The following is a 72,089-nucleotide window of genomic DNA, read 5'->3' as shown; positions in this document are numbered from 1 at the left end:
ACTCTTTGTTAGAAAAGCACCAATACATAAGCTTCATGAACATTTGAATATTTATCCAAAAATAATAAATTATCGAGGAAAAAAAGCGAGTTTAGGTATATGTAATTAATTATTGTTTGGATAAGCACACCACACGCCATTTGAAGATTTGTTTTTTCCACTTTTCAACCGAAATGTCTCTCACATATCTAACTTGAGCTTCACCTCTTTCGGACTTTCACTCCCTTTTTTTTCACAATTATCACTAAATTATAACAGCTATTAGACATGAGGATCGATTTTAAAAAATTAAGTTCAGGTATTTAATTACAAAATCAGCAATTTAATTAAAAATTTGATAAAGTAGAAGCTCGTGGATCAATTTAACCTTGTTTCTATAAATTGATTATACTATGTTCTACTAACGACGAGTCCTTGAGATGTGTACAAAGAATTAGAAATTGGAATTGCTAAATATATATAAAAAATAACACATATTGAACTTTTAAAATAAAATATTTCATACTTGTAAGAATAATTAAAATAAATGAAATAATAATTTTACTTTTTAACCTTAAGAACGCTAACATTCCACCTTGTATATAGTGTTTATATGTTCTTTAACAATTCGGTGACTATGTCGGAATTTAAGAAAGCATCCAAAGTCGAAAAGTGTTGCTTATATATTAAATTTGTATTCAATAAAAACACATTTTTATTAAATACATATACGCTATCTGCATCACAAATGAGTTCTACTAATTATTTTTGGCTATATATTTTCTCAGTTCATTATCTAGACTAATTTCTTTGAAGTGTAAAAATTATTAAAGTAATTTCTATTTATTTACATAACTTTTTTATATATTCACACACAAAAAAAGAAACTCACTATTAACATATTAAAAAGAGAATCAATAATTTGCTAGTCGTATCGAACTTTATAAGTATCGGATTATTTATCTAAAAAAATGGATATAAAAGGTCATAATAAAATCACAAAATCACAAAAAGTGGTGATTTACTTTTGTCACCATAAAAAGCTGGACAGCACATTTGGATCATTGGATGTAACTACAAAATCACATAGTATTATCCAAAAAAAACAAAATATATATCATCGATACAGAATAATGGTAATTTTGCCTAGTCTTAATTCAAGTTTTTATTTTAGTTTCTCTTCTAGCCTTGTTACAAAAAGCATTTTCATGATTGAACCGAAGTTGATGGATTACCATGCTACTAACACGGAGGCATGGTAATACTCTAAATTTTGAGTATTAGAAATATATCATAAGAGGAATTTTTATTAGATCCTTTTGTTATATTTTTTTAAATATTTGTTATTATTATTTGTATATTATTAATTTTGTCTGAAGCATGTATTTGTGTTGTGATAATATGTATGTTCCTATACACATGTGTATTTTGTGTATATTATTATTATTATTATTGTTGTCGTCTTTGTTATATTATATTATATTTGGTGTTAGAAGAGTATTAGATTAACTTTTTTATAGTTAAAATACTTGAAAAGTTGTCTAAGTCTAATTAATGTTAGTTTTATTATGACAACCCTAGATAAACCACGCAATATCTTGAGTTATAGTTGTCCATTTGAGGTATTTTTTGCGTCGTTGAAAAGCTTACTAAAAAAATAATAATTCATTCACATACCTTAGAAACCAAAATCAACTTTTATCTTAGAGAAAATCAGTTCCAAAGCAAGGCACTAGATCATGAAAAACACTAATCTAAGTCCCACATTGGACAAAATAACCTCATGGACCCCTTTTTTCTCCTATATATATATATAGGAGACTAACAAGCCTTATAGACACTAAAGAATTAAGTGGGCTTAGCGTTAGATGCAAAGCCTCTCGCTGCTTGAAATTGTATTTTAAATCGCAACCAAGTTTTTGTCATAGTACGAATTGTCGTGGAGATCATGGTGGACGAAACCATTGGGTCAATGTGTTCTTGGGAGTGGTCACGAGATCGTCTTCCTTTTTCTTATTAAGGAATTGTTTCATTTGAGGTTAGGGGGAGTGGGTTCTCTCTTTTTCTTTTATTGTATGAGTGGTAATGAGTCACAAGTAGATTGTATGATCTTAGGTTTATGATTATAGCAAGTTTATTTTATTAGATGGGTTGTGAATACCCTAAAGTACTTTGTTTTATTATGATTTGAGTGAATTTGATTGTTATATGTTTTGGTGCTTTGTCATTTTAATGTTCTTGAAATTGAATTTGATAATTGATGTTGAATGCACGTGCTGATTTTTTGATAAAAAATGTTAATTTGAACACCAAAACAGGTACTTAAATGACAAAATTAGACTTTGTGTTATTCATAAAAGTTGTAGCGTTGGATGTTATCTTGTTAATGGATTTAATTTAACTCAAAAAGGATTTATATAACTACAGACTCTAGAGTAAATAATAGGTCGTAAATGCCCCTAGCTATAAATAACAACATGCTAGGTCAGTTTTCAGACTGACTCCTCAGTCTCCTCTGCCTCACAATTTCGTTTCTTCTCTCTTCTCCCAAAACCCTCTCTTTTTCCCGCAGGCCACCTAACTTGTCTCAGAAAAATGACGATCTTAGACTTGTTCACCGTTGGATCGTCGTGAAATTTGAGTACTACGTTCGCAGCTCAATTCCGAGAATTCTCACCGTTGGAAATTTTGATATCATGTTTGAGCTGAGAGAAATACCTTTCGCATTGTAGTCTTTTCATTTCCCGCAGAAACCCAAAACGGTCTCAGTAAAATTACGATCCCGGTTTCGTTAACCGTTGGATTTTCATGAAATTTGGATATGTTGTTCGAAATTCAATTTCTCACACTTTCACCGTTGGGATTTGTGAGATAATGTTCGTGAAGGGAGAAAAAGGAATCGCATGAAGACAGTACAAGTGGAGGCTTCAATCTCTTCTCCGTCTCTCTGACGTTTGAGAATTCTATCGGAGCAGTCGGAGGAATAACTGGAGGAATCTCATGGAACCGCCAGAGATGCTGCTATCGTTGGCTGAAGACACGTGAGTCTACTTAGAGGTAAGGGATGAGTTATTCACAATTGGGGATTAGTGAGAATATATGTAAGGATCCTTAGAGATATCAATTGGAATGAGTTTTGGGGTGTTCTTGCAATTTTTATTTTATCCTTTTAATTATTACAGTGAATTATATATGTTTGATGAATCAGTTGATGTCCCAATGAGAAATTGCTATGAAATTAATGTGTTCTTCTGTTGAGTGTGAACCCCTTAGAAAAATTAAGCTCTTTTTATTAACGTAAATTATATTTTAAATAATATTATTCAATGACTTATTTTATACAAATTATTATCTTGTTCTAATTTTTCTACGACGATGATCAACATGTTATGTGTATATAATTATTGTAATACTAAAATAATAAATTAAAGAAAATTGTAAGGTTAATGTCTAGTGGTAATTTCTTTTGATGTAATATTAAATTGATTGTTAAAGAAATTCTTTGATTAAAAACAATGTAGTTTAATTTACTATATACATATACATATATATGTTTTGTATCATGCAAATATTATTATTGTGTGATGTGTATAAGTTATAAAGTGTAATAAGTTATTATAATGGTATTATAATATTATAGTGAAGATTGAGTAGTACAAAGTTGAATGTGCCAATTTGCGAGATACATGTAAAAATGAGATGATTGATGTGATATTATGAGATGTTAAATTGTGAGCATGATATCTGATTGTGAATAAGTGTGTGTGTTTGACACTTGATGTGACAATAATTATGTTGTGAGCTATGAATTATACAATAACCCGATCAGTGTTATCTTGAGAAAAACGTTGATGCGTAGTGTTTAAGAGAAAATGTAGGTTTCATATTCAGGAACTAGTGTTAAATTGTAGCACAATGTGTTAAACGTGTTTGAAACACGAGTGTGAGATCGGGGGTATTGTATAATTCATGAGTAGTGCTTATAAATGAAATATGTGATGGTGGATTGTGACATTATGAGATGTGAAATTATGAATGAGTTTTGGTTATAAATAAGTGTGTGATTAACTCTTGATGTGACATTATTTGTGTTGTAAGCTGTGAATTGTATAATAACCCGACCAGTGTTATCTTGAGAAAAGTGTAAATGCGCAGTGTTAAAGAGAAAGCGTAGGTTTCATATTTAGGAACCAGTGTTAAAGAGAAAGTGTAGGTTTCCTATTTAGGAACCAGTGTTAAATTGTAGCGCAATATGTTGTACGTGTTTAAAACACGAGTGTGAGGTCGTGGGTATTGTATAATTCACAAACAGTGTCTGTGTGATAAAATGATTTTAGGGGTTGGACCTGAATCAGGAGGGAGAGGCCCTAACGGACTCTTCGGAGTGTAGGCCTTGGGGGTCACCGGGTTTGAGTGCTCCTTTAAGCTTATGTTGATCCCATATGGTTGGAGCATTCTCGCAAAACATCGTGATCCTGACTGGTCTCCCTATGATCTTACTTAGTGAGAGTGACCTGACAAACCCATTGTGTGGTGTGTCTTGTTATGTACTTCTAAGCGCCCCAGGGTGGTTTTTCACTGACATGGTACCACATTGCATATAGGCTTGAGTCTTAGCATAACTGTCCCATGCACTTGCTAATTGTTTATTATGAAATTGAGGTGTTATTATGTTTTGATCAGAGTGTGTGATTCTTGTGTAATGTGATTGATGATTGAAAAGTGTGATTGATGGATGAAAAGTGAACCCTGAATGAAAAAGTGGTGGAATTACATGAATTACGTGTAAGTAAGTTTTATTTGGTTTATATGATATGTATATCTAGTTGTCTTGTTTCTCTATTAGTTAGGAATGTGATAACTCACTCTTGGTTTGTTGTTTGTGTTTGGATCCTGTGATGATCTTGAACTTTGTGTTCGGGGGAGCAGATGACTAGGTGAACTGCGTTAAGGAATATTGTGCTAAAGGACATCGAGACACAACGCTCTGATAGGATGTGACATTGGGGTATAGGGTTTTATATTAATTCTATGAAGTCTCAGACGACCTTGTTTGAGCCGATGACTTTATTATTTATTTGGACAAGTTTAAAAATGATGTAGAAGGAAATGATTGTGAACCTTTTATCCCTTTGAAAGGCTTGTATTTAAAAATGCTTTAAAAAAATGCTTTTAATTAATATTTGAATTTTCATTCCTTTGTTAGTATATAGATGAGGGGTAGAGGGTGTCACAGAACCCATCCTCATGGGATATGATTATCCAAGGGAATTCAAAAATAAACCATGTGCATATTGTTTATGAACCATGCATCATGTTGTGCATATGTGTTTTGAAGTGAAGGACATTTATGAACCTAAGCAGGGAGCTCATGAATGAGTTGACGTATGACTCTGACCTTAGGGGTGCAACAGTTTAGAATCTCCTTTAAGCTCATGTTGATTACATGTGTTGGTATATCCTTGCAAGGGCGGAACACCCTAACGCATCGCTAGCGGTGTCATCTCGGTGAGAGCGATAATATCGGGTTGTCCATTTGTAGCAATTCGTCAACTACATGGACTCCCGAACTACATTCACAGTATTTTCCAAGATGGTACCACATGCATACAAGTCTACAGGTCTAATCTGCATCGCATTTCGTGTGTGAATTTGTGTATGAAATGTTTAATTTGGATCAGGAATGCTTGTGTTATGGAACACAATTATTTATAAATGAATTTTATATATTTATGACTTCCTTAATGTTTTAAATTTATTGTGAGATGTATCTCACTCCCCGTTTGTTTGTCTTCTTTTTGTTTAGACTAAATGTTATCCTTGCAGGTGAGTCTGTGTAAGGTTATGACGATGATACTACATGAGAGATTTAAGTCTCCACTTTATATTACTATTAATTTTAGGGCTATGAATGCTATGAAACAATGTAACATTGGGACACATGTTTTATTTATTTATCTAATGATTGAATTAATAAGTAATTTTTCATCATATTTTATTTAATATGATTTGTATGGACTTTGGAGCGCCAAGATTTGTTTAACATGAAGTTACATTGTTTATTAATTTATTTTCTTTAAGTTTACAAACATTTAACATGTAATACTCTTACCATTAAATAAGTGTTTTTTTATTAAAAAGTCGATACATACTTTTATTTGAAATTTGCTACAAACGTATTTAAAAAATATTACAAATATATGTATCTTGGTGTAGAAGAAGAAACATGAAAAAACACCTTTTAAGCTAATAGTCAATCTTCATAAGGTTAATCTGTAACACTGTTTTACTTTAGCTGCCCACCTACTTAGTGGTTAATTGGTAATTTAAAAATGAAAAATGTTCATTAACATGTATTATATATACAATTTTGTTAAAGAATAATAACACAAAATACTAGCTAGTTAAGGAATATTTAGCCTATTAATTATTAAAATAAAAACATTAAAAACTTATAATTTAGGCTATGTTTGATAAAATTAGTTGGAAGTTGAAATTTCAACTTATAAGTTGACTTATTAAATTATAAGTGTTCAGTCAAACTAACTAACTGTTGAAGTAGCTAAAAAATATAAAATGGAACAAATAACACATTTAAAAAAGATATAAGGAAATTGAATGAATATTTTAAGGATAAAAATGGAATATAATATACAAAGTTAGAAGATAAAAACTAATGCTTTAAAAAATGCTACTTCAAGTAACGCTTTAAAAAACGTTAGAAACTACTTAAAAAATTTATTTATCAAATAGTCAAACAAAATTTTCAACTAGAAACTAATTAAATGATTTCCAAACATAATCTTAATAATATATTTTTTTTATTTAATAACCACGTTTTATTGTGACAACTGCATTAACAAATTGGGTTATGTTAGCAAAATAGTTATATTAGTTATTGATTTTTTAAGAAAAAAAATTAGTTATTAATCTTATTAACCAGTTTCTTTTTCCTAAAAAATACTAACTAGTTTCTTTAAGTTATTGATTAAAGAATAACTTAAAAATTTAAATACATTAAAAATCATAATATAAATATATAATTTAAAAAATAATTTTGATTCTTTAAGTTTTTAATTAATGGCCAAAAGATACTACTAGTATTTGTCATACCTTTTTATTTGTTTTCATATATTCATTTACATACTAATGTGCAGAATCTAACTATGTTAGTTGAGTAGTGTGTATAAGTTATTGTAAAATTCTTGATACTTGTATTTGATTCATACATATAAAAAAATATAGGCTAAATATCATTTTTGTTCTATTATGTTTCACTATTATTTCATTTTAAAAGTTTTAAATAATTACATAAATATTTTATACTTTAAAATTCATGGTTGGAATAAATAAAAAATTAATTATTAGAATTTCTTGTTGATTTGTGCATTCAAGATAGGTTAATTTGTCCTCACACACACCATCAAAATGACATAGTTGAGAGGAAACATAGACACATTACTAAGCTTGGCCTCACCTTTCCTAGTCATGCCTCCTTAGTTTTAAAGCTTTGGGACTATGCTTTCACTAGTGTTGTCTACCTAGCTTATTAATAAAAACAAACTCTAAATGCATGTTAATATAACTTCTCATATTTAATTAGAGGTATTTTTAGTATAAAAATAATTAATGCATGAGACAATATGGATTAGATCTTATATAAAGGAACAAACAAGTTTAAAAAGTTGGGTCTTATAAACAGAAATAAATGTAGTAATTTTTAGGCTTAACTATAAATTCTACCACTCAACTTTTATTATTTTATAAATTTTATCACCCAAGTTTTATTTTTGTGAATTTTAACATTCAAGTTTTTAACTTTTACGCATTTCATCACCGTTGATGTGTCACAAAAAAAGTTCAAGATGAAAACAAAACGACCACATTTTGTTACTAATGTGATGATAAAATGCATAAAAACAAAAAAATTAGATACTAATATTTGTGAATGTTGAAAGTTGGATGATAAAATTCATAAAAATTTGAAAAAAATAAGATTTGAGTGGTAAGATTTACAAAATAATAAAAATTTAGTAATAAAATTTTCAATTAAGTCTTTTTTATTATTTTAGTCCCACAAACATGTTCCTTTTCAATTTTAGTCCCAAATAATGTAATCATGATAACATGGAACTTTTGATGATATCATCATTTGCTAACATGACGCTTTTCATGATGTCACACATAATGATGTTATTCCCCTTATATTTAACGACTATAACTTTCTTTTAGTTTATTAATAAAAAAGATTTAAACTCAGTCTCTTCATCCTCCATTTTCCTTCAACTATCAAACCAACCTTGTAATTTCACTCAATCACATGAACTAAATCAAGAAGAAAACTAACATGAACAAAAAAAAATAAAAAATTGAGGGACCACTAGAGAATCCTATTATATAGAGAATAATAAGTTAATTAAACCATTATATTTAATATAATACATAAACTAAGTTTTTCATTTATTTAATATCTTAATCTATATTATTAAATATTAGCAGCATAATAATTTTGAAAATAGTATTAGTTTATATATAAAAGAAATTAATTTTATTTCATTAAAAATATTTATTTTAATTTTTTATTATTTAACAAATTAAATTTAAATTTGCAAAGGAAGAGTGAGGAACATAGTCCCTCCTTATCTAAGTTTACTACTTTGTGAGGGGAAGTGTTTCCTTGCTAAATTAAAATTAAGAGTTTGTGAGGGAGTGATAAAGAAAATATTCTCTCACTAATTTGTCATAGATTAAAAAGATATTTGCGAGAAATTTTCTCTATGCGATTTGCGAGGGACTATAATTCAATTGCTAATCCCTCACTAATTAGAGACAGATTAGAGAGGGAAAAACAACTTTCACTAACCCTTTGCTAATTAGAGACAAATCGGCGAGTAAAATAATCTCTCTCCAATCCTTGTTAATCAGGGAGGGACAAGTTGGCGTCTCTAATTTGTTGCTATAAAAGTTTCGAAGGATTAGATATGGATTTTTTCCTTCACAAATTTCCCTCACTAATCTGAATTTTCTTGTAGTGCTGTAAACCTTAGCATGCACGTCAATAGTCCATATCATTATCCATAACCAGTCCCTCAAATTGGGTTATGTAACTTTAAAACCACTGAATTACACATGTCATGTCCTCTATTTTAAATATATTAAGAAAAATATCTAACAAACAAACATCTAAATAAACATTGCTCTCAACCATCCACTTTCTTGTCTTCTATACCAATGCCTCCACTTATTTTTTTTAAGCTTCACAGAAATATATTGTTTTACTGGTAAAGAAATATTGTTAATTACTTTGTATAAGAATTAAGATATAAAACGTTAACCCTATTTTAGATAATAGATATCCCCCTATCAATATTACATCTGGTTTGATTACAAATGAGTTCAAATCCCTTGAACATAGTTTGGGGATTGAATTTTATGGATGAAAAAAACTTAGTTAAGAAGAGAAACTCTACCCAAAGAGACTAGTTAAATTCTCTTACTTAAATTAATTATTGGTCAAGTGATAAATACTTTCCTCTTATAACATAATAAACAGTAATAAATTAAAAGATCTTAGAAATCCCTCTGAATTTATTTGTCTCTGTCAGTCCTCAGTTACATAACAGGAGAAATTCAAACCCTATCCTGACCAACAATATATTTTTTCATCGTTGTCATAAGGAATTTGTTTGGTTGTTGATGTGAGAAGAAAACAAACATAAAGCATCCAAATTAAACCCTACCCTACAAAGCTAGGTTGCAGCACTGTAGAAGAAGACTAACTCAGTGAAAAGAAAATCCAAATCTTTGTCCCGTTGACTATGATTCTGGTAAGGAAGTGAATTAGAGGAAAAGCAATAACTTGTGAAATATCACAAATATCTGAAAGGGACAGGTAGTAGTAGAAGATGTGCCTTTGCTCTCTGCCCTAATTAAACAGTGTTGTGATATTGCCAATGCCAGCTCCTTTATTTTGTCCACTTGACACCATTTAAATTGTCAATTAAATGAATCTGGCAAAGTGGAAAATAGATACGGCGGCCACAGCAAATCTATTCTACTTTCTATAGATAGTTTCTATGCCACCTTTCTGCTTATAGCGTTCATATTATTCTGGGTAAGATACCTGAAAAGGACATGACCCATGTATGTGTATCATCTATATATCCTTTTTAATTTTTTCCCCCTATACCTTTGATTAGTTTATGTGTGTGTTTTGTGATGTTCTATTCTATTATTATTCATTCCAAAGATATGGTTGGTTGGGATAAGTGCACAAACCAATAACTAAAGGCAAAGTACTCTTATGTGAGTAAGACCATACGCATTCCAGTATTTGATTTTGTTTGATGTTGTTGTTGGCATCACATTATTATTATATGTGAGATGTGAGAGACAACCTATATATGTCTCTCTTTGCGTCAAGCAATGGAAACCTGACACACTTTAGAAATGGATCGGAACAGGGATAAGTTGAAGTTGAATGTGGGAAAGTATATGCAAATAATGACCAAGGAATAATATTGCAATAGCCTAGAATAAAAGAGCTAGCAAAAGTAATGTTTTTCAACCAGAGCTAGCAAAAGTAATGTTTTTCAACCACTTCCAACACCCAACCTCTACTCTGCTCCCCGTGATCATTGCGATTTTTTTTTCCTATATAGATCCTTCTTTTAAAAGTAATCTTGTTCAAAGTCTAATTAAATATTATATTAATGTTGGCAAGCTTACTTTTTTTTGAAGGTAATCCTGATTAAGGCATAGTCAAATATTAAATGTAGGTATTTTTTTTTTTGAAAATTCAAATTTTAGTTTATCAAGATATAGGAAATTAATATCTTTCAATAGAACTAATTTTTGTTAGTTAATATTGATATATCTTCTAAGGGGAATTCAAACATAATTAAATTTGTCATGTTGTAGAAGATTAATTTCTTTTACTAGATACAACCCTCGTTACTGTTAGATACAACCCTAAATTTCTTATAAAATAAAATTATATAAGTTTGTTGTGTAAATAATTGATCTCTTATGATTGTTGTACCAAAAAAAGATCTCTTATATATATATGATTATATTCGTTGTTGAGATTTTTTTATTAGTAGAAGAAATTTAAAACACACATAAGTGATTCCATTGACTTGAGAATACGAAGCGGAACAAAATTCAGTACATTCAATCAACATACGTTAACATCTATATGGCAAATGAATGGATTTTAATTTTCTTCTTCATTGAAAAAACATTTAAAAAAAAAAGAATCGGATTCTGAGTGGCAGTCATAGTTTACACTTAAATAATCATTCTGCATGTGAAGGGAAGGAAAATAACTTTGTTTTATTTTTGTTTTTGTGAATAATTTAAAGACGATCACATTGAAATAGCTTTCCCATGCACCAATGAGAATTAATTTGTGATATAAAGTGAGTGTATTTTCAAGTACATGTCTAAGTTCATATCATAATTCGAATAAGTCAAATACTAACAAGTCTCTTTAAAACAAGACCTAAGAAAATAAAAAACAAAAAAATATTTATTATATTTAACATATAAAATTATTTAATATTTAATTTTAAAATAATTTAAAAAGGTTTAGTATAATATACTAAATGTTTCTTAATTAATATTTTTAAAACACATTAGCATGCAAGACCTCAGAATAATTTTTAAGAAAATATTTTAGAGAAGAAAACAAGTCTCATAATTAAATTGCATGTATAATAATAATAATAATTAATGTATACTAATGATAAAGGAAATATATTTTAATTTAATTGCTTTCAAAATCATTCATCACTCTCTTTAAAATTGCACTAGCAATCCTATTACTCTCACTAAATATCAGTTTCTTTCCTTTTAATAGATAAATAATTGTGTTTTTATATTATTAAAAAACATTTAATATATTAGAATTACCTTAACTATTATATATAGACTAAAATCTCCCTATTTTGTCACATATGTATTTTAGTCCCTCTATTTTTAATTAAAACATTTCATCTCCTAATTTTAAAATTTTCACAATTTTAGTCTCTCATTTTTTTAATTAAGACATTTTGTCTCCTATTTTTAAAAAATCCATAATTTTAGTCCTTGTGATCAATTACAAATGTTGATCTAGGGTTGCAATTGCGCATACGACCAATGGCTGGTGACTGTCACTCACTTGAAGTTACGTTTCTTCTTATTATGGTTGCAACTATGATGCTCTCTTCTGTCCACTTCACCACTTTGAAACCCTAGATTCTATTCTATTTATTTATTTATAAAAGAAACATATACTTGTTTTAAGACGATTTTTTCAAAATCATCTTAGAATGGTAATTTTTAAGACGGTTTTTGCAAAATCGTCTTAGAATAATTGTATTTATTTATAAAAATATTACCATGTTTCTTTTTAAGACGATTTTCTATCAACCAACTTAAAATCAACGTTGTAAAATTAACTTTTTCTAATAGTGCCTATGTACTTTGTAAATATTAATTGACGGTGTCTATTTATTATCCACATGATAAATATTTTTTAAAAATTATTTAATTGTTAAGAAACTTAATTTATTAAAAAAAATTTAAAAAAATGCATAGTTAAATCTGAAATTGACAAAAGAAATTAAAATGACAGATTTTTTTAAATAAGTGAAGAAAAAGACTTCGTTTAATTAATGAAACTAATGTTATTTGTTAAAAAAGATTAATAAAATTCAATAAGAATTTGTCAAATTTAAAGTATATCTAGATGTTTTTTTATAAGGCTTAAGAATAGTAGTTAAATAAAAAATTAAAGTAAGTAAAAATTATACCGATCCAATGGTCATTAGTAATGGCTGCTTATTCCAATAACAATTTTTTGCAAAAATAATGTCATATATATAGCATATTTCTTAAATAAAAAATTGCATGCTAAAATGCGTAATTAATTCAAACCATCTGTAAATTTCTAATATGTGGTGAAGGAAGGATAGGATGGGAATTCACGGAATGTTCCTCATGTGAAGAACTTGATGCCAATGTGCCGCATCGTGCTGTATGCTGAATGCAGTTTTTTCCCCCTACTTTTTATTAATATAAAAAATGTTAATGACGAAAACCTTTTTATATTCAGTCAAAAGTAGTGAAGATCCATATACATCTGCCGGCCCAGTCACATTCTGATCATTATACCATCTGTCAATTAAATTAATTATTTTTGTTTTTATATGTGTAAATTACAGATAAATTTGTTATCAAAAATTAAAAATTTTAATTTTAATTTTTAAAAGTGAAAAAAATACAATAAATTTATTTATTCTTTAACTTCTTTTACCTTTAATAAAAAAATTTATGTGACATATCTAAAGATAAAATTATTTACATTCTACATAGGATGAAAATAATTATTTATTTAAAATATAATTTAATTTTTATTTTTATTTTCTTTTATAATAATTACAATCATACTATTACAATAAATTCTTAAAAAAATAAAAAAAAATCATAAGTTATAACTAGACAAACTTAAAGTTTTATAGTATGAAGTTGAACTATTTAGTAAATGCATGATTGGATTATCGTTTAAAAAATTCCGATCTATTTTACTAAAAGTATCTTTCTTGTTACTTCTACGATAGCATTGGAATTTATCTTAATGCAATTCCAATTACAATACAAACACTAAAAAAAAAATTACAATACAAACATGCCTTAAATATATAGATCCCAAATCTAACTTATTTACTTGATATAAATATTTTTTTTGACAGAGATATAAATACTTTTTATTCTTTACGAGTTTCCGTCCAGCGGTTGGTAAAGTTAAGCATATAGACTTTGACCCATAGGTTGACTCACAAGGGCTTGCAAATTTGGGCTTAAGCCTAACATTAAGTCACTCATTTTATTTCAGCTTACGAGTTTATGGCCAACCATAACTTGGAAAAAGTAAAAATAGTTTTTTTTTTAATTTTAAAAAACTAATTTTGAATATTTTTATATATTTAAATTAAAAATAAATGATAAAAAAACAACACATATAAACACGATCCTATATCGAATTATTATGTACCCGTATAAATAATTTTATAAACCTATTTCTAAATATATAAAATAGCAGTAAAGCTTTTTTTAAATAATTTTGTAAACCTATTTCTAAATAAGCTAATTCCTAATAGGCCTCAACTTATATGTAACCCAATGGTTTTAAGTCTTTATATAACAATAAGATTTTTTTTTAAATAAATAAAATTTGTTAATATATAACACTTTTGATATTTATTAATATATATCTATTCTAAGGATGTTCATGGATACAGGTCACCCGCAAATTAATCTAAACTAATCTGAATTGTTTGGGTCAGGTGATTTATGTATTTGGGTCAAAACCAAATAGAATAAAATCAAATAAAATTGTTCATGTACGGGTTGAGTCACAGTTTAGATTTATAGATCCGATCAAAACCGAACCGAACCGATCAAATGTTTTAGAGTTATTTGGTCTGACTTTAAATAGTGTTGATATTGAGAGTTTAAGTGTTGGAATGACAAGTGTTGAAACTTCTTATGGTATTACTTTCAAGTACATTGTTATTTGTTTCACTTTTTTTCATATTTTTTTTTTGTCATGTTTATAATATTAATGGATCATAGTTTGTTTATTTGCTTCAGCAAATCCGATTGCAACAAATCTGATTGTAGCAAATTTGGTTGCAACAAAGTTTATTGCAAGAAATTAGTTTGTAGAAAATAGTTGTGATTTAGACTATTATAGTAAATCTTGTTGAATAATATTATTTTCATTTGTATTAGTTGATTTTATAATATTATGTTGATGGTATTAAATGAATCAATTTTACTAGTTTCAGACATTTAGTAATATTGTGTTAATTGTATTGAATATTTGGATGAATCATGATATAAAATAATAGTTCTAAGAAAAAAAAATCAAATTTAAATGGGTAACATATTGGCCTGAACTGAACCAAACTGTTCATGAATGAGTTGGGTTGGATTTCAAAAAACAAATTGTAAAAATCGAACTGAACCAAATCGATCAAATTTGATTGGGTTAAATCTTGAATCTGAACCGGCCTACGAACACCCCTAATCTACTCAAGAAAGAAATACATTAGTAAATTACACGTTAAGTGTATTTCAAGATAGTCATAATTGTAATTTAATTTATTATTGTACTCATAAATAAACCAACATATGTTAGCAAATTTTAATTAGTAATAATAATAATAATAAATTGGTTAGCCTATTGGACAATAATTGTTTTTAATTGTAAAAAAGTTTGACTTTTCAATTAAGTATTTTTTAAAAATCTTAGTTTGACTTATTTTGTAAATTGGTTTTATGAGAAGTTATAAGCTCCTGGCTCACTACCTAATTTATTTTTGTTCCTAATGTTCATGATGAAAATGAAGAAGAAATGTGCAAATGATCTAGTATAACGAAAACGAGCAAATGACAAGATTTCTACACTACCAATTACTTACCCTACATCCACTTGGTAAGTGGTGATGGCTCTTTGGGTTTGACTATGCATACAAGATGATAACATGTACATGATGATTACTTACTCTACATTGTTTAACCAAAATTAAACTTGGTACATCATCCCAACCTCCAAAGAGGATGCATGAGGAGCACTAAGTTCATAGGAGGGCTCTCTACTATTCTTCCTTAAGAATTCATACCCTAAATTAATGACCAACTTCTTCAGCATGCTGGACCCTGGTTTGGCTCTCATGTAGGACTGTCCTATAATGTAGGCCACTCCAATTTCCCTGGCTTCCATTAATTCCTTCAACTCCTCCATTGCACCGGTGTCAATCTTAGGACTCTCAGGCACAACAAACCTAACCTTTTTCTTTGGTTTAATAATTTTATGTGACTCTGATGATGTCTCAGCTAAGTCCACATGATCAACCTCATGAGCATAATTATTATTCTCACTAACCAAAATGGTGTGGTGGATAGTACAAGAACATGTTCCAACAACTGTCATTTTGCCACCTCCCTTTTCAGGCTCATCATTTGAATTTGAAGAGTTCTTATTGCATCCACTTCCTGCTTGAATGAACTTTGCTATGCTGCATACAAGGTCTTTCTCAAACTCATCATCATCTTTGTGGACATCATGGTATCCATACCTCACTATGCACCTATAGACTCTGAATTCTCTTGGACCGACGCGACCAACTAGGAACCTTTCCTCAGGTCTAACATGTGGAACTGGAACATGCTTGATGCATAGGAAGACCAGGACTTGGTGGAATGCTGGTAGGTTGGTCACAAAGTGGGAGAAAATAGCAGGGATTCCAGACACTAGCTCAGTATGCACAAGGCCAATTCCTCGTACTCTTGCAAAGCCTAAAGTATGGCCAAGGCTGAGTAACCAGCTGAGTGAAACCTTGTTTTGGACATCAAATTCATACTTCTTGAGAGTGCCGTAGTGCCACACACACATGACTGACAAAAACACAAATGCCAAAGCAACCGGCACCCACGCTCCTTCCAAGAACTTCATCACAGAAGCTGAGAAGAACAGAGCCTCAATGGTGCCAAAGAAGAGAACAAACCCAATTGCAAGCATAACATTCTTGTGCCAGCAGATTACAATAACAAGTGACATCAAACATGAGGTCACCAGCATCACTGAGACTACTGCCAAACCTGTTGTCATAAGAAAGCATATGCTAAGACCACTATGCTGCTCTCTCCTTAGTTGAGATCCAACTCAAATAATGATAAAGAGATACTAATTAGTGATTACATATTCCGGAAAAGAGAAATGCTAGCAACATAATCTCTAACACACTGGTTCGAACATACTGTTTATTATTAGCTAAAATTTATTGGAAATTAAAAAAAAATTGTCGGTCTTGCTTCTTATTTAATGAGCCTCACTCTCATTTGTGTAGTTTCCAATCATAGAGTATGTTAGAAGCAGTGTGTTACAGAGTGTGTTGTTATTACTCTTCCAGAAAATATCATGCCATCCTCTAAATTAAGGTGGTTCCTTTTAGTATTGTTTCATTATTTGATGTAACAAGTGATCATACCTGATGCATTGCCCATAAGCTTTGTGTCTCTGAAGCCAATAGTTACAGCCAAACACAAGAGCATCAACAACCAGTTGATCTCAGGTATATATACTTGTCCATGAACTTTGGATGAAGTGTGAACTACTTTCACTCTAGGGAAGCAACTTAATGCAGAGCATTGCCTGATGATTGAGAAAGTTCCAGTGATGATGGATTGGCTTCCCACAACTGCAGCAAGTATTGCTATCACCAGAACAGGCCATCTCAACTTCTCTGGAAGACAAAACAGTCAGTTTTTTCAATTATTGGAGAACTTGTCCATCATTTTTTCATCTACCCCTTCTTAGAAAGAAATTTTTTTTTTTATCAGCAAATGTTAATTATTAATTGTTAGTTAGTAAATCAAACCCACAATCTTTTCCACCCTCCCTTCTCAGAAAGAACAAATTAAACTACCTACCTGGTACAGATACATAAAAGCCAAAGTGGTACTCTTGCTCAACATCATGATGTCTAGAAAAATACGCAGCTTGCCCCATATACGCTAGGATTAATGATGGATAAACCAAAGACGTGAAAGCAATCTGCAGAAATTTGAAACATTTATCAGATAAAATGCAAAATATGTATCTTCAAAGTCTATTTAATTAAAGAACTAGACAAATCAAAATACTAATGTTGAATCGTGTTTTCTTTTTCCCAGAAGCCATCAAATTATTGGCAAATACCAAGCAATGAGACGTATAAAAACGTCTATCATAAAAGAGTTTTGAAATTGAATGTGGGGAATGGAATAAAGTTCAGGTGGAACCAGCAAAATAAATGAAGGAAATATTTGAGGAATAAAGTAGAAAAGTAAGATAGGGACAAGAAGAAAAATGATGCAGACTAGAGAACAAGGACACACCGGTAGATTTTGCTTAACTTCTAGACCTAGATTCTTAGCTAAAAAGACATTCACATAAATTCACCAACATCTAATGCCTATAAAATTAGTTATGTCAATGTACAACAGTTTGAAATACTCAGAAAATATTAGATAGCCAAAGTTAATTTAAAAGAGTAGGACATAAAATAATGGGTCTAGAGTATAGGTAAATTATGGCTGAAGTCCAGCAATTAATTTCTGGCTATAATACAAAAATTTAGTAGTAATAAGTAAATAGCATGCAAAGAGTATGCTTTAAATCAACTCCAAAATAATTTGAAATTTAATTAATCAACTCATTGAATTTGGTTTATGAATCAAATGAGTTGAACTTGAGTGACATATAGTTTGACCTCTTTAGACCATGAATCAACTTTTTATACAAATGATCTCGGTATATATTGATTGGATTTTCTGTTATCTTATATATGTAGTGTGGGATAGTTTTTATCTATGCAGACTTTGATTATAATTATATTTTTTTTGTCATACCTTGTGGCCCCATAAAAAGTTAATAGCATAAATTTATTTTTTCCTTTTAAAAGAAAATTAAACAATCATTTTATCTAAAATTTACTAATAAATTGAAAATTTGAGCTAATGAGTTGAACTGAACTACTCGCAGACATAAATCGAGCTTAAAAAAAAATTATTGTTGAACTTGAATCAAACTTCGAATTGAACTAAATATTAAGCCGACTGGAAGGGAACCAAGCTTGGCAAAAAGAAGATAGAAAGACATACTGTACATTGATCATGTATCTATCAAAGTTAAGGAACGTGGGTGACACAGTTGCTAGCATTCATATATCATGTCAAAACAACAGTTAAGACTAGCTACAATTTTTGGAGTGACCCAACTGGAGTTAAATTTCAACATGTCATCAAGCTTTAAATCAATTCATGGTATATTACTGTTTCTATAGTGAGGTAGATCAACCACCTACCCTATATCAACAGAAACCAAGTTTAAAATAGCATACCTTGAGTGATAGCTGGGAAAAGTGTCCAAGACCAGCAAACATGGCTTCTGATCCTGTAAAATTGAAAGAATGCATTAGAAAACAGGAAAGTTGGCATAAAATTTAAGTTTATCAATCACCAAGTAAACAAATTAAATGAACCTGTTATGCACAGCAAAATTCCACAAAGGGCCATCCAACCTCCTCTCCTAGTCTTCTTCAAAAATTGGAAAACATAATATGGAGAGAGTGCTTGGTACACATGAGGGTTCCAGTAAAAGATATTATATATACCAATGGCACTGATGCAGAAGAGCCATATACAAACTATGGGAGCAAACAAGAACCCAACCCTGTGTGTGCCATAACGTTGAAGAGCAAACAAGCCTATTAATATGATGCATGCACCTGGAACTTCTACATCTGTCATGTTTTACAAGTGCTATTAGCGAGTCTGTTCCATATAGGAGAGTGGTATCAAAATTCCAAATGCAAAGAAAAGCACAACTAGATATACAGTGAGCAAACATAAATCAAGTCAATTCACATTTCACAAGCTTAATTTTTTTTTTGGTTTGAGATCACAGTTATCCTCCAATGGAAACAATTCACATTTTAGAATTTTAAGAGTTATAAGGTTGGTTGGTGGTAAAAGGAGGAGAGAGGGAACGAAAAGTTGCGGGTTCAATTCTCCACTAACAAAAAATAATAATTAACATTTGCCAATATAAAAAATCATTTCACAAGCTTAATATTTTTTGGTTTGATATTACAAGTATTTTTTAATGGACGCAATCTTGCTCAAGCATGATAGAATCACTAAAGGTAACAAACAAAATTGTCATTTCAAGTATTTAATACAGTTACATACAAAATCATTTATTAAGCTTGAGCGACTCCATACCAGTTAATCCATAGTGCTAAGTGGTACTTCACAAGCTTATAGTGGAGTAGCAACTTTTATATTTCTTAATTTCTTTTATTCTCTTACGAACTTATCCTTTCCCACAAGATCTTTACACAAACCGGTTTTCAAACAGAACATAAAATTTGTGATGGACATGCGAGTCCACTTTAGTCTGGTGGTAGTCCTAATTCCCAAGGTGGGAAGCAATAGCAATGTGACAAAAGCAATTTCCTTTGGCAGATAAAATACATAGATGCTGAATCAACTAATCACTAAAAAAGAGCCGTGTCGGTGTATATGCTTAAATCTAGCCATATCTACAACAATATCAGACAATCAATCTCTCCAACTCTCACATCAACTGAAATTGTTCCTGAGTTTAGTACCAATATAGCTTGATATTCTAACAGTATTAGAGTGATAATGCAGAAAAGGTGAAGATCCCCATAGATCTTTGTCAATATGAGAATTTTTCCCCCCACATAATTTAATTTTCAATGAATGTCTGAAATTAATCACTAAAAATCAAAGCAGTTCTCCCTCTCCCTCCTACCTACCTCCGAGAAATTTAGTTTAAATAAAACTATAAACTCACCAAGTTCTAATATTGGAGGATTGCCAGTAAGGAAAACCCAATCTAATAAGCTTTTGCCTTAAAACAGGAATAACCTATAGACAATGATTCACTTCAGTTTCTTCTGACACCATAAAAATTTCACTAGTCAAAGTCTAGAAGAAAACAAATAATTTGCATTAAGCTTCATTCTTGCAACAGCAACCAAGCTACATCTCAGGCTATGTCAGAAATGATCTATACCGGTATCAAAATTCACAAAGTCACCATGAATAACTTAGAAGTTAAAATCATCATTGAATGATCCAACCAATTATCAAACTCCTTGTTAACTTGCATGCTAAATGCATTGTAAAAGGGTTCAATACAAGCATGCAGGCCAGATTACATGAGGTCCTTTTATGTGATTATCCATCTGATTTTTACTTTCAAGGTACAAAAAAAGGTCACCTTCAAAGAGCACAGACATATCCTTTTATAACTTTGATTGCAAACCTTCCAAACTTGAGTATTAAGTAACACCAGCAAGCAGAGAAAATGAGAAAATAAACACCAAGAAGATACAATCACTAATAAATAATTGGAAAGGAAAAAATTTTGTAATCAAAATAAACCTCCTTTTGACCACTAAACAAGAAAAATTAAGCAATGGTGACCCATCTCCAAGTCCTCAATGAACAAAAACATGCCATGACCATTGATCAAACACAAAAAGTCTTGATGATGAACTTACATCTGTGATGCTCCTTGGACATTGAAAGCTCAAGGCCAGACACAGCTGAGAAAACTGCATTCAAATCAAACAAGGCTTGTAACCTACAGACACCAAAAGTGCATATTTCAAATCAAAAAAAGAAAAGAAAACTTTTCATAATCACCAGAAATAGCAGGTTTAAGGACTCCAACACCAATCACCATGCAAGTCCCTAACAAAGCAAGAACCAGCAAAATCCTCTGCAAGACCTTGTACCTCTCCAACAAGGACCTGAGCCTGAAGGCAAGGCTTCTCTCTGGTGCCACGCCGCAGTCGTTCCTCCTGTACTCCGAGAGCTCCTCATCTGCCAATTGACAATTAGGCAACAAGCCAACCCTGGCATGGCGGCACAGCAAAGAGTACAGTGCGAACGTGCCACCTTCGCCATTGTCATCAGCTTTCAGCACTATGAACACATACTTAACCAAAGGCACCAATGTGAGAGTCCAGAAAACCAAAGACAAAACACCATAAATCTCCTCATTGGTCTCTGAGTGACCAATGTCTTCAGCAAATGTGTTTCTGTACACGTAAAGTGGTGAAGTGCTAATCTCTCCATACACTACTCCAAGACTCTGATATGCCAGAGTTAGCACCGTTTTCCATGATTCTTTCCTCTACAAAAAACACCAACATTCTGGTTCAAATCAACAACAACAACAATAACAAAAAAAAAGGAAAATACTAAAAGAAAAACATTGCACATTTTTTAGCATGCCCAAATCACCTTATCAGAGTTTTGAACAATTGCACGTTCCAGATCCATGACATGTGCTATTAGAAATCTAAAAGAACCATTTTTAAGCTATCAAACTGAAAACCAAAGGCTTTGGACAATACCCTTTTGCTGCAAAAGCTCTTTCCCAAGTTAGGAACTAGCAGATAGGAAAAAAAACACAAGGACATATAAAGGAATTAATATATGTTCATAAGTGTGACACCTTGACAGAATAATTCTTAAAAATAAAATAAAGCTGTCTCTATTTTATACTACTTAATTCAACTTTTCAGATCCATGATGGAGTTTTTGAACACATTCAAGGATTCAAGGAGGTCCCAGTTGTGCATGTGTTTTAAGAATTAGGAAGATACACACGAAACATCGTGCTGATTATTTTAATGAGTGAAAAAAAGTTACTTTCTAATAAGCATAGGAGCAATCCTATACAGAAGTTTAATTGCCATCAATGGCGACAAGTAGGCCTTAGTAGGGAACAAAGTCACAAATTAATTAGAGGCTGAACTTGGAATCAAAATTAATTGTGAGACATAGATAGAAATAAATATTCGAAGAAAAAAATAAATAATGCTAGCTGTATATTTGCATGCCACACATTTCTCACGTGTAACGGTATTTGACAGAATTGTACGGTGTAATGTTTTTTTTTTTTGGGAAAACATTATTTTTTTTTCTTGATTCGATCCTCTTCAAGTTGAATAGTCAGGATAGGACTATCATACATAATAAAATTATCCCTTTTACCCTTTACTAGTATTTAATGGAAGTAGATATCAAAAACTTAAACTCACTAATTAAACTGAAGGTAAATACTAAATAACCACTTTTGTCTCTCAATGTGTAATTCGCTGATAAATGTGTCCCTGAAAAATAAAAATACAAAATTTAGTCCTCAAAATGTAAAAAGTGCGATAGATATGTTCTGCCGTTAACTTCCTTCCGTTACCATTGGTAAAATAGTCTACGTGGCATGAAGAGACAAATTTGTCGTTGAAATGATTGTCAACATGGATTGCCAGTATAGGGGCATATTTATCATAATATTTTTTTGACTTTTCATCTTCCCACTCCGCTGACAAATGGGTCCCTGAAAGATGAAAATGCAAAATTTAATCCCTGAAAGTATGAAAGTATAAAAAGTGCGACAAATATATCCGGACGTTAATGATAGATTGTGACTAATTATTATTATTATTATTATTATTATTATTATTATTATTATTATTATTATTATGTGTTTATAATTTATTACTCCTATTTGTTTAGTACTTATATGATATATTTTTTAAATTTTCTTTTAATATATATATTTTTATTATTTTGATTTCCTTATCAAACCTTAATCTTTGCTGTTAAAAAAAACTTTATCTTATATCTCATATTTAGATTAAAAATAATATGTCAAGAATTTTGAGTAGAAAAAATACAACCGGCCACAGAATCAAATTTATTTATTTTAAAAAGAGAATTTAATCAACTTTTTTTTTTAAAAAAAAAAAACAAATCTCACAAAATTTAAACTAGATAAAACTAAAGTGAAATTATAAATCTTTTTCCTTAATCAATAATATATATATATATATATATATATATATATATATATATAAGGCTTTTTCTTGAAATATTTTATTTCTTCAATTAATTATTAATCTTTATTACGTACTTTGTCATAGTATGTCAAATGAAATGTAAGGTCGCTATAACCCCTAAATCAGCGAGAGATACAACTCTACGTTCCAAAGGCAAAGAATAAACATATGTATTAGTTTTTTTGTTTTGTTTTAGAGTTAACCTCTGTATTAGTTTAAACATTATTATATTTTTTTTATTTAAGTTTATTTGGATTCTTTATTTGTTAATAACTGTTTTCATTTCATCCATATTATGTATAATAAGTGTTGTCTCGAATGGAAGCACATAAGATTTATCCAAGGGATTCTTTCATATTTGAGGTCTATATATATATATATATATATATATATATATATATATATATATATATATATATATATTAAAAAAAAGACTTATAATTTCACTTTAGCTTTATCTAGTTTAAATTTTGTGAGATTTGTTTTTTTATATAAAAATAGTTGATTAAATTATCTTTTTAAAATAAATAAATAAATAAATTTGATCTTGTGGCCAGTTGTGTTTTTTTTACTCAAAATTCTTGACATATTATTTTCAATCTAAATATGAGGTATAAGATAAAGTTTTTTTTAACAGCAAAGATTAAAGTTTGAGAAGAAAATCAATATAATAAAAATATATATATTAAAATAAAATTAAAAAAGTATATTACATAAATATTAAACGAATAAGAGGAGTAAATTATAAACAAATAATAATAATAATAATAGTAATAATAATAATAATAATAATAATAATAATAATTATAATTATAATTATAATTAGTCACAATCTATTATTAACGTCCTTATATATTTGTCGTACTTTTTATACTTTCAGGGACTAAATTTTATATTTTCATCCTTAAGTTATTTGTTAGCGCGGTGAGAAGACAAAAAGTCAAAAAAATATTATAATAAATATGCCCCTATGCTGACAATCCATGTTAGCAGTCATTTCAGCGACAAATTTGTTCTCCATGTCACGTAAGCTATTTTATTAACGGTAACGGAGGAAGTTAGATGGACTAAATTTTATATTTTCATTTTTCAGGGACGCATTTGTCAATAAATTACACATTAAGAGATAAAAATGACTATTTACCCTTAAACTAAAAAAAAAGACTTATAATTTGAGTTCGAAGTTTTTGTCTCGCAGTTAAACCAAGAATAATTCAAGAAACTATTTTAATAATATTTTTATAAAATAGCAACAAATGTAACTTCAATTGAGATGTATGTTCTAAAAATTATACGTTCATTTGTACGGGAGACATTATGACTATTATATATTTTGGTCCTTTTATTTTCTTGTAGAGAGATACTGAAACCTTCGGTGAGAGAAAGTGATAGATACAGACCAAACTACATACAGTGTAACAAGACAGAAAGAAAGAAAGAGAGAAAGAGAAAGAAATTTTTTAAATTATGTGGCTAAGTGGGTGCCTGGTGGGAGCTTTTGCTGCCTTGCTTGCTTGCTTGTGCAGCTTTCGCCTTTGGGCTTGGAAAATTAGTATTGCACAAATTCCTTAATTTTTTTATATTATTAATTGAAATGATTTAATAATTAATTAAGTATATTTTTTTATAGATAGGAATCAAAGATAATATCAAATGATTTTTCATTTATGATACTCGATCAACTGAGTTAAATCTATTTGATATTAATTAAGTGTATGAAATTATTAATGTGTTCTGTTTAATTTCCTATACTGCTAGTATAATTAAAAGTAATCATAAATATGTATTTTAAAATAAAGTTACTAATTTTGTTGCATATGATATTTTATATCTTTTTTTGATTGAAAAGTTTTAGGTGAGTTGAGTCTTAGTGGCTTACTTAAATTAGGATAGATACTTATAAATTATTCACGAGAAGATCCTTATATTTATGATTAAAATTAAATTCAAATTTTTGTGAGATATGAGTTTATTTTTTACCAACTTAATTAACCTTTATAAATAACTATCCTCACCTGAATTGGTATAAATTTGTTTCATTTTAACTACTAATTTAAAATTTGTTTTGAATATACAGTTACCTTAAATGTCTTAGAAAGAAGTTTGTCACCTATATCTAAGTGTATTTTAATTATATTTATTATAATTAGTAATATATTGACAAATGTAAATACATAAGTCATATGATAATTAACGTATTTTACTGGTTAATAATTAATTTATCGTCAATTATGATAATCATAATCAAAAATATAACTGAAAATAAATTTGTAAATTCCTAGATGGTATTATAAAAAGATTGTTCTATAGTGTTTATAAAAATTAGATGGACCAACCAACAGACACATGGATTCAAGGGCAATGCTAGGTGCACCAGGCATATTGCTTGTACACCCAACATTAAAATAAAATTTCCAAAATGCCCTTTACTGTTTTCTGGTTGCTTTTAATTAAATTTTTTTACGGTAGTCCACTCATTCGTTCCTTGTCTCTGTTTCTTCTGTTTTTTCATTGTCGTGAGAGGTGTATTGTGCCGCTTCTGTCTAGGTAAAAGTTTTATGGAGGTATGTTGGTGGTGATTGTGGCGGTGGTTGATTTGGTTGATAACGGAGGTACTTCAATGGTTGGTTACGTTGACATTCTACATTTTTTGCGTAAAATATGGATTAAAGAATCCCTAAGTTATATAAAAATTACGGATTGATTAATCCGTAAGTTTTATTATAACTTACGGATTAGTTAATCTGTATGAGTTACATGGATTACGTAATTTGTATAACTCATACGGATTAACTTATACGGATTACCTAAGTCGTATAAGTCATAAGGATTAGTTAATCCGTATGAATTATACAGATTTTTAATTTTTTTAAATTAAAAGAAATATTAATTTTTTAATTTTTTAAAATTATAAATATGTTCGTATGATTGCTAAAAAAATTAAATTAATGTGTATAAAAAATTTATTTGTTTATTTTTTTATTTGAAATGTAATTTGTATTATTGTTTTAAATATTTTTAAATAAGTGTAGATTGATAATTAATTTGTAATTATTTATTTTTATATTTTGGAAATGATATTAATTGTAAGATAATTTACACTTGTAATTTATGTATAATTTATTTGAGTTGTTGTGGTCTAAAATTGATTGTCTTGTGTGGTCATAATTTCATGAATTAGAATTAAGTTGAATAAAATAATTTATTTTACTACATATGGTTTGGTTATAATTTTTTATGTATTATATGGTTATAAATGTAAGTAGAAAAAGCTGATGTTATTGGTTTTTAATATATAGGATTGTCAATTTTAATGTTTTATAATATTATATGTAGTAAAAAATTATGTAGGGTTTTTTGTGATAGTTATGTATGGTGTGATTAGGGGTTGTTCGTTTGTTATGTTGAATTTTTTGAATGTCTTCTTAAGATGGACGAAGATCAATGGATGCATGACAGTATAATGTTTGAAGAAGTTGAGATGAATGAACAAAATGAAGACAAAGCTAGTGTGAATGAAGAACATGTTGATTGTTCTGATACGTTCAATACTTCTCAGGTATTAATGTGATTTATTGTTATTAAATTAATAAAATGAATGTCCCTTTGAAGACTAAACTTGTGTGGATTGCATTGTAGGTGTTTGCTACCTAAGATGATATTTTGTAGTGGGCTCGATCTGTTACTTATGAAATTGAATTTATGGCAGTGATTATGAGGTCAGACACAAACACTGGTATGAGAGGAATGACTTCATTTGTTTTAATTGATTATGAAAGGAGTGGTCAATATAGGTCTAGGAAGAAAGATTTTGTAAGAAGAGACACTGGTAGTAGGAAATGTGGGTGTCCTTTTAAGCTTCGTGGGAAACCAGTGGTTGGAGGCCAAGGATGGATGGTGAAGTTAATGTGTGAGAGTCACAATCATGAAACAACAAAGTCATTAGTTGGACATCCATACGCTGGTTGATTAACTAAGGATGAAAAGACAATTATTGTTGATATGACAAGGTCAATGGTGAAACCAAGAAATATTCTGCTAACGCAGAAGGAGCACAATGTCAATATTTATACAACAATCAAACAAATATACAATGCAAGAAATGCATATCGTTCTTCCATAAGAGGCAGTAATACTGAAATGTAACAACTAATGAAACTTCTTGAATGAGATCAGTATATTCATTGGCATAGATTAAAGGATGAAGATGTTGTACGCGATATCTTCTGGTGTCATCCTGATGCAATGAAGTTATGCAATGCCTGTAATTTGGTATTTTTGATAGATAGTACCTACAAAACAAACAGGTACAGACTCCCGTTACTTGATTTTGTTGGTGTGACACCAACATGGATGACATTCTCTACTGGTTTTGCCTATTTGGAGGGAGAACATGTAAATAATATGATCTGGGCTCTAGAACAGTTTCGAGGTCTTTTTGTAAGATGTGATGCCCTTCCTGAAGTTATTGTTACCGACAAAGACCTAACATTGATGAATGCAGTGAAAACTGTATTCCTTGAGTGCCCCAACTTGTTGTGTAGGTTTCACATCGATAAGAATATCAAGGCAAAATGTAAATCCCTAATTGGCCAAAAAAATGCATGGGATTATGTCATAGATGCTTGGGGGAGTTTGGTTGATTGTCCTTCCGAGCATCAGTTGGATGATTGTCTTAAGAAGTTTGAAATTACTTGTTCACTATGGCCAATGTTTGTTGACTATGTCATCCAAACATGGATAATTCCCCACAAAGAAAAATTTGTTAAAGCTTTGACGAATAAGGTGATGCACTTAGGAAACACAACAACAAACAGGTATGAAAATTGTCATTTTTTTATTAGGGTTTAGGAATTAATGGATTTTAATTCTTATATTTGTTTATTATTTTTTGTGTATTTCAAATGCAGGGTTGAATCTGCTTATTGGGCTTTAAAAAGACTATTACATAATAGTCTTAGAGACATATGTAGTGTTTGGGAAGCCATGAACAACATGATCACTGAAATTAAGCCATCCTTTGAGACAAGTACACATGTGGTTGAGCATGTTTTTAAAGTTACCTTATACAAGAGACTACTTGACACAGTATCAAGGTATGCTTTAAATCAGATTGTTGCTGAGTTTGAACGTATACATTATGTTGGCAAAAACTCTTCTCTTTGTGGATGTGTCATGAGAACTACTCACGGTCTTCCATGTGCATGTGAGCTATCCAAATATGTTGTTGGTACCATACCACTTGAGACAATCCATATGTTTTGGCGGAGACTAAGTTTTTTAGACTAAGGGTTATCTGAGCCCCAAGTGACCATAACCGAAGAGATGAAAACAATATCCAAGCGATTTGAAGAGCTTGATATTTATGGCAAAGTTACTCTAAAGAGTAAACTCTAGGAAATTACCTACCCTATTCTAAACTCTATATGTCCTCCTCCAGAAAAGTTCAACATCAAAGGTGCTCAGAAGAAACCGATGATCAAACCTCAAAGATTTCAACTAACTTCAAGTAATTCCACTAACATCAACACTGCTTCGTCGACATGAAGAGTCTCAAAGCTGTGGAATGCACATGTGATGGAAAAATGAAACAAAGAGGCCACATCATCAAGGGTGATGGTGACCTCTCCTATTGGAAGATGGAAACTGCTAGTTTCCTTATGCCACCTCTCCGCAAAAGCCGATATAAGTCCCGATTGCTAGTGTCCAATAAACATGCAATCAAAGGACTTAATCCTATGACAACAACTAACCCTTTAATCTCAGCAGCAGGCCTCCCAAATTTCTGAACCTTCCTTCCATGGGAGGATAGCTTCAATTTAGGATGTTTCTAAAAAAAATTTAAATAATTTTAACAATTTTAAAAATAATAACAAATACTTATTGAAATATAATTTATTTAAAACTATAAATACCTCTTAATTCCAAACAATGACTGCAACATGATCAGCATAGGCAGTCAGAACTGATGTGTCACACGGTCCGCATGGAAAATCCTGATCATCAACAGCTGCTTCTTCAAGCTGTTGGAAGACCTCTTCAACTGCGTCATCCACGTGAGGAACATCCTTAGCAAAAGTGGCAACTTTCCGTTGCCTACGTGCGGATGCTTTGGGCCTTTGCCGCTGGGGAGTTTCATCTAAATCACGATTATCTTCTCTCCCTATGACTTTTCCTATAACTCTGCCTAAAACACGACCTAAACCTCTAGTTCTAACTATAATCTGCAAATTTGAATATACATACACATTTATGTCAAAATTCAAACAATACTTCAATCAATTACAATACAATCATTCATAAATAAAAAAATATATTTTATATACGTATTTTTTTTAATTAATTTTATATAGTGAATTAACTTCTTTATTAAAAAGCAACTTAAAAACACTATAATTAATTAATTACATAAAAAACATATATATAATAATTATAAATATATTTATAATTGAAAATAAAACAATAGCTTTTTCAAAAAAAATGAAAATAATGTATTTTTTATTAAAATATATTAACTATTTCAAAACAACATTCTAAATAATATATTTATAATTAAAAAAATACCATAACTATTTAAAAACATAATTCAAAATAATCTATTTTTATTTATAAAACAAACAATAGCTATTTAAAAACAAAAAATAAAATTAATATTTTTACAATTAAAAAAATAACTATTTAAGAAAATAATTCAAAATAAACTATTTTTATTTAAAAACAAACAATACCTATTTAAAAACAAAAATAAAATTAATATATTTAAAATTTAAAAAAACAATTAAAAAAAACTATTTTTATTTAAAAAACAAACAATAGCTATTTAAAAACAAAAAAATAATATTTACAATTAGAAAAAATAACCATTGAAAAACATAATTCAAAACAAACTATTTTTATTTAAAAAAAACAAATTAATATATTTACAATTTTAAAAATTCACTATTTAATAACATAATTCAAAATAAATTATTTTTATTTAAAAATTAAACAATAAATATTTTAAAAAATAAAAATAATATGTTTACAATTTTTAAAAAATAATTACTATTTAAAAACATAATTCAAAATAATCTATTTTTATTTGAAAAATAGACAATAACTATTTTCAAAAAAACAAAATAATATATTTATATTTCATAAAAAAAATATTTAAAAACAAAAATCAAAATAATAAATTTTATAATAAAAAAGATTTACTATTAAAAAATAAATAAAATTAGTTTATTAATAATAAAAAAAATATACGATTTAATAATTCATATAAATTATATGGATTAAGTAATCTGTATAACACATTTGTATTACCTAATCAGAATGAGTTATATATATGGATTGATAATTTGTATAAGTAACCTGTATGAGTTATACAGATTAGGAGGTAATTTGAATGTGTTATACAGATTACTTAATCCGTATAACACATACGGATTACATAATTCGTAAGCATTATACGAATTACTTAATCCGTATAACTCATATGGATTATGTAATCTGTATGAGTTATATGGATTCCAAAGAAGACGAAGTAGCCATTAACGAAGAACAAGAAGCCTTACCCCAACGGCGGAAACGGCACGACGACAATGGAGACGTCCTTAAAGCCGACAATGGAAGCAGCCAACAGCGGCGGTGCGGCACGAACCAAGGAAGAGGAAGCAAGAAGACGAAGAAAGAAGATGAGACGAAGAAAGAAGCAACGACGCGACGTACAAACGAAGAAGAGGAGCATGATGGAGGTTTTTTAAAATTTAAGTGAAGGATATTTTTGTCACTTCACTTAAATTGTTGAGTGCACAAACAATATTGTTGGATGCATCTAACAAAGCTACGTATTCAACAGTGAAGTGGACTAGTTGGGGTTAAGTCAAGCCACTCAAAAATTGTACCTTCAAAAACTCACTCTCCATACTCCATTGATTAATTCCTAATCAGTTTTCCTAAAAATTAAATTGTAAAATATTGAAAAGTATACGCACTCTGCAACTGCAGTGTCCAGGTCAATCTGAAAAAAGCAATTTTACCAGTTACCACCAATGGAGTTGGCTCCTTCATTCATTTATTTATTCATTCATACATACACACATAATTCCCTTTAGATATTTCTTTTAATTAATTTAACCGTTAAATTAAATATTTTTGAACGAATTAAATTGATAATTTGTTTACATAATTTAAAATTGTTTAATATTTTATCGATTAATTATTCTATTTTAATATATTATATATAGTTACGAATCTATAAGTAAATACTAACTATAAGATTATACATTTATTAATATGTAATTTATTTAATAAAAAATTTGACATAGAATCATTAAAATGATATTATATAATTTAACGGTTAGATTTATTAACTTTATATTCTAGAAAAAATATTAAACATATTTGGAAGACTTAATCCCGAAAGAAGCAAATTTCTGCCTATGTGGAAATTATATAGGATATGTTATTTTTGCACACACAGACTCTAGTTCAGCTATTTAATTTTTTTTTTTACATAAGCTATTTGAATTGAGATTTAGTATTGTTATGCACTTAATGACTAATTCAATATTAAAATATTAGTTAAATGAAAATTTTATTTATAATTATAAAAGACTTAAATATGTTTTTCATACTTGAAAAATCGATCATTTTCATTTTACTACCTAAAATTCTTTTTTTTCATTTAAATACCGTGATTTTTTTTATGTTTCATTATAATACCGGTCATTATTATAATTGTGTTAAGTGATGACGTGACATACAGAGTGTCACGTCATCAAGTCTAATCACTAATATCAGTGGAGATAGTGTCAGAACCCAAAGCCGATGTGGAAGAAGAAGAAAAAGAGGTAGACACATTGAAGGCGATGAAGGATCACATGGATATGGACTCCCAAATAGAGAAACCCTTTGGCGACCACGACTTGAAGGGCAGCTTCTGGTCCGCCACTTCGATTTTCAGCAAAAAGCTTTAGAAGTGGAGGCAGAAGTAGAAGAACAAGAAGTGCGAGCGAAACGTTGTCGTTGTGGACTCTTCTTATACATAGCCATCACATTCTGGTCATGAAAGGGTTAGTACCTTGCCATCAACACAAACAACAACACCCCACAAGACTAGAGATCCACCTTAGCACCATTGTATCTTTTTCTCGCAAAAACCTCAAGAGCAACATACATAGGTGTCCCACAAAAAGTGTGGAACAGACTGTCCTGTTGGATTTGATCAGACATCACACTCAACCCAAAATCAGAGACTTTGAGATTGCCATTCTCGTTTAGCAACAAATTTTTAGGCTTGATATCTCTGTGGTACACCCTTTTGGCATTCCAAAACCCCACCATGGAGATTAATTACTGAAAGTACTTTCTCGCAACCTCTTCTTTAAGCCTTTCTTTCGTGACCTTGTTGAAAAGCTCACACACTGCGAATGTATTCCATGGTGAAATAGATCTTGCTCTTGGTGTGAGCCTTTCTCTGAACAATGTTGGGGTGACGCACACGGTGCAGTATAGAGATCTTGTGCTTGATGCGCGCCAACAAACCACCTTTGAGGATCTTCTCCTTGTCAATTACCTTGATGGCAACGCCTTCGCCAGTTTGATGTTCCACGCATAGTACATCTTTGCAAAGGTTCCATGTCCGAGGAGCTTTCCAATCTCAAAACAACCGAATAAAAGGTTTGATGTTTCCTTCTTGTGGGGCTTATGAGGTTGTTGGTTGGGGTCTTCGAAACGATGTCGGCCATTGATGGCCTCTGGTTTCAAAGTTTTGAAGGCTAAATTTTTTGTGATTTTTTTTGTGCTTTGTTTGGAGAAAGAAAAGAATGGATGTGGTGGGTGGTGATTAGTGATTGGATTGGCCTCTAATGAAGGTGGTTGGGAGGGGCGAATGGATGGAGGGAGGAAGGAGGGTGTGGTTTTGATTTGCTAGGTAAATCGAGCCGAAGCCGTCGTCATCGATTTTACGTTTGGAATTGAAGTTGTTGGTGGAGAGGGCTAAGTCTTCGTAGGTGAAAACGGGAAGAGGCTCGTGGAGCGATGGTTGCGGCGACTCTTGGCATCAACAAAGGAAGAGGGTGAGAAGTGGGAGAAGAAGAGAGTGAGGGAGAAGGGGAGAGAGATGAGGAAGGAGAAAGGGAGGAAGGGGAAGAATTTGCGGACATGGAAGTGATTAGGCGTTGATGAAGTGACAATCCGTCTTTCATGTCATCACTTTACAAAAGGAGACTAATGACAAGTACTAAAGTGAAAAAATGTCAGGTACTTAGATGAAAATAATGAATTTTAGGTAGTAAAATGAAAATGACCTATTTTCACGATATGAAAAACATATTTAAACTTTACAAAAATTGAAGTGTTTGTGCTTTTTTAACCAGATATCTCTTGACGGAGATTTAAAGACTAATCCCTCGAGGTATTGAGATCCATTTAATAAGTTAACATCTTCTAATAAATATTTTTTCATATGCACTAAATAAAGATTGAACCCATTTTAAAATATTACTTGAACTTTTCTTCAATTCCACTTCATCATTTTCGGAATTAGGGTTTTAACTTTATTTAGTCTTCCAAATAAAAATTTATATTTTCTAGTCACTCAAATTAAAAAATTATTTTCTTTTTAGTCCTTCCACTCAAATAAAAATTCATATTTTTTTAATCCTCGAATTCTAATGAAGGGACTAAAAAGAATATTTTTGAATTTTAAAAACTAAAAAATATAAATTTTTATTTGGAGGACTAAGAAATGACCCCTTGACTTGGGGGAAAACATAGTTAAGCATTTTCATAATAATATCATGGTTCAACGGCTCTAACTTTTGGTGGTCATCAAAAGCTTGTTTTCTAATATAGATTTATTTGAAACTTTCCGGTTTAATTAAATCACTTAATTAAGTTGTGTTTCTAAAATAAAATTTAGTTTTGCTTAAGGTTTCTTGATTTCTAAATCAAATAATAGATTTTAAATATCAAACAACAAAATCAAAATGAAATAGACTAGAAGCATAAAAGAGATGATACTTCTCATAAGAATTTTGATACTAATTTACCTTCAACTTTGAGCTATGTCCAATCTGATAACTACTATGCATAGATATGTTTTGTGATTAAATCATACAAAAATTATTAGATTTCCCTTCTTTTATTGCTATTTTTTATGCGAATAATTAGAATTTTAACATCATCTAAAATTTTATCCAGTAAATGTTAAATTGGTAAATTTATATTGTTTTAATGGTGTATTTGTTGCAAAAACACAAAAGAAAACTTAAAAGAGAAGTCGAAGATTTAAAGAATCTCGCTTAATGCACCATACGCACTTAGCGCAACGCAGTAACTCAGCGGACAATACTCGCTTAGCGCAAAGAAGTCACATGGAGAAGCTTGATACGTGAAGGCGCACTTAGCGTAAGTCGCACGCTAAGCACCTGACCACAGCCTCACTCGTGATGCAATTTCTTTCCTACTATCCTTTTAATGTTATTTTAATTATTATTGTATTTTCCTGTACTTAATTTTATTGATTGTGGCACCTATATTCATGGTATGTTTTAGGATTTAGACATTGAGAAATTTTTATCTTTTAAAAATTGAGAAATGACATCTAAATGATTCATATATAAGGATAGAATGATATTGTTATGCATCTTTGTTCATAATGCAATTTAACTAGTTTGTTCTCTTAAGGGATTAAGTGAGGGATTAGGTAAATTAGGCACTTTCACTTGAGAGATCATGATTAGAGTAAATGAGTAGATGTAGTTAATAATTGGAATAATATTAAATAGAAAAAAATCATTAACATTACATCAAGAGTAGTTTTGATAAGCTAGGCCCCAACATATTCGCATTCTAAATCAACCTTCACATCACAACCTCCTAAAGTGTTTGTTTTTCTTACTCTTTCTTGTTTTAGATAATTAGTTTAATTTTATGTCAATTTACTTTTAATTTTCCATCTCTCAAATCTTTAATTCAATTTATTAATTGCTTGAAAATTGGAAATACACCAATCTAAGTACAACAAAGTCCCTATGGACTTGACACTCAGACTTTCGTTTTACTTTACTACTCAGGACAATTTGGTGCACTTGCCAATGAGTTAACACAATTCCTACCTCTTGTAGGATTTTGCTAGAATATCACCAATATACATACATATTCTTTCTCCTCAAGCCTCCACATATTTTTTGTAATAGTATTCTTTACAAGCCTTTGTAGGCTACCTACTCAATAGTATTCTCAACCTTTGTAGGGTTTAACAAACGCCAAGTATTATTTTCCTAAGCTTTCCAAGCTTAATACCACCATAGTATTCTTTCCACTCCACTCTAAGATCTACTCATAACAAAACAATTGTCCTAACCCATAACAAACACAGTGGTATACACAAAAACATTGTAGAAGCACCAATCTACATATCTGATGTTTTGAGTTCCTTACTTTATTTTTCTCTTCACTTGGGCAAACCTAATTTTCTCTATTTCTAATCACTTAATTATTAGATACATAGTAATACACAACGACCAAAAAACACTATTTAATATGTTACAAATTGTTTAGCAAATGAATATTCTTTCCCAAAAGCATACTTTTCTTTCTCTACAAGAATAGGTTTCTAAAATAACCCTTAGTTATGTTGTTTTCGTCAAGAAACATATATGGGAAATAATCACAATAGAAAATTTCCCATTAAAGAATCCATACAACAATGTATAAAACTATGTAAAAACACAAGAAAGAGGGGTTACATTTTGTTTCAAACAAACGATCCAAGTAAAAATTATAAAACAAAAATGCTTATAAAAAATTAATATGTTTGAAACACAAACTAAAAACATGATATAATCCAAGGATAAGCAAAAGCACAAACACAAAGGTGTTTACCGGTTCATCTCTTTTTGAGAGTATTTGCAATTTCTTGGCATGTCACCAAGTTTCCACTATACACCAAACAAGATTTCAAGTATTCTTTGCTCCAAGCCTCTTCGGGCTTACAACTAAGTAGTCTTTAACTTACCTTTTCAAGTAACTCAACAAGTATCCTTTCTCTCAAAGTCTCTTCAGGCTTCAACCTAAATCACTTAGATAAAGGAAATAAAAAAGATTAATTGATTATATCATATGTATAAGACAAATGTACAAAGTTTAATTCCTAGAACTTTGATATCCAAAAAACTTAAAACACTCAAAGAATTTTGAGCATAAGGTAGCTAGAAGATTACAAGATTCTGCAATTCTATCTTGGTCATAGAGGTCTTTGGCATTTATAGGCGTGCTCCCAAAAGCATCTATTGAGAACATGTAAAATCTGTGTTTTGTCTTTAGAGAGAGAAAAATGTATGTTAGGGAATTAAATGCATCTTTCACCAACTTGTCATTATGATAAAATAAAGCAGTCCACTTATCTAGTTTTTCTCGTATTGAAATCTTGTAGTAGAAGGCAAATATGCCTCTCAATCAGAAAGTACACTATTGTGATCAAATTTTCATCTTTTGAGGAAATAGGTAGGTTGTACTAGATTTACTTTTCCTTTAGGCTTCCCTTGTATGCTTTATAAGTAGACAAATGATAGAAAAGCTTTTTCCTTATAAAAGTATCATATCATACATGCAAATGATAAAGAAGATAAAAACACTGCATTTTGATATCATTTATTCTTTTGTGTAACTTTCATCTTACTCAATAAATCACATGTTTTATCCATTTCTTCAAAAACTTAATTATTTGTCTGTTAAATCAAAATAGTTGAGGGCTTTATGTTAAGAAAAATACCTTTTGTAGCGTGATAATTGTTTTCACAAACTAGTAGTCCAACATCACGATTGAACCTCTATGAAGTCCATGCAAACAAACTCCTAAATTATCTCACTATCAAGGAAGGATAGATGAGTGAGTAGTGCTAGCTATGCTACTTGGAGTGTGTTATTAGCTAGGTTTTTCTCCACAACTTGAGTGTAATATGTGGCTTTAGAGAATGGCATGCCTCATAGGGCTTAAGACACTACCTTATATAGTAACTCCTTAATATTTTAACCTAGTATCACCAAATTTTTACATTAATAGTCTAACCCATGAAAAACATAATAATTCTCTCATTATTCTAGCCTTCCTTTAAGTGGGCTTATACATTATGAGTACAACTCTTAAGAAATATCATAGTCATACTTAACATCTTTTTTCTCCTTTAATTTGGTTTATGTGTTTGAACTTATAGGTTCCTATTACATTGATAATAATATTAAATCTTATTTTAATGTATAAACAATGACTAGTATCTAGCAGAACGACAATTTTACCCAAAGAAAAAGAATATTCATGATTTGACATAACCGTTATGTGACATATGTTCTTGCATAACTTAGTCCCTTTGGCCTGAAATCATAATTGAACACAAGGCATACAATGTGTCATCCTTGTATAATTCAATTTATCTATTTCTTGATACTAAAGTAGGCATAAGAATAAATAAGTTCAATATCCCATATTTGTTCATTTTAGCATGACTATGCATTTCTTACTTACTCTATAAAGAAAGCTCATAGGTATTACTCTTGTTACGAAGAAGGGACAAATCTCATCTAGATCAATCACATCCCTCTTCATGATTTATCGTATGTTCAACTACCAACTTTATAATCACCCTATTACAGGAAACACTTGATGAAATGAAAACATACAACTCCTTTTGTAGCAATTACCATGACTTTAGGTCTAACAATTATAAATACCATAATCACTTTGAGAATAACTTATAATACTTTCAGAACTCTTCTATGTAACATTCTCTATGATGAATTATTTCAATACATCATTAAACTAATCATGTACCATTGTAAAGATTTGATATCATTTTTTAAAAAGAAAGATTTGATATCTCATATCCATGAATTATGAGATGAGTGCATTAGTTGACACACATACTAGTCTCAATGCATTGTTGTTGTCCTTATTAACAATGACACTTTACTAGGGATATTTAAGAATAACAACTAATAAACTATTCTATAGACTTTATTATATTCCAATAAATAAACACATAATAAATGAAATGCATATTATTAATAAATAAAGCAATATGCAAAAAATTCAAATAAAGTATTGACCTTTAGGACTTACACCAACAATTTTCCTTCCTTATATTGAGATCTTTGAATTAAGAATGTATTTATAGGCTCCCAAGCTTCAAACTAGTCATTAATGGCTATTAAAAACAAATTCAAATTCAGGAAAATGACCATCAAAAGTTGTATGTGTTGTCCATTTTAGACAACTGTTCACCAAAAGCTTATGGAATCTTTTCTTTATGTTTCCTTTTTTATTTTTCAAAATCCTCAACTTCTATTTGAATTTGAATTCATGACAATTGGTGTGAGTTGGATTTACAAGAACATATTCTTTGACAACTTTTAGAAACTTTTAGGAATATTGCTTCTAAAGACTATTTTATGCAGAATGTTTCTTGGTGTATTAGTCTTCTCATCTTCTAGTTGCTTTGTTTGTATTAGTATTCAAAGGTCCATGTGAGTTTTTTTCTTTTGAACACACTTATCACTTTAGTTCTTAGCATGCTACTTCTAATGTTGTATCCTCTGGAATAATGCATATATATTCCATCCTTTGTTTAGATTGTTTCTTCTAATACATATATAACTTTTGATTGTGTTTCCTTTTTGGTCAAATCCATATTTTAATCATAAATAACTTTTGGTCCTGTTGCACTTTGTTTTTAGATGCTTACATCAAATTGATGCTTTTCAAGTTTGATCCTTGTTCTTTGTGATTTGTTCCAATGTATATATCATAAAGTTTTGTTCTTATAATCACATTAGTTGTGTTTTTCTTACTACAAAACCATTAGTAGTTTAAATTTAGAAGACTTAAAATTTGCTTCTTGGTAGTTTGTTATCATTAAAATTCCATTTCATAAGAAACTTGACCTCAACAATAAACACTTACCCCTCTACCAAAGCCTGCAAAATTGGGTAACAATTAATTAGTCAACTTCACATAATATCATATCAATTGCAAATATAATACTCTGTCAATCCTATTATAATTATCATTTTAGGTTATTTTACAGAAACTAAGAAAAACTACTTAATAGATGAAAAATAATAACAATTTTATAAACTTAATGTTACCATCATTAATTCATTTTGTGTTTTTATAGCTGAAAAAATAATATGATAATTATTTTGAAATATATTTTTCTTCTTACACAATTATTATTATGAGACATTTTGAGACTGAAACTATGAACTGGGGAGTATTACTTACGTGTAAATATATTGCGTAAGATAGCATTCACTCTTGTTGTCGTATAGTTTTGTACTCAGATACTCCTTTCTCTTCTCTAGATCATGACCATTTTGGTGTAAGTGAAAGTAGGCAAAAGGAATCCATACTTATCCAAGAGATTCTTTGATTTGGTAAGGCTATAGGCACACCTATGACATTAAAAAGAAAAAAGTCTTCAGATAACAGTACTTAGTTATTTGTTTAAAATCCTGAAAAATTACTTAAATCACAAATACTTGAATAATGATAATGTAAAGCATCCCGCTCAAAAAAATTAATAATTATCAACTTGTGTTAATTAGAGTGTAACGATTTTATATCCCTAAAGCATGTAATCAAATTTAATCTTAAAATTGATGTATATAAAAAACATTATTAGAAGACTTTAAGTTAGACCTCGAGAAATTAGTTTTTATTCATTAATTTGTAAGATATTCTAAGAAGAAACTAGCTAGCCGAAAAGCATTATACAATATTTTTATTAAATGAGACAAATGTACATATTATAAACAAAACTCTCTCCATATATCTTTTTTCTTTCTCCTAAATAAGTTGATGTTTAACAATTGAAAAAAGATAAAATGAACCATCCTTCTTAATAAAAAATATAGCCAGCAAGTTGTAAGGCTTATGTTTAGTAGTACTGCCGCGAGTGTTCATTATAACACAAGATCTTTGAAAGTCAGACATTGTTTCTTTGCATGTGTAGCTGTTCAGCCGACCTATATTAATAATTAATTCATAATAAAAAAAATATGTAGCTTTGCATACAAACCGTAGCCTTTTGATGGGGCAAAACTTCCTGTGTTTCTCTAGAAAATAAATTATTAACGAAGAACATGCTCTATTATACGAATATTTGATATGATATGATACCATACCATAGAGGCATAGACAGACATAATTTAGAGAAAGTCTCCACATATTTACATAAACATTAAAATAAAAAATATATTTAGTTATAAAATCAAGTTACTTTCTTTTTCCTTTTAGACAATTAATTTCTGAGAAATCATTTGGACTTCAACTGGGTGGGAGGGGAGAAGCAAAATTAAATAAATGGCCCTCAAATATGCAATTGCAATTTCATGTATTAAAAATAAAAATTATTTTAACACTTTTTATGCCAATTTTTTTTATAAATTATCCTATATATTGTATGCATCTTCTGTTCCCCACCCACCCACCTTATACATATTGACATTAACATCACATTCATTTCATCAATTCCTTGTTCAGCTTCATATGATGAATTATGAGACATAGACACCAAACCCAAGACCAAATTTAAAGGGAAAACATATCCGTTTCATCATGCATAGCAGACAAAGGGACCAAATTCTCAGGGTTATTCCCATTTTGTTCCTCATTTGTTTATGTCAAGTGTAGGCTGTAGGGGTTTGTTGAGATTTGAGCTAAAAAATTTAATTCAACTTGAAGGCAGCTCAGAGATAAATCATGTCTTTTCACAAACCGTCTTCAACTCGCGAATGCGTGAAATCGGGGATGCTACATCCTTAGCTGCTCAGTTGAGTTTTTTTAGAATATGGATATTTTAAAAATTATATGTTGAAGACTCAAATTCAAAACCCACCAAAAACATAATTCATTAGTATATTTGTTTTATCATCATTTATTAAAAATTTTGAAATTATGAGTAGTCTAACTCTCAATTAATTTTAACTAATAATAAAAATTGTTTAGAAAGAATATATTTTCAACCATAGACGAAATAGTTTAACGGACATTAGACACTCGTATGAGCACAAGATTATCGAAGGCATAAACTTATAAGGTTAAATTAGTTTTTAAATGTGATTTAGTTTTCTACTTTTTTAGAATCTAATTTGATCCTCTAATTTTAAAAATTGATTTAACTTGGTCACCTCATCTAAATTAAATTGACCGGATAAAAAATATGTTTTATGATGATTTTAAATCGTCGTAAAATGTGATTTCTTAACGGCGTTGATCCAATTTAGATATATGATCAAATTAAATTAATTTTAAAAATTAAAAGAATAAATTGAACTTGAAAAAAAATTAAATGATCAGTTCAAATTTAAACAATAAATTAAAAGAAAAAAATTAATTTAATCAATATACAAAATCCATTGTGTGTATGAAACGACCGTACATATTGATATGCATTCATGTTTTCAATGACCTACCTTTTCGAATTTTGAATGGCAAGCATGCTCAGTGTTTCAAGCTATATTTTAGTGAGTAAATGCTGGGGTGTGCTACGTACTGCTAAAACCAAATCAGATGCCAGAGTTAGGAATGATCACTAAGCTCTTTTGACAAATAAGCAACCTAAATGCGTGTTGAATTATCTTTTTCTCGCTGGTGAGAGTAGAAAAGTAGATTTAAAAGCACGACAAGCCAAAAACTAAAAAGACTAGGACCTTTTTTATTTTGTTTTGTTTAGGCCTGGTTAAATGATCTTTTATTGTGTTGAAGTTATAAGAGGAAAAGGAAATGAAAAAAATAAATAAAAATTAAACACACTAAAATTGATATACTCAATATGATATAGTGTGTTATAAGCATTAATCCTAAATTATACTAATATTAAATATTGTATTATAATCTTAATAAAAGCAAATTATTAAATATTAAGAAATACGGAAACTAGAAGAAAATATTTTAAATTATGCTAAATAAAATCTACATTTTATTTGATATTTTCCATATATTTTGCATCACCCTTGTTGCTAATCACATCACCCCCTTTCCTTTTATGCACTTTCAAAATTTTTACTTCAGAATGTATTGGACTCTTTCATGATAAAAAGGTTAAAATTTTGATTCTCCTATTTTATTTCTTACATTTTAATTAATTAAATCATTTATTAATATTATCTTAAAATGAATGTCAGAAACTATTATTTTTAAAAATTAAAATTAAATGTCTTAATTTTAAAATAAAAAATCAACATTACAGGTCGAGTAAAATAGACCAACCAAAATTATATCTTAGCCTAATAAAGATTCTAAAATATATTAAACACTCTTCTATAATTAACCCAAAAAATGTGATACAAAAGGTAATGTCCCAAGGAGACTAGTACAACTTTCGCTAGCTTGGCCCAAATACATTAATGTACATTAAAACCAATAATCTAATTTAGATCCCTTTCTGATCACAATTTTAAGTACAGTATCTGAAACAATTTCATACATTAACCAAGTTGGCTCCATCACTGTTGTAACAGGCAATACAAACTGAGTTTTTCTAAAGACAATTTACTATTATGAGCCAACATATACTACGAAAATTTTATTAATCACAGTACACAGAAAAGAAAAATACCAATAACAATGTGCGTTCCAGACTGAGATTGCATTGCATAATTATCAGAAAGAATATGGCCAAGTCAAACCATATATGTCATCCCAACTTGGATGATATTGGTATGAGGTACTCTCATGTTTGCTGTACCTCCTCTGCAGTTCTTTCTGAGGAATGCATAGAAATAATTTATCATCAATTTCTTAAAGAAAAAAGAGTTCTTCTTTGCCCTCACATCCCCATGTCCAAGCAAATAGGTGAATCCTGATTCCAATGCTTCTCTAAGGGCTGAAAGCTCATATTCAAGAGCAGGATCTTCATCTGATGACATGTAACTAGATGGCAATGCTGATGCAACTTCCTGAGAGGCAGAAGAAGCTCCTGCTTCTTCCAATTTCTGATCATGCACCAGTGGAATCCTAAGCTCCTCAGCCGCAGTATCAACAGGAACATCTGAAACTCTTGTATTCACTGAGACACTGTCCATTTCATCACTTAAGTTGCCCTCCAACTCCAAGGCTGTTTCTAGAGCTTCCCTTCTCAAGAATTTCTCAAGACTCTCAATAAGAAGCTGTTCAAATGCATGGTGATCTTCCTTCCTTACATCTTTGTAGCCATATCGGGCGACACAGCGGAATATGTGGTAATCTTTGGGGCAAACTCGTCGAAATAGAAATCTTTCCTCTTGAGGAACCACAGGGACTGGAACATATTTAATGCAGACAAAAACTATAGTAGAGTGAAGAGCTGGAAGGTTGAGCAGGAACTGCAAGAAAATGGAGGGAATGCCCTGGACAAGTTCATTATATAGCAATCCTATTCCTGGCACCCTTACTGTTCCAAGATTGGAGCCAAGCTCAAGCATTGAGTCCACTGAAACCTTCTCTCTAACTTCACTTCGGTACTTCAATACGCTCCCATAGTTCCATGTGTACATCACAGAGAGGAAAAAGGTAGCAAAGGCAAGTGGAAGCCAGCCACCCTCAATGATTTTGGATAGCACAGAAGACAGGTAAATTAACTCCACTGTACCAAATACAAGAGCAAAAGAAAATGCCAAAAATAAGTTGGTCTGCCAAATTAAAACCATCACAAGGGTCACCAAGGTGGTGCTAACCATCATGACACCAACTTCAGCAATGCCTGCAACAATGATATTGAAACGCATTTAGTACAGATGTACTACAAATTGTCTTCAGTATAGGGCTTATGTGATTTATGAAATTTTTAAGAAATTATATAAAATCATTTATGTGTCTTCACCCAACAACTTAAACTATATAGATAGTTGGATCATGACAAGGCATCAGAATCTCTATGATGAAGTGGTCTACAGTTTGCTCCTTGCCAGCCCCATTTTTCTAACAAAAATGTTTAATTTAAGCATAAGGTAGGTGGGTTTGTACATTATCCACACTCCAAGCCCAAAGGCTCTTACATGAAGGGGCATGTTGGAAATATAATATTAAACCATTCATGTGTCTTCACTTTAACTGCTTAAGCTTTTGGAATAGTTGGTTCATAACAATATCAAAACCATTTGGTTATATATTCATGTCTTTGGATTATGGCCATCAAAATATTTGTGAAGAACTAGGCTCTATCAATTATAAAAAAAAGCTCACAATACTATGAATCAAAATATTGAGATAAATTTTTTCAACACATAAAACATGCATTTATACACAAATGGAGTGCAAGTTGGTTTTTCATATGCAACAACAACCACCTTATCTTTCAAAGGTATTTGCAATCCTATAGTGTGCATAAGCATTGATGATATTGATAGTCTCCCATACAACCATAACTTTCAAGATAAAATTTCGTTCCCAATCCTTTTTACATCCACAACATTTTCCTTCCAATTCTTGTCTACAATAATACTCACTCCATTCTTTCGAACTTTCCATGTGCACTAAAATTTAAAACCTGTAATGTCTAGCACTTTAGCTTTTTTCTAACCCATTTAGTTTCTTGAAGACACGTGATGTTAATCCTTCTTTGAATCATAGAGTCCACCGCCTCCAAAGGCTTACCTGTCAAAGTCTTAAGTACCAAACCTAACCTAATCAAGCACTTACCATTTTACTGGTGCTGTTATAATTTACAGGTTAGTCAATGCACAAGGCATACACTGTTTGGTTGGTGTTGTTACATAATTTTTTGCCACATTAAAAACTGAAATCATGGACACCACAGAAATAGGCAAATCCAGAATATAAAAATTTGATGAAATAAAATCTCGATATAGTTGATCATTTCATATAAAACTTCTATAAGCATCCCAGTTGTCACCCCAGAGCCAAAAATGAGAAAATGAGAAAAAAGAATACTGCAAGAAATAAATTGAGAAGAGGGACACTAACCATATGCATTTGCAATATCAGTTGTGCTTTGGAAGATGGAAACCACAACTATGCACATGATCATCAGAAACCAGTTAATTATGGGGATGTAAATTTGGCCAATGAACCTTTTTGAGGTGTGAATTATCTTGAGCCTGGGGAAGCATCCCAAAGCCATAGATTGCTTTATGCATGAAAATGTAGCAGATATCATTGCTTGGCTGGCAATCATTGCAGCAAGTGTGGCAATCACAAACATTGGCCAGAAGAGACTCTCTGTTTCACACAAGGCACAAACAGCAGGTACCAACACAATTACTATGCATAACAAATATACAAACTTATAGTTTTAAGGACATTGACTTTAAGAATAAACACAAGCAGTCATTGTGTCAGAAAATATCACCTGGAACAGACTTGTAGAATACACTTGCATAATAATTTGGGTTCTTCGTCAAAAAAGCAGCTTGGCCCATATAAGCAAGGAGGAGACAGGGAAATACCACACAAGTGAAGGCAATCTGTTTAAGCAATTATACAAAGGTTTAAGAGAGGAAATTTAAATAATTGCATGAGACTTAATAACACAAACTTTATGGTTTGCTCTTTGAAAAGAAACAAGTTGAGGATTCGCAAACCTGTATTGCTGGTACAGAAAAATGACCCAGATCTGCAAACATTGCTTCTGCACCTGTAGAGGAATATACAAGAAAGTTATATAATTTTTTTACGCTAGTCCTAAAGGGATAAACTTCTCATTAAGATGGAGAAGAATGCATCACTTGAATTCTGAATGAGTAAAAAGACTTTCAGAGGTAAATTTGTGATAGTTTCCGGATCATGTAAATAGCTTCTGTTGTTTTTGCTGCCAGATTTAAATTGCAAGAACATACAGAAATGCCTACTTTTGAGTAAATTATCTCGACAGAACAGAACCTTAGCCTTCATAAACAATTCTAGAAACGGAAAAATGGTATAACTTAAGTGAGACCAACAATCATTAATTTCCAGGTTTGGTTTACAACTCTCATTAGGCATGATATTATTTGGTGCTTCATACCACATCAAGCAACAGGAAACAGAAAAAAAAAAAGAAAAACTTGATACGGAGTAAATTATGTTGAAATACAACATCTTTGGAAATAATTCCCAGAAATGGCAAAATGTTATAAATAAAATGAAACTAACTATTATTGATTTTCTATAATCACTGTATTACTCATTAAACATGATATCCATCCTCCCCCTTTTTAACCCATTTACGTGATATATATCTGTGCAAGTGTTTTGGAAAAGGGAAGGGGGAGGAGGGTGTACACTAAGTGTTACTTGTGTCTTGTACAAAAGAACTTATCCTCATAGCTGTTATACAAAAACATTAATTGATAAATGAACCACATAAATATATGATCTCATCTAATGGCTCATAAATCATAATGCTATACTTGAAGAGTTAACCCAAGATAGAAATGAACAATATGTTCATTATTGCAAACACTCTAATGAGATCAGGGAAGAAGTCAAGGTCATGTTCATAGGATCATTCAAGTCTACGTTGACAACAAAATAAGCCCAAATCGTATGCCAATCAATTCCAATACTTACAGCTTGAAGCATGAAAATGACAAAAAAGTTATACCTGTAATGCACAGAACACAACCACCAAGAGCTGACCATGCATCCTTGCCATTGTTCTTGAAGAAATAATAAATATAAGCCGGATTGAATGCTCTTAGAACAGTGATATCATATTTAAGTATATTGTATATTCCAATAGCACCCAGAGAAAAGAACCATAAGGCAAGTATAGGGGCAAACATGAAACCGACTTTACTGGTACCAAACCGTTGTATGCTGAACAAAGCCACCAGGACTACAATAGAAATACCAACCACTTCACCTGCAAGCAAGAAAATGAAATACAAATCTCAGCTTTGTGTGCGGAATGCGAATTTGTTCATTTCCATAGTTTCATAAGATAACTAAATGTCAACATTCTTGAAAAAATCTAAATACAAGTGGTTGATAGTTCAAATTAAACATCCTGAACGACAGACTTAAAGGGAAGCAAAAAGTTGACTTCTCTTCCAAAGCAAATAAATAAGAGAAAAGATGTTAACTAGGCGTTTTATAAGAGAACCATATTTGAACTGCTTAGATCAACGTACACCAAGCAAATTAGTTGAAGTTGAGAAATCTTGCATTCACTCCAGAATATCGTAAAAGGATTCATATTTTGCAATTTTTTGATGGTTTATTAATTATGTAGACTTTAAGTAGCTGAACCAACTCTTATCAAATGCCACAAGTTCTTTTCTTTGGAGATATGTGGAGACTTCGATCATAAAGTTATATTTTTCCTGAAAGAAAGAAGCAGCCACCAAAAGAATATACATCTAATGATCTAAAGCTAATATGTGAAAGAAATTTTCCTGTATTTCCCATATCTGAAAGAAACAGAAAGTGCCTTGGAATTTCATAACAAACATGCTCCCAAGTTTTATGAGTTTTCTCATCTTCATTGATATTATGTATCTATTATTTCTTTTCTTTGTCCAGAAAATAAAACCTTAAAAAACAAAGGAAAATATACCTACCAGTACCAAATTCATCTATTTGATCCTGCAGACCACTTATGGCAGACATCACTGCATCAAAGAAGCATCATGGTTATACAGAAGTGACACCACAAGAAATTTTCTCTTAACATCAATTCTACTTTGACATGAAAAAAGATAAACAAAGAATAAAAATTCCAAGGAGGAATGTTTGTATGTTATCTGAGAGGGACTTCTATTATACTCATACAATGAGTATGACAAATGCTTATGATCAAACTTCATTACAGCATTGATCATATGATAAAAATAAAAAACTTACAGCAGAAGTCCATGTCAAAAGTTGCTTGCTTATGTACCTGATATTGCTGGGGTTAGAATACCATCTCCAATAACCATGGAAGCTCCCAGAAGAACCAACACCAATAATAGGTTCTTCAAAAATGGTGTCCTTTCTAAAGTGTCCTTTATTCTTAAGGCCCTTTCCAGTTCTGGAGTAGGCAGTTTGAGCTTAAAACTAGAGATTTGTTCATCGGCTTGTTGACGATTTGGAAGCAGACTCACATTTGCATACCTGCAAATCAGCGAGTATAGTGCAAACGTTCCTCCTACAGTTGAGCCATTAATGTATGGAAATTGTGAATTACAGCAAGTCTGAAATGAACCAAAGCAAAATAACTGAGGGGGAAAGTGAATCTCTTACCTTCTCCACTGTCATTTGCTTTGAGGACTATAAAAACATATTTCGCTAATGGAATAAGTGCTATTGTATACATTACTAATGATAATGCCCCCAAGATATCATCATCTGATCCAATTGGAACCTTGCTGAAGACATCAGCAAAAACATATAGAGGACTTGTTCCCATGTCACCATATACCACACCAAGAGTCTTAAATGCCAATGCAATAGTGGGCCAGAGGGAAAGGTCCTGATTCACATAAGCACAAAAGATTAAGAAGAGGGAAGTGGCTCTCTTGTATGAATACATGGTGAAGTTGAAGTTAGTTCAGTTGAGTGTCTATTAAAAGTGGTAACACCAAGACAGAAAAACCAACATTCCAACAATGAACATAAAACAAAACTCTTAACACCAACAATAAAATCACAAAATTTAGATGCAGTTTCTTAAGTGCTTTTAGTGTTGTTCTCTAATCATTTCACCTCAGTAATCCGCATAAAAATGATTCCTTTAATGGTCAACAAAGATTACCAAGGTAAAACTTCAGTCCTGATACCACCAAAAGCACCTAAAAAATGTATCTATATTTTGTCCTAAAAAAAATTAACACAACAGACACAAGTCATGAATATTTGATAACACATTAAAAATTAAGAATTTAAACAAGACCTAGAACATTCAAAAATTATTCCAGGCAAAAGTGTAAAAAGAAATGAAAACAAATGACTAGGAGTTATAAGGTTAACTTGATGCTAAAAGGAAAAGGGACGAAGGAAAAGGTTGTTGATTCGATTTTCTTCATTAACAAAATACTAACAATTAACCATTAATATTGGTCGATAAAAAAATCACAGCAATTTACTAACCTTGGAGTGATGAGCATGAGTTCCAGCAATCTCCATGGCTTCAACATCAAATGAGTCAACCCTCTTGGGCTTCTTGGTAAGCCTCCTCCTGATTGAGCCATACCCTTCTCTGCCATCATCATGCTTTGACCACATAGGAACCTCATCCCAGTCCACTTCACTTCCATCAACCCACCTTGACTCACTGCTCCCACCACTGCTGCTTCTACCCAACAACAACCTTGTGCTGATCTCTTCAATCCTATCTTCCCTCATTTTCCCACCAACAACAACAACCCCACACAAAATCAAAAACCCACTTCCCAAAATTGAATCAGCTTCTGAAAGAATGGAACTTTATCAGCAGGTTTTGATGATTCTTGAGATAAAAGTTCATCCTTTTCTTCCTCCTACTGCAAAACCTTGGAAAACCATAGGAGTGTGAAGTTGAGGGCTCGTGTTGTTTTTCTATTGAAGCATTCCAATCCAAGAGCCAGTTTAGCCAAAGACATGGGACACAATCATTAAATATATGGAAACAAGTGACAAGTGTGGATTCTCTGCAGTCACTTTTCCGTGACCACTGAAATCATGACCATAAAAAATAATTATTACACAGTAAATAACAGAAAAATGTAACTCAGAAAAACATGAACCGTTTGATCATAACTGTAGGTCCCGCACTTACTTTTAAACTACACGGAATTCTGGTCCGAATCAAGACAGCTATCCAATGGGAAATTTTCAAAATAATGATTTAATTGTTAATTCACGAATTTTATATGGGACCCGGTGGAATATCATATCAGTGTATGTGTATCACATGACAAACTGACTACGTGGGATTTTTGTTGTTATGTTATGCAAAATATTCTCTTTATATATATATATATATATATATATATATATATATATATATATATATATATATTTACAAGCATCTTTACATAAAATTGATGGTGGACCTTACTATGTATTTACAATAATAATAATAATTTTGTTAGAATTACTTTCGTCTAATCATTTATTTTCTTAAAATTTAATTATTATAATAAATCACTAATTTTATCTATTAGATTTTAAGAAAATAAACACTAAGAATAAAAAAGAATTACTTTAGAAGTAAATTGATTCATCTTCATAATAATTTGTCAAAAATAATAATAATAATAATAAGACAATATGATAGATTAAAAATAATTATCCGACTTCTTTTTAATTAAACTAATTCTAGTAATTTGTTTAATAAATAAATAAAAATAATAATGTCAAACACGCTATAAACTATTTCTAAACCCGTCACAGTAACCCACAAAAATAATAGGTTTGAATATGTTTTTATCACTAAAACATGATTATATACTGCTTCGTCCTTAAAAATATTTTTTCATTTTGAATTAGTTCTTAAGAAAAACATTTATTAGGAACTAAAAGCAAAGGAAGTTGATATTGGCCTCTCCAAATTTGTTATTGTCCCTACCATCACATGAAAAAGACCAAAATACCCTTCCTCCTCCAATTATTGACACCGACCTTTTCTTCCTTCCTTTCCTTTTTCCCATTCTTCATTCATTCCTTCTACCTTTCTCTTTCCCTCTCTCTTCCATCCTTGTCTCATCAGTTCATGATATTTTTTTAGTGTTTGTCAATGTAATTTTTATTTTATTTTCTGACAACCCAACAAAATCACACTTCTATTATATTATGAGAATATGAAAAAATTATATAATAAAAATATAATTTTGTTGTATAATATAATAACAGAATCAAACTTTTATTGCACAATATTTTAACATCCCCACTACTATAGTGAAAATATGTTAAATGTGGAAGGGTCTCTGTTGGAATTTTTGAGTGTTGATAAGGGCAATAGCAATATTGTTGGGCCAAGAGCAACTCCCAAAGAACAAATTATAAAATGGATAAATAGTGAAATTGATGTTCAAAGATATGATACTAAATTGATCACTAAAAAATCAAAATATAAATTTAATTCTTAAATATATAAAAAGTAAGCAAATTGTGATACTTATAGCTAAGGTTTAAAACAAATTTAATAAGTTCTATTTTTTATAATTAATTTAATATTAAGTTAGAAATATTACTAATTATTTCATTATTAAATTATATATGATGATTAATATATCACCTTTTTTATAAATTTTAAATACTAAAATATTATATTTGAATTTTACATGTATCAATTTGTGAGTATCTTTTTAGACGAATCACTAATTACTCTTATAAAAATTAGAATTTTTAGGATTTAAGAACTCTTCAATTTCCCTTCCGATCATCCCGAATCCTCGAGATTTCTTTCGATTGAACTCATTTCTCTCTTCTTCGCCACGCACTCTTGTCTCTGTAAGCGTAAGGATTCAGAGCTATTCATTCCTCCAAATCTCTTTTTCATCCATACTATTTTTTTTTTAATTTAAATCTCAAGAGGTTTTCCGCGCTACTTTAACTATTTTTTCTTTCACTTATTGATTCATTTTTTAATATTTTTTTTAAAGATAACTGTTGATTTTTTTTTGTTTTTTTTTTAAATTTGTTTAGGGTGATTTTGGTTCTGGACAATGTCTCGTGTTTATGTTGGGAATTTAGACCCTCGAGTCAGTGAGAGGGACCTCGAAGATGAATTTCGTATATATGGTGTTCTTAGGAGGTAATTTCTTCATCATTCTCTCTCTCCCAAAGGAAAATAACTGTTAAAATATTGGCTAGTGAGTTGCAAGTTGTTGATTTTAATTATGTGATTAGTTGTTCCTAAAAGCATGATCATTTCACAGCCTTTTATTTGAAATGAGGAATCCATGTACTTCTGTTGGTTGGCAATGATATATTCTGTAGGTGCCAAGGTCCCTTCTTTTGCTATTTGACAAAATGAACATTTTCAGTTATTGGAATTTACAATATTGAATTTTGTTTGTGCTGATCATTTTCATCACTTGTGTTCTATGTATGGTTTGTTGGTTACCAGTCTTATTTTGATGTTTGGTACTTTGGTTATAAATATAGTGTCTGGGTTGCTCGAAGACCACCGGGATATGCATTTATTGAGTTTGATGATAGGAGGGATGCACTTGATGCAATTCAGGCCTTGGATGGTAAGTATGCATTACTGTTTTATCAATCTGTCATTATTAATCTCTGTGTTTGCTGTCCATGCTGAGCATTTGTCCTTGTGCCTTTTTTTTTATTGCATTATCTAAATTTTGGGTTAGCATTAATGTTTGGCTAAATTGGGTGTCATACAGGAAAAAATGGTTGGCGTGTAGAGCTTTCTCATAATTCCAAGGGTGGTGGCCGAGGAGGGCGTGGGCGTGGAGGTGAAGACACAAAATGCTATGAATGTGGTGAACCTGGACACTTTGCTCGGGAGTGCCGATTGCGCATTGGATCACGTGGCCTTGGAAGTGGAAGGAGGCGAAGTCCAAGTCCTTATCGGCGTCGTAGAAGTCCGAGTTATGGTTATGATCGCAGGTGTGTTTGTTATATGCACATGCTATACATGAATTAAAAAATTATGCATTTAAAATATCCAAGCCTTTTTAGCTTTTCCCTTTGTTTATTGTTGGGATTGAATGCCTAAGTATAGAAATGTGCTTTGGTCTTTTGTGGGAGGCTTGCGATTGATTTTCCCATTATGTGGACAACCACCCTCTACTGTAGTTTCTGTTTAAATGTGGATTGATACTCACTCTCTTTGTAATTATACTTTATATATAATATGTATAATGTATAATATGCATTATCTGCCCAACTTAAAATTCTCTCTTGTTGGAGTTATCTAATTGTCTTCGGTCTGCGGGATATTATTGTTAGTTTGTCATGGCATTCTGACTGAAAAGAATATTCATAAGCTAAAATAAATTCAAACTTGAGTGACCAGAGATCTCAATCTTAATATGGGTGTGACAGCCGGTCAAATTAACTTTCATAGTATATAAAATTTCAGTCTACATTTATCTAAATGCATGCTAGATCTCTTGGACATATGTCGCTTTCTAGTAGCAATTCCTTTGATAGTTTATTTATCTTCTCACGTCTCCTTTTGGATTTGCTTTATTTTATCAGTAGTTATAGCCCTCGTGGGAGAAGATCTCCAAGACGACGTAGCATTTCACCTCCCTGGGGTCGCAACTACAGCAGGTCCCCTCCATATCGTCCTCGCCGTGATTCACCTTATGCCAATGCGTATGTTTATGTTCAACTCAGTTGTTCTTTACTCTGAGAGTGTGAGTTAAATGAATGACATCATAACTTAGTACCCATATTAATTTAAATTCTTATGATTTCTTTTTCTTTTTACAGAGATTAAAATCAGAATGTGAACGGAGCAAGTGCTGAATAGTTGTTAGGATGTTCTCTCTGCTATAGTGTAGTTCCTCTAGGATTGGTTGAGCATACCACAGACATGTTAGTTATGTTGATGTCATGACAATGGGTATTGTTAAGAACTTGGCTTTTGATGGAACTACATAGGGTTGTAGCTGGCAAAAGGGTGCGTTGGACACTGTTTTGCATTGGCTGTCTCTCTTCAGCTTACTGAAACCTGAAGGTTGCTTCAGTCTTCCCTACTTTATATAGCATGTTATGTTAATTGTTTGTTTTTAGTCTTACTAATCCACTATGGTAATTTTGATATATTTTTGCATTAAAGGTGCCTAAAATGTTCACGTTTCTTTGTTTTGAGGTGTGATTACCGGCCAAAACAGCACCATTTTGCCACTTACTACGTCTTGCCTGCTTCTCTGCTTCATGCCCCCTCAATCGTCTCATCTTGTTTCTGCATCTAAGTTGACTAAAAGTTCAATGTCAACAAGTTGGTTGTGTATGACCTTTTTGCTTACTGTTCAGGAAAGGAATGCTACATATGCATCCCCCTTAGGATTTGGAGGAGTCTAAAGGTGGATGATAGAATGTAGTCATTGGCTTGCTGTATCTTCATGAAATTAAGATAAATTAGGAATTATTTAGCGAGTAACTGCATATAGTGTCTGCTTCACACCATTCTATATGGTCATATTGATGGTTGCTGCTTCTAATTGTCTGCATCTTGATTAGAATGTTACTTGTTTCATCCGTGGTCTCTGATATATGCTTGCCGTTTGGGAGCAATGGTCATCATCTTGGTTGTGTAGGACACTGTATTGTGTATCCTCCTTCGGCAAATCACCTGTTGATCTATGATCTCTAAGGACTGGGACTAGAAAGAGTGATTCCATTTAACCAAATGAGTACTTGCCAAATGTCTTTCATTCTCCACTTGCTGCTCTGCTCTTTGTGATCTGTGTCCACAGCTTTCTCATTTGACTGATTAACTTTTGCATGCTTCTGTATGGAATTTTGTGTCATCTTCAGCTACTGGGATCTGTCACTTTGTCTCCCATCTGCAGTTTTGTTTTGCTAAATATCGTCCGCTCCTAATCAAGTGTATTAACTCCGGTTGATTGGAAGCATTGATTGCATTAAGATGTTTGAATTTGAGGAATTCGTTGCTTCTTGTCCTTGTCTTAGAATGTGAGTTTAGTGTTGCCACTTGCGTATAGCTCCATTAAGATTAGTTGATTTTGATCTGGTTAATTATGTTTTAAGTATTAAGTACCTTTTTTGTAAAAAAAAAGTATTGACTTGTCATGAACTAAATGCGAATACTAAAATGTGTGTGTGTATATATATATATATATATATATATATATATATATATATATATATATATATATATATATATATATATATATATATATATAATTTGATGTGAGGCCTCTTTGTCCAGAACTTTTAGGTGCAGTCAAATGTGTTTCATGAGAGATTTCTTACTGTATGTTCCACCTGTTAGGGTAAAAATTATAATTGTTAAATTATTGTTGTATAGAGTGAAGATTATCTTTAATGAGCATCTGTTGGAGTGTTGATTTTTAATTTTGGTATTTTTATGATAACTACTTATTTATTTAATGTTTGTATTACTGTTTTATGTTTTTTATTTATAAAAAATATAATTGATGATTTATATTGGTATGTATGATCATAAAAAAATTATTATTGTTTTGTTGAAATTATGTTTAATTTATTTTAAAACATTTAATATAATAATATGCTTGATATTATATAAAAATAGGCCAAATGATTGGTCCTTTATTTTATTTTATTTTTATTCAATTTGATCCTTTATTTTTTAAAAAGTTCATTTTGATTCTTTATGTTAAAAAATTATCCTTGCCCGTCACCATCATCATTCATCCTTGCTTTTGTCGGTGGTGCCTTGACTGCGGTTGTGGGCAAAGAAGAAGAAAAATAGGGAATAACAGGAGCAAGAGAAGGCGGAAGCCGAAGAGAAAAACTTTTTAATAGATAAATGATTATTTTGATATTTTTTTAATATAAAGGATCAAAATGAATTTTTTAATAGATAAAGAATTAAATAGGTTATTTGGCTTATAAAAATGTTATTATTATATTAATTCAATCTAAATTTGTATAATTACTTATTACTTAATAAAATTAATTATAATTTACTTAACTCAGATTATTTTTACTTAGAAATGGTATAAAATAAATTTAAATAATTTTATAAATAAATATGTTGTTGATTAATAATTATATTATAAGGTTGAGATTTTATACTAAGAATTAACTTAAATCTAGTCAATGTTTTATATAAATTTTACTCTATGTTTAGAATTAATTTGTTAAATATATATAATTTAAACTAAGAAATAATTTTGCTACTATGATCAAATATATTTCCTCCATGTGAATACTCTTATTCTTTTTGCATTTTTTAAGATGTCTGCAGATATTTTGTGCTTAAAGTTTTAGACAATTTTAGTGGATAAGAAGGACGGGGCAGATATAACCAATCTGAATGGGGAGGGGACTTCTAGATGCACCCATCGAAATTGCTGGTATATCCAACAATTTTGTAATTTTTTCATTTTGGTCTTTTGTGAAAGGATATGGATCAACTAATCCGTAAGTCTCATACGGACTAGTTGATCCATACGAGGCCCATAGATTCACCGATTTGTATGAAGTCGACGGATTAATTGATCCGTATGAAGCCCACAGATTAGTTGATCCGTATGAGGTCCAATCCAATTTTTTTTAATTTCTTTTTCAAAAATATGTGTTACGAATTAATTTAAAATTAATGGTCTAAGCAAGAATCAAACATTTGACTTTCAGATTATTAGCACAACGCTCTAATCAACTGAGCTAATAAGTCACTTATGTTTTAAAATAAATAATGTTGTTATACATAATACTAAAATATCTAATTATATTTAATGCGCATGTAAATTTAAATAATAAATTTTGTAACAGTTAATTTTGATATAATTCATACGAATTATTTAATTCGTATATTTTTTATAAATAAAAAATATTTACTATTAAAAAATGTAATATATCAATAAATTTAAAAAATATTTTTAAAAAAATTAAAAAAAACACTTACGGATTACATGATCCGTATGAGTCATACGAATTAACTCATACGGATTAAGTAATTTGTACGAGTCATATGGATTACATACGGATTACATAATCTGTATGAGTTAATTCATATGACTCATACGAATCAAGTAATTGGTATGAAACTTACGAATTAGTTGATCCGTATCCTTTCACAGAAGGGAAAAATGGAAAAATTGTGAAATTACTGAGTGTACCAGCAATTTCGCTAGGTGCATGTAACAGAGCCCGGATGGGGATGATGGTTGGTATAAAATTTCACCATTGACAATTATATGGAAAGGAAAGTAGAAAAGGAGATGGGAAAGACATATTCATTCTCATCTTGTCCCATTATCATGCCTTTTCATGATCATCACTTATATTTTTTAAGTGTTAAATAATTATAGATTTGGATAATCTTAAAATACCCTTTAGTTTTTTTAATTATTTTAATTTATTGAGTGAGGATGGGGACGGGAATGTACTCTTTCCTGTCTTATCTCATTGCTATGTTTATTCATAATCATCGCTTATACATTTTTTTATTTTAAATAGTTACATATTTGGATAAGATTAAAATATCTTTTAATTATTGTATTTTTTGGTTTTATTTTTTTTTCTAAATTAAAAAATACATTGATCCATTCGCATGTCCTAATTACATAAATTTATCATATACTATTATATTATTATATACAACACAATTTATCATGTCTGTTTTTTTATTGATTGTAATATACTAAATTTGAACTCCATCTTATTTTGCATGGTATCGTATTTTTAAATATATAAATTTGTATTCATATTTGCTCCTATTCATAGGTTTTCATCATATTGTTATGTTGTTATTGACCACAAAAATATAGTTTAGAATTTTGCAAATCATATGCTCTCATTACATAAACATTGATTCATTTAAATACTATTTCATTCAATATCAATAATCTTAAGAAATTAAATATATATTACATTATTTACTTGCTTATAAAACCTGTGAAAACAATTGAGTCACCTGTGCAGAGACACATATATTATGCTAGTTTTAAAATAAAGGAAAACTTTTAAACAACAAATAATTTTTTATTTGAATATTTTAACATAATAGAATGGTCATGTTTGGGTGAAAAAGACACAAGAACAAAAATTAGTATGATTAATTATATAGCTAATTAATTATACTTTTCTTCTTTTGTATTTTTATCTCTACAGCTGGAATATGTCCCACTATTCAAGAATAAGAGAAAATTCAAATAAGATAATTTCAGTAAAGGGGATTTTTTTTCTTTTCGATAGTATATTTCTACTTTCTTAGACATGGTCAACATTCATAGGACAAAGTCAATGTAACAAGAGAATTGCCTTGGAGTTGGAGGGTAACCACATAGAATTAATGTAGCTCCATGTGGAACTTGTAGGCCTAAGATCTTCTTCATCAATGGATTCTTTTGCTTCTTGGAAGATGAATGGCAGCAGAATGGAGAAGGAAGAGAGAGAGGAGACGCCACTTCAAGGAGAAGATGAGTCTAGAAGAAACTCACCACCATAGGAGGTCATGGATAAGAGCTTGAAGGAAGAAGGAGATTAATGAAGAAAGAAGAAGAGAAGAGCACAAAATTTTGTTCTCTAAAAGAGCTATGAAATCTAAAGTTTAATTTTCAAATGATCAAAGTTGAAAAAATGCACACATATGACATCTATTTATAACCTAAGTGTCACACAAAATTGGAGGGAAATTTGAATTTCTATTCAAATTTCACTTGAATTTGAAATTGAATTTGTGGAGCCAAAATTTCACTAATTATGATTAGTGAATTTTAGCTATGGTTTAGCCCACTAATCCAAGATCAAGTTGAAGATTTTCTACTAAGTGTGCTTAGGTGTCATGAGGCATGTAAAGCATGAAGGACATGCACAAAGTGTGACTATATGATGTGACAATGAGGTGTAGCAAATAAATGCTCCCCTCTCCTTCTAAAATTTAATTGATTGGACTTCTCTCAATTCAATTAAATTTATTTTCAACCACACACATCAAATATTCACTTAATGCATGTGAAATTACAAAACTACCCCTAATACAAAAACTAGTCTAGGTGCCCTAAAATGCAAGGACTGAAAAATCCTACATTTCTAGGGTACCTTACCTATATTATGGAGCCCTAAATACAAGGCCCAAAAATAATGAAACCTTAATCTAATATGTACAAAGATAAGCAGACTCATACTACCCTAAGGCCTTCTCTTGCATCTCTGGCCCAATCTTCTTGGAGTCTTCTATCTAATGTCCTTGCGGGATGAGATTGCATCAAGAACCATCCTAATAAAGAAAAAAAAGACTGGAGTGTCTGTCTACACATCTCACCATTTAATGTGTGTTTTTTTATATATTAAAATAAAGTTATTAAATTTTAAAATTATGGTCAAGTCTCTTCCAGTTGGAGAGGATCTTTTTCCATTCTCCTATTGTCATAAGTCAACTTTCTCTCTATTCTTTCTCCAATAGAGCACAAACAAAAGAAAGCAATGGTTTCTATAGATCTTTAGGGAGTGCTATCATCTTCACCTTGTAAACTTCACTATTGTTCTTGGAAGTGAAGAGACATGGAGAGAGAAAGCAACAAGTCTAAGCAGAAGCAGAAGCAGAAGCTTGAAGTATCTGATATCCTCAGTGAATCTGTTATGATTATTTCAAAAATCTCAACTTCATCATCTTCACCTTTCTCACTTCTATTCCTCTCTTCTGTGTCATGGTTTACTTTGAAATTTACCTCCAAGAAATCCTGGTTAAAACCTCCAATATTGTTAACCTGCCACATGAATCACATGATGATGATTTCACAATCTTTGCTGACTATGACTTCATTGATTATCGCAACAGCTACAGGCCAGATCTTATTATCGACAAATTCAACAAGGATTATGTCCACATGGTGCCACTCTTTGTCTTATAGTTTGTGTCTGCAATTATTACTATAACTTTGGCTTCAAAGTTGCATTCCAAAGAGAAGAAAATGACTCTCAAGGAGATGGTTCAGAAACCCTTTGACCTGTCAAAACTGAGAGGCTCATTTGTCACTTCTGTCTATGTTCTCTTCTTGACAACTACTCACCAGCTTGGATTACGGTTTATAGTCCTAAATTACCATGTTTACTTGAAGGACTTGAGTTTTTACGTGTTGTTCGCGGTAATTGCAGCGTGGCATTCGCTAAGGTCCTAAGAATGTATTTGGAGTGGAGTGCTATGTGGAACATGAGTCTTGTCATCTCGGTGTTGGAGGGGATATACGGTGTTGATGCATTTAGCAGTTCGACTTATTTCAGCAGAGGATGTCACAGGAGGGGGCTCTTTTTGATGATGATTTTCTTTGCTTGGGGACATCTTTTGAGGCTTCCATGCTACCATGTTGGAGGCTATGAGCAAGGGAATGCAATTTTTGTACAAGTTGGCTTGTTTTGCATGGTAAATCCGCTGAAATGGGTGGCCTGCATGATCTATTTCCATGATTGCAAGGAGAGGAAGTTGAAAAAGAAAACTGATGAGGAATCAGGCATAGATGTTAAGAATGGTTTGTGAATGAGAAGTCGTTGCTGTGCACAAAAAATAAGGGAGTCACTTTGAGTTCAGAACAAGGATCAAGATGGCTAGCTGGTTAAGCAGCCTTTTAAGATGATTAGTCAATAAATGTTATCTTCTACTTTGTTATGACTGTATTATTTCAATCAGCTTAACTATGCTTTTTCTTCTTTTCCATTGTGATTAGTCAGTTACAAAGTAATATATATAGCATGGTTTATTGGCGCTTCCTGGTGAATGAATGCTGAGATTATCCAGACAATATGAAGAAACTAGCATTATTCCACAAAAGCAAGTTTTCCTTGGAATCCACTAAAATTACAATAGTTTATTTGAAAAGGGTATGTGATTTACACGGTCCCCCACATTCCCATTTTCCCTTCATCATTTTCTTTAACGAGAACAACTGGAAGTAAGCATAGATATATGATATTCTAAGAAGAAAGGTTGCATCTACGGATGAAGGTAACAAAGCGTTACCCTTGTTATTTTTATTTATCCCAGAGTGTTTATCTGTGCTTCCTTTCCTTTAATAAAATTTAGACAAAAAGGCTTCAAAATTATGGCATCCAATTGATAGTGATCGGCATTCAAAGTTGATTTAATCATGTCAATCGATTGGTCCCCTCTCCAACTTATTAATAAGAATATAAAGAGAGATTATAAAACAGGTAATTCTTGGGTTGATAATGATAATTGCCATCACTTTTAAACCCCGTTTAGGATTGCCTAGACTCTTAATCCGATTGCTAATTGATTTCCAGAAATAAACTTAACTATTCAATGCCAAATTTAATCTGACTTATTCCAAGGCTCATTGATAGATGGACCAATACAGCAAGGATGAATGTTGGACTTCTACAACAGCCACTTGAGCTCCTTCAAAGGTTCTGAAAATCTTCTTAATTTGCTTTAGAACTAATCTTCCTCTTTGCAAATGACGGCAAACAGAAAGCTGCTGTATGAATCTGGAATTAAAGGCAAAAATGGATATTTAGATAAGAATTAGCAGTCCTGCAAAGAAAGGGAAGAATGCAAAATCTCAAACAGAAGATGATTGGGGAAGCACACCTCAGAGTTGTAAAATTTCAGTGGTCTTACTGACTTCTGACTCTCATTTTCATCTATGGGATTAACTGGATGCTTGAAATCAACAGGTGGTCCCTCAGTTGAGCAAAGCATAAAACCAATCATCCCACTGAAATGAAAAACAAAAGCAACTTAAACATGGATAGTCATCATATACATTCAACATCCTTAGACACAAAAGCACATCATACAATATTCTCATATGAAAAATGCTAGCAACACACTATCTAACTCACTATTTTAAACACACCCTTTATTAAAGGTTGGAATTTATTGGAAATCACAAATTTTGGCGGATCTCACTTCTCATTTAATGACTACCTCTCATATTTTGCATTTTTTAATAAATTAGGGTGTGTTAGAGAGTGTGTTGGTGGAACTCATTGTCATATACAACCAACAACCTTCCCTTCTAGAGGATGCAAAAAGAGAAAGTTAAACTGTCTTGTTTATGAGTGGATTTTAATTTCAAATAATAATTTTCTGGAAGAATTAATATAAACCTATAACATGTAATGAATTCATATAAGAAAATAGAATTAAAATAAATTCAAAAAACATACCTTGGGTATGTAGGAACAGTAGTCCAAGCATAGTTGACAGAGCCTTTAAAAATCTGGCGACAATTGGCCACAATGTCCTCAATTATATCCATATGAAGCCAAATGCTTTCTGCCTGAGTACACACAACTCCACCGGGACAAAGAGCCTTTGCAACTGACGCAAAGAAGGGCTTTTCAAAAAGCTCCTGAGCAGGACCTTAAGGATACCAAATGTAACATCCCTTTATCAAACAGTTTTATTTTTATATCACAGAAGACAAAAAAACTATAATATGGTATACCAATAGGGTCGGATGAATCCACTATAACAGCATCATAAGTTCCTTCTGGAACTTCCTTCAAATATGCAACTCCTAGACCATTGTGAGAAAACCCATCATGAGACAACACTTTTCCACAAAGAGCAAAATGTTTTAGGAAAAAAAATAGAATAATTGATCATACCATCACCAATATGAAGTGTCACACGAGGATCATCATACCCAACAGCTACATCAGGGAAGTATTGTTTGGAGACCTAAAAGAATTAAATTTTGATATTGAGCATAAATTGCTTGAAACCTCTGAGCACTAGAAAGTAGACCTTTTAGGCCAACTAAAAAAGAACAGAACAACTACAAGCAATTTACTTAAGTAGATAAAGAGAAGAAGTTATTATATGTGAAACATAATAGCCTGCCAGCAACATAATCTAGCTTTGGTTAGAGAAGAAAGAAGAGTAAAATTTGGTGTGCTTTACTCACATCAACAACCATCTTGTCAATTTCACAAATGTCTATCTTTTCAACTGAAGAATGGCGTGCTACTTCTCGTATGACCCCTCCATCACCTCCACCGATAACCAAAACCTAAAAAGGAAAATTACAGGGAGAAAAAGTATATAAGTTTGAGGACTAAACATACAATCCAGACACATAACATGTAATCTAGACATATATCAAAAGTAAAACCTTTTTAGGGTTTGGAATAGAGCAAAGAGGAAGATGAGTGATCATTTCTTGGTAGGCACATTCATCCCTTTCTGTTAGCTGAATTACTCCATCCAAAACAAGAACCTTGCCATATGTTGATGACTGCAGAAGACATCACAGCAGAGCATTGACAATAAAGATAGGAACACGAAAAAGAGAAATTTGTAACAGTAACTTCACAATTTACTGGAACCTCATGTACCTGGAAGACCATGACATTTTGGTATTCTGACTTTCCTTGAAACAAAATCTTTTCCACCTTCAAGGAGTGAGCCTCTCCTGCAAAATTACAACCATATTTTAATTCACGAGTATTATTACAAAAGACAAACCCAAATATTCCGAGTTTATCCAACAAAGAGAGATTACTTTGTGCAAATATTTCTAGGACTTTAGCATTGCTTTGATTTTAGAAAAAAATAATGCCATAAGATGTGTACTTAAATACAATTTGATGAGCTACCTTTGTATCTAACAAACAAGATGCATCTTCAGCCAATATGTAACAAGATGCATTTTAGACCAAACACAATGGTTGTAAAATTAGCATGACATCCAAGACAAAAGATTATAAGAAAAAGAAATGATTTGTCTTATACTGTTACTCATAGTGGTTGTCTGAACCAGACCAGACCGGCTGGTTGAACCGGGAACCAGTGGCCTGTACAGCCGGTTTAAAGCTCAAAACCGGTATGCATTTGAATCGGTCATGAACCGGAAAAACCACTAAAAACTGGTGGTTGGACAGGTTTTGGTGGTTCGACATAAATCACAGTTTTTTTATTCTTTTTTTTGCTAATTAATTTTATTTGTTACTTAAAATATTATGGTGTGTTGGATTTATTTTCATATATAACTTACTTTTGTTATATGACATAACTTATGACACTTTGAAGTGAAGTTTAATTTTTAATATTATAAATTTATGCATACCATGTTATTTTTTGTTTAATATTACATAATATATTATATAAAATTAAAAAAAAAATAGTATTTTATTAAAACTGGTTCATCCCCAATTGAATCATTGAATCTTGAACCAATGCCTTCACCAGTTCAATAACTGGTCTGGTTCTGATAACATTAACAATATTGTATGTTTATGTTGCAATCAAATCCATGAATGCTTGATTCGGATCGTTCCGGATGCAAATTCAAGAACACCATTGATGACCTTTAAGAACACAAGAACAGAAAAATAGTAAAGATGGAGAAGATGAATAGAACGACACCACAATCCGCGAAGAACCGATAAGCTGAAGGAGGATTCACCAAAAAAGAATAGCTTCCTTGATAAGAATTAGTTTGATTTTTAGTCAAAAACCAAAAAGAGGCAAAACTCTCTCTAAGCATAAGTTTAATTTCAATTATGCAAAAGTTCTTACAAATAAGAGTTTCTGAGTATTTATAAAATTAGGCTTAAGAAGATAATTAAACCTCTAATAACCCCTTAAATGCTCATTATAAGGCCTATTTACATCAAGTTCAAGCCCATTACACAGGTAAACAAGAGTTTTCATAAATTTTCGTTGAAGGTTTGCGCTAAGCTAGACATTCGCGCTAAGCCCAATTTCTCCTCAGGATAAAATTGCGCTAAGCAAGACATTCACACTAAGCCTAATTTCTCCTTGGGTTGGAATTGCACTAAGCCAGACATTTGTGCTAAGCCTAAATGTTGGAATTGCACTTAGTGAGCTGATGCGGCTAAGCGAGCTGTTCAACAATCTTCAATGTACTCCAATTCAGCTTCTTGTGATTTTCTCCTTCCTTGTCGTTGATGAGTAGTCCATCCTTGATCCTCTTGGTCATTTCTTATTCTAGAAGCTTGGCTTTGGACCTTGTCGTGGGACCATTCAACTCATGAAGTGCTTCTAGGTCCTTATGCTCTTGGATAGTCATCTATTAGTTTCTATCTCTATTAATCACATCATTTATTACATCTCATACTTCTCTCTCTTTTCTCTTAGTTGTAAAATTAGTTGAACAAATAATATTTCACTTAGAAAAATAAGAAGATTCTTTTTGTTTTCCTAGGTAGGCATTGTAACATCCCGCTTTTCGTAAAATAAATAAAAAGAGTTTTATTTAAAAATTAATAGAGTTTTTAAAAATTAAATAAATGGGAGAAAAGAGTTTTTATTAATTAAAGTAAGAGTTTCATGGTATTAGAAAATAAATAGAGTAAAATGATATTTTAAAAATAAAGGAATATTTTAATTGGTTATTTATTTAATGAAAGAGTAAAATAGAGTTCTTTTTTATAAAATAATAAAATAAAGAAAATAGAGTAAATAATCGGCTTAGAGTACCTTAGTTATAAATAGAAACATATTAGATCAGTTTTTATATTTACAATATATTTTACGCTCTCTCTTCCTTCCAAATTCGTTCTCCATTATTCCTCTCCCAAAATCCTCTATTTTTTCTGCATATACCCAAACTTATCCCTATAAAACTATGATCTTGAACTCATTAACCGTTTGATCATCTTGAAATTCAGACACCACTTTCAGAACTTATTTTCACACATTTTTACTATTGAGATTTGTAAAATAATGACAGTAGAGAGAGAAATGTCCCTCATAAGGAAATAGTGAAATTGAGGTTAAAATCCCTTCTCATCTCTAACGCCTAGAAACTCTAGAGATGTCGCTATCACTACCGGACTACACACATGAGCCAACTTAGATATAAGGGATGAGTTTATCACAATTAGGGTTAGAGAGAACATGTGCATGGATCCTTAGATGATCAAATTGGGGTTGATTTTAGGGTGTTTTATGCGTTTTAATTTTGCCTGTACAATGATAACTACAAATTGCTCATGTTTGACAGGTCAATTGATGACTTCATGTGAATTGGATGGTTTAATTGAGTGTTTGACTTTGAATATTAGAAACCTAGAAATTTGGGAATTCTTGATTCTTGCATGTTTTCTTAAAATTAATTAAGGTGTTTTGTTTCCTATGATGTGATCACATGTTCTGTGCTATTTGTTTTGAATTTGGGTGTGTTTTGAGCTTTGAATTGTGCCTCTTTTACTTCACAAAATGAAGATTTTTCGCGAAGCACAATTGTCGTTAATGAGAGCATGCCTGTGCTTAGTGAAAATCAGTTGTTTTAAGCTCGTACTATTTTCCTAACAATGTGAGCTAACTTGTAGCCTAAAAATGACTAAGAAAATGATTGAATTAGGTTTTTTGGTATTCATGAAAGTTGTATTCTTGGATGTTAGCTAACAAATGTCGTTGATTTCACCCAATTCGGAGCTGTATAGACCCCTAGAGAGTCAAATTACTGAGAAAAGGTCGAGCTGCCAGGATTAAACAATGATCCAATGTTTACCTTAGGTTTAGACATAGTTAACGGTGAAACCAGTTTTTGTGATCAACATAATAGTTGTAGATAATTGTCTTAGCTTTCAAACAAGATAAGTATGAACTTAATAGGATCAGTACATCCCATGTACTTGTAATTTTATGCTACAAAGGTTGTAGTAACTTAGGAGGAAATGTAAGGATATACTTGTTTACTATACATGTGCGTGTGGTTGCTATTAATTGAATGAATAAGTGAATGATTATATGTCTTAAATATTGAAAGATTGTTATTGTATGATATATATATATATATATATATATATATATATATATATATATGTTTTGTGTCATGTAAATATTATTATTGTGTGATATGTATAAGATTCATGAGACATAATGACATGTCATTTTGAGATTATGAAATTGTAATTGAGATTGAGTATAAGTGGCAATTTAAGCATGCGTTAATTTGTGAGATACACGTAAACATGTGATGGTGGATTGTGACGTTGTGAAATGTTAAATTGTGGACATGGAATATGGTTGTGAATAAGTATTTGGTTAATACTTGATGTGATATTACTTGTGTTATGAATTATGAAGTATACAATAAACCGACTAGTGTTTACCTTGAGAAAAGTGTTTATACGTGATGTGTTAAAAGGAAAGTGTAGGATTTCAAGTTAGAAACTTGAGTTGTTAAATTATAGCGCAATGAATTAAACGTGTCTGAAAACAAATTCAAAGTCGTGGGTATTGTATAATTCATGAGCAGTGTTTGGACCTGAATCAGGAAAGCAAGACCCTAATGGATTCTTCGGAGTCTAGGCCTTGGGAGTAAATACATTCGGTTTGAGTGTTCCTTTAAGCCTATATTGATCGCATATGGTTGGAGCTTTCTCGCAAAACAAAGTGACCCTAACTGGTCGCCTTATGATTTCACTTAGTGAGAGTGATCTGACATACTCATTGTGTGGCGTGTCTTGTTATGTACTCCTGGGGGTCCTGGTGTTGTTTTTCTCTGACATGATATCACATTGCACATAAGCTTGAGTCTTAGTATAATTGTTACATAACGCCTATGAATTGTTTATTATGAAATTGGTAAATGTTGTTACGTCTTTAGTTGAGTGTGTGATTCATGTGTAATATGATTGATATTGAAAAATGAATTTTAAATGATAAAGTGGTGAAGTGAAGTGGATTGTATTAAGTTGAACTATATAATAAATATTTTCATAATATATTTTGCTTATCTCTTTGTTTATCTGTACTTTATTTAGAAATGCGATAACTTACTCCACGTGTATTGTTTGTGTTTGAATCCTGTGATGATCTCGAACCTTGTATTCGTGAAAGAAGATGATTAGGTGCATTGGTTTAAGGAACCTTGTGCTGGAGGACGCCGAGACATAATGCTCTGATAGGATGTGACATTGGGGCCTGAGTTTCTGTTTAAATTACATGATGTTCCGAACATGTTATTTTACTTTACTTTATTTTGTTGTTTAACTTGAGTTCTTTTGTAAACTTGAACAACCTTGTGTTTGAGCCGAAAATATTTCTTATAAGTTTAATTTGATAACGGTGAAATGAATCTAGACCTTTTATTCATGTGGATTTACTTATGATTTTATTGAATAAAAATGATTTAATTAAATTTTACATTTTATACGTTTTCTCATTCATATGCATGTTGAGATAGATGTCACAAGCATGCTCTTTAGTGGCAATTGCATCTCGGTCATTTAAAAGTAAGTTCTGATTTCTCATGAACTCAAGAGAAATTGGGACAAAACAAACAACTGGGAAGGATCAATCCCAGAAATGATAATTGATGAAGTATGATTAAAAGGGGGAAAAAGTCTTGAAAGGACAGAGATTAGATCTTTTCTGTGATGGCATATGATACCTGCCTATTTAAATATATGAAGTATTTATTTTTGCACATCCATTTTCTATTTAGACACCCATTCATAAAAATAGTCATGCATCATGATAAAAAGATCAGAATAATTTTTTTTACATGAATATAGCTGTTTAAAGCAAAAGATGCACTTCGGAAGATAAAGTATGAAGTTAAAAAGTGTTAGATTGGAACAACTTATACAGTGATAAAATAATGCAAGAACAATAAACAATGAAACTGCTAAAATCAACTCCATTGATTTTTCAATAATGGTTATGACTTTTTCTACTTTAACCTCTAAAGTGCATGCTACTTTGAGGAATCAATACCTTTTAATATAACCATCATTCACTTTTTTTTTTTTTTAAAAATACCTGAAGATCTCAGAGGATAATAGACATTAAGTAGAGCAAGTCCCAAAGGCAACAACATTGATAAAGAGAAAGAAGATAAATAGCAACTCAACTTCTAAGGGGAATTCATTCCAACATATTAGAAAGTTAAATTTCTTATATTCCCGTAAATTTCATATTAGAACACTCTCTGATGATCAACTTGTAGTCTTAAAATAGCGCCAGAACATCTAGCAGAGTTGGTTCAGCACCATAGTGAGCTAAAATACCATATGTTCATATGTCAAAATAAAAAACAAACAAAACCAGAACTCTACAAATCATGCATGCAGCAGATAAAGGGTAGGAAAAAACAGGGTTATAATTTATACATAGTCAGTTACAAATAACAACCATAAAAAAAAAAATCATTGCTGCATGATAGAAATTTTAAGAAGCTTGCAACATATACATGTGCACATGTGCTGCTACATGGCAGAGATATTAATGAGCATGGCCATTGCTCATTGTAAAAACAGAACACATGATACACCCAAATTTGTCAGAAACCAACAAAAGACATCTGAACCGTAAAATCCAAACAGATAATCAAATTCAAATCACACAGAGACAATCCCCATAAGATGAAGAAAAAATAAATAAAATTGATACAAGTTTAGTTTTCCACACACTCACAAACTAACAAGTTAAAAAAATGATTTATTCTCCAGCAACAAAACCCACAAGGAAAAGACACAACTTTTGGAAGCAACAAACAAAAGGGTAAGGTAAAAAGAGAACTAACCAGGCCACATTGCACTGATTTCAGAGAACCACCCAGGAATCACAGATGATAAACCGTTACTAAGAGGGTCTTTGCCACCCTCCGCGTCCATGGAAACAGAGACACCATTTTCTTCACCATCATCTCTCTGCCTCTTCACTGGGGACTCAACAACGCTCTCATCAGCCATAGCCTAACCTCTCTCTCTCTTTCACGGTGAGAGAACAATTTTTCAAATAGCACTCTGTTTGGCTATTCTCGGCTTCGTGAGATATATTATTGGGGAAACGGAATAGCATAAAGGGCAAAAGGGTGTGAGCCACGTGGGAATATAGAAAGGAATCTGCTTTTAAGGGGTGTGTTTGTGGGGTGCTGTGGTTTGGGATTGGTGTTTTGAGGGAATGTTATTAGCTTGCCAAACGCTGCCTTAGGATATGCATGTTACGTGTTTTCTTGTCAAGTACATGTGAAAGGGATGTGAGTTACAATTTAGGTTTTCTTTGGAATTAGGGTACTTTTTTGTGTGAGTCTCTTCTTCTGGTTTGCATAATGCTAGTTTCACCATATCTTTGTTTCCCACCTTGTTTCCCACCTTAGTTCTTATCAGGGTCGTGTACAAACATTTTAGGATCTAAAACGAAAATGTTAAAAGGATTTTTTTTACAGGAATTTTAAAGAGACTTAGTATATTATATAAAATATCAATTTTTATATTAATCTTCTAGTTTTTTTAACTGCAAAATCATTTATCCGAGTTTTATAATCAAACAATTCTAACACTTCACTTTCAATAGATAAAATAACTAACACATTCAATCTATCTTGTAACATTGTTGATTTTAGATATGATTTAAGCAATTTTAATTTTGAAAAACTTCTTTCAGCAGTAGCAACTGTTACAGGGATTGTCAATAAAATTCTATACGCAATGTAAATATTTGAAAAAGAGTCTAAAGTTTTAATATAACTCAATACTTCTATTGGTGTGTTAATTTCTTCTCTTAACACTTCTCTTAGTACTTTCAATTCTGAAAATAAATCAAGATCATCAATATCAGACTTTTTAGATAAATGATTTATGATAACCATTACATTCATAACTTAAGACTATGTAGTCTTATTAATGAAAAATGATTAGAAATAATAAATCATATCTTAACAAAATTTACCAATTAATAATTTAAATTGACAAAAAATATTAAAAATATAAAAAAAAATAAAATGAAACTCTTGGGGGCCTAAGACAAAGGTTTCATTGGCCTTATGGTTTCGACGACCCTGGTTCTTATCCATTCATTTAATACGACAAAACTTAATAGAAATCTTATGAAGCTATTTATTTATTTTATGATGTTTTTCTCAATCAAACCTAAAGCTTTATGTATCCTCTTCTTATTTTATAAAAGTTGCCATTTGAAAAAAAAACAAAATCAATTTGTTTTCTTTCTCAGTTGATTTATTTATTATAATTCAGATATTTTTTAACCATTGTAGTTATGGTGAGACTCGATGTATCCCCAAAATTCGGTCATTCGGATTCAAGACTTAGGTCATCTCCAATGAAAGATGCTTCATGAGTTTTTTTTAAAAAATATTATTGTTGGAGTAAGTCTAATTGGCATTGCCGGTATTTAAGTTTTAGCATGGGTATCTTACAAGCAGGTATCTTAAGCTTTGATCATTGGAGATGTCCTAGTCACATTGAAATAAAACTCAAATTCTTTTTTTTTTTCATATAAACTCAACATATGTTATCAACTAAATTACATTTGAGTATTTGTAATTGAGATTAAATATTTTTATGGATTATGTTGATACACGAATAACTCATAATATGTATGTATTGTCGAGTTACCTAGAAACTAACTTATCTAATGGTATTTATCAAAACAATTTAGTAAGAATGATAATTACTTAACTTTACATGTAAGATTTAGTTAATTGAAAAATATTTTAATATTTTAAGTTCAGCTTTTCTAAAAAAAATTAGAGTCAACATTAATTTCGGTAAAAAAAGAGTCAATTCAAAAAATATTATAAATATAGGATATTTTAAGAATTGAATGCACATCCACTAACCACATCACATCGTGTAAATTAATTTTGTACTGTCATTTAATTATAAATAATTATTGATATAATTTTTAAGTTAATTATTATAAAATTCAATAAACTTATTATAAGAATTATAATTCAATGACAATGGAAACTGGTAGTATATAATCTTTTAATTTAATCTTCACTTATTTAAGTTGATATTTTAAAGGATCAATTTGGATCATTAATATTTTTTTAAACAAACTAATTTGCTACTATTTGTTTTAGAGATAATTAGCATTTAAAATATAAAAAAATAAACTAAATAACTAAAATATTTCATATTAAAATTTTTAAGGGACTACTTAATAACTTTCTTTTTTTCTTTAAAGACTATATTGAGTTGAGTAATTTTTTTCAGAGATCATCAACTTGAATGTTTTCTTAAAAAGTTGAGAGAATAATTCTCCAGCTACAACACCAAGTTATTTGGGTATAGAAACTAAAAATTCCCCCTTTCATAGAATCATACGTATTGAAATGTAATCTTATGATCTCATTCACCGGTATGTGTTGGTT

At 30.9% G+C, this 72,089-nt stretch overlaps 4 protein-coding genes, 1 long non-coding RNA gene and 1 pseudogene across 10 annotated transcripts; 2 read left to right on the top strand and 4 right to left on the bottom strand.

Annotated features, from left to right (window-relative positions):
* Positions 1-2,871: 2,871 nt before the first annotated feature.
* Positions 2,872-5,173, top strand: LOC114422863. The gene is made up of 2 exons (XR_003668754.1): positions 2,872-3,036; positions 4,909-5,173. It is a non-coding gene; the product is annotated as an uncharacterized LOC114422863 (long non-coding RNA).
* Positions 5,174-15,373: 10,200 nt separating this feature from the next.
* Positions 15,374-22,195, bottom strand: LOC114423174 (potassium transporter 6-like). Of its 2 annotated transcripts, none has more exons than XM_028389813.1 (8): positions 21,853-22,195; positions 21,342-21,742; positions 21,105-21,187; positions 19,053-19,313; positions 18,912-18,964; positions 17,461-17,584; positions 17,019-17,273; positions 15,374-16,629 (listed from the first exon to the last, which is right to left on the bottom strand). In XM_028389813.1, exons 1-8 carry the CDS (start codon positions 21,889-21,891, stop codon positions 15,554-15,556), a joined length of 2,292 nt encoding a protein of 763 aa, XP_028245614.1. In that variant the 5' UTR covers positions 21,892-22,195; the 3' UTR covers positions 15,374-15,553. The 2 variants fall into 2 exon arrangements, with proteins under 2 accessions (XP_028245614.1, XP_028245613.1); XM_028389812.1 differs by having other exon boundaries at positions 21,105-21,158; positions 21,250-21,742; positions 21,853-22,194.
* A 10,049-nt stretch (positions 22,196-32,244) lies between these two features.
* On the bottom strand, positions 32,245-33,720 carry LOC114422096 (annotated as a pseudogene).
* A 9,023-nt stretch (positions 33,721-42,743) lies between these two features.
* Positions 42,744-49,977, bottom strand: LOC114423173 (putative potassium transporter 12). The gene is made up of 9 exons (XM_028389811.1): positions 49,489-49,977; positions 48,643-48,871; positions 48,299-48,547; positions 47,979-48,029; positions 47,021-47,281; positions 46,020-46,072; positions 45,788-45,902; positions 45,403-45,657; positions 42,744-44,179 (listed from the first exon to the last, which is right to left on the bottom strand). Exons 1-9 carry the CDS (start codon positions 49,741-49,743, stop codon positions 43,122-43,124), a joined length of 2,526 nt encoding a protein of 841 aa, XP_028245612.1. The 5' UTR covers positions 49,744-49,977; the 3' UTR covers positions 42,744-43,121.
* A 1,716-nt stretch (positions 49,978-51,693) lies between these two features.
* LOC114423172 (serine/arginine-rich splicing factor RSZ21-like) lies at positions 51,694-55,096 on the top strand. 5 transcript variants are annotated; one of them, XR_003668806.1, is made up of 7 exons: positions 51,694-51,837; positions 52,027-52,135; positions 52,489-52,577; positions 52,728-52,953; positions 53,548-53,708; positions 53,785-54,031; positions 54,167-55,096. XR_003668806.1 is itself a non-coding variant. In XM_028389810.1 (6 exons), the coding sequence occupies exons 2-6, from the start codon at positions 52,047-52,049 to the stop codon at positions 53,789-53,791; spliced, it is 531 nt and encodes a 176-aa protein (XP_028245611.1). In that variant the 5' UTR covers positions 51,694-51,837; positions 52,027-52,046; the 3' UTR covers positions 53,792-54,731. The 5 variants fall into 5 exon arrangements, 3 of the variants coding, with proteins under 3 accessions (XP_028245611.1, XP_028245609.1, XP_028245610.1); XR_003668805.1 differs by having other exon boundaries at positions 54,134-55,096; XM_028389810.1 differs by having other exon boundaries at positions 53,548-53,667; positions 53,785-54,731.
* A 5,969-nt stretch (positions 55,097-61,065) lies between these two features.
* Positions 61,066-69,736, bottom strand: LOC114423171 (spermidine synthase-like). The gene is made up of 9 exons (XM_028389807.1): positions 69,495-69,736; positions 63,331-63,407; positions 63,108-63,230; positions 62,901-63,005; positions 62,602-62,674; positions 62,439-62,510; positions 62,158-62,353; positions 61,577-61,703; positions 61,066-61,473 (listed from the first exon to the last, which is right to left on the bottom strand). The coding sequence occupies exons 1-9, from the start codon at positions 69,661-69,663 to the stop codon at positions 61,408-61,410; spliced, it is 1,008 nt and encodes a 335-aa protein (XP_028245608.1). The 5' UTR covers positions 69,664-69,736; the 3' UTR covers positions 61,066-61,407.
* Positions 69,737-72,089: the final 2,353 nt, after the last annotated feature.

Source organism: Glycine soja, chromosome 8 (genome assembly GCF_004193775.1).
Source record: "Glycine soja cultivar W05 chromosome 8, ASM419377v2, whole genome shotgun sequence".
In the NCBI taxonomy this organism is placed as follows: domain Eukaryota; kingdom Viridiplantae; phylum Streptophyta; class Magnoliopsida; order Fabales; family Fabaceae; genus Glycine; species Glycine soja.
This window is presented reverse-complemented; position numbering and strand designations above follow the sequence as displayed.

Excerpts from the sequence above, each read along its gene's own strand:
- LOC114423171 (XM_028389807.1), bottom strand. The coding sequence starts at position 69,663 with ATGGCTGATGAGAGCGTTGTTGAGTCCCCAGTGAAGAGGCAGAGAGAT. Across the intron at positions 63,408-69,494 it reads AATCAGTGCAATGTGGCCTG|GAGAGGCTCACTCCTTGAAG; the intron begins GTTAGTTCTCTT and ends GTAATTTTGCAG. Across the intron at positions 62,675-62,900 it reads TTGACAAGATGGTTGTTGAT|GTCTCCAAACAATACTTCCC; the intron begins GTGAGTAAAGCA and ends TAATTCTTTTAG.
- LOC114423173 (XM_028389811.1), bottom strand. The coding sequence starts at position 49,743 with ATGAGGGAAGATAGGATTGAAGAGATCAGCACAAGGTTGTTGTTGGGT. Across the intron at positions 48,030-48,298 it reads TCTAACCCCAGCAATATCAG|TGATGTCTGCCATAAGTGGT; the intron begins GTACATAAGCAA and ends TCTTTGATGCAG. Across the intron at positions 44,180-45,402 it reads TGATATTGCAAATGCATATG|GCATTGCTGAAGTTGGTGTC; the intron begins GTTAGTGTCCCT and ends TCATTGTTGCAG.
- LOC114423174 (XM_028389812.1), bottom strand. The coding sequence starts at position 21,891 with ATGGATCTGGAACGTGCAATTGTTCAAAACTCTGATAAG. Across the intron at positions 17,585-18,911 it reads TTTCCCAGCTATCACTCAAG|ATTGCTTTCACGTCTTTGGT; the intron begins GTATGCTATTTT and ends AAATTTCTGCAG. Across the intron at positions 17,274-17,460 it reads CTTTTATGTATCTGTACCAG|AGAAGTTGAGATGGCCTGTT; the intron begins GTAGGTAGTTTA and ends TTTGTCTTCCAG.
- LOC114423172 (XM_028389808.1), top strand. The coding sequence starts at position 52,047 with ATGTCTCGTGTTTATGTTGGGAATTTAGACCCTCGAGTCAGTGAGAGG. Across the intron at positions 52,578-52,727 it reads TGCAATTCAGGCCTTGGATG|GAAAAAATGGTTGGCGTGTA; the intron begins GTAAGTATGCAT and ends GGTGTCATACAG. Across the intron at positions 52,954-53,547 it reads AGTTATGGTTATGATCGCAG|TAGTTATAGCCCTCGTGGGA; the intron begins GTGTGTTTGTTA and ends TTATTTTATCAG.